The sequence below is a fragment of the Chelonia mydas genome, unplaced genomic scaffold, assembly GCF_015237465.2.
Source record: "Chelonia mydas isolate rCheMyd1 unplaced genomic scaffold, rCheMyd1.pri.v2 scaffold_69_arrow_ctg1, whole genome shotgun sequence".
In the NCBI taxonomy this organism is placed as follows: Eukaryota; Metazoa; Chordata; order Testudines; family Cheloniidae; genus Chelonia; species Chelonia mydas.
Genome location: NW_025111277.1, coordinates 36,720 through 104,581, shown reverse-complemented (window position 1 = coordinate 104,581; position 67,862 = coordinate 36,720). Strand labels below are relative to the sequence as shown.

General features: G+C 54.5%; 3 protein-coding genes across 13 annotated transcripts; 2 read left to right on the top strand and 1 right to left on the bottom strand.

Moving 5' to 3' along the window:
* Window positions 1-7,437: 7,437 nt before the first annotated feature.
* On the top strand, window positions 7,438-17,351 carry LOC119565031 (C-type lectin domain family 2 member D-like). Of its 2 annotated transcripts, XM_037888848.2 has the most exons (6): window positions 7,438-7,547; window positions 8,713-8,969; window positions 10,058-10,144; window positions 11,274-11,461; window positions 12,203-12,306; window positions 15,568-17,351. In XM_037888848.2, exons 2-6 carry the CDS (start codon window positions 8,876-8,878, stop codon window positions 15,716-15,718), a joined length of 624 nt encoding a protein of 207 aa, XP_037744776.1. In that variant the 5' UTR covers window positions 7,438-7,547; window positions 8,713-8,875; the 3' UTR covers window positions 15,719-17,351. The 2 variants fall into 2 exon arrangements, with proteins under 2 accessions (XP_037744776.1, XP_043393581.1); XM_043537646.1 differs by lacking the exon at window positions 7,438-7,547 and having other exon boundaries at window positions 8,337-8,969.
* An 800-nt stretch (window positions 17,352-18,151) lies between these two features.
* Window positions 18,152-31,051, top strand: LOC119565030 (killer cell lectin-like receptor subfamily F member 1). Of its 8 annotated transcripts, XM_043537648.1 has the most exons (5): window positions 18,152-18,988; window positions 20,496-20,638; window positions 22,330-22,463; window positions 27,786-27,898; window positions 30,920-31,050. In XM_043537648.1, the coding sequence occupies exons 2-5, from the start codon at window positions 20,578-20,580 to the stop codon at window positions 31,035-31,037; spliced, it is 426 nt and encodes a 141-aa protein (XP_043393583.1). In that variant the 5' UTR covers window positions 18,152-18,988; window positions 20,496-20,577; the 3' UTR covers window positions 31,038-31,050. The 8 variants fall into 8 exon arrangements, 2 of the variants coding, with proteins under 2 accessions (XP_043393583.1, XP_037744775.1); XM_037888847.2 differs by lacking the exon at window positions 18,152-18,988 and having other exon boundaries at window positions 19,581-20,638; XR_005223740.2 differs by lacking the exons at window positions 18,152-18,988; window positions 20,496-20,638; window positions 27,786-27,898 and adding an exon at window positions 26,942-27,096 and having other exon boundaries at window positions 20,646-22,463; window positions 30,920-31,024.
* Window positions 31,052-34,263: 3,212 nt separating this feature from the next.
* LOC119565029 (C-type lectin domain family 2 member D-like) lies at window positions 34,264-54,619 on the bottom strand. Of its 3 annotated transcripts, none has more exons than XM_043537647.1 (6): window positions 54,564-54,619; window positions 41,426-41,679; window positions 40,236-40,337; window positions 38,916-39,103; window positions 38,071-38,174; window positions 34,264-34,832 (listed from the first exon to the last, which is right to left on the bottom strand). In XM_043537647.1, the coding sequence occupies exons 2-6, from the start codon at window positions 41,517-41,519 to the stop codon at window positions 34,682-34,684; spliced, it is 639 nt and encodes a 212-aa protein (XP_043393582.1). In that variant the 5' UTR covers window positions 41,520-41,679; window positions 54,564-54,619; the 3' UTR covers window positions 34,264-34,681. The 3 variants fall into 3 exon arrangements, 2 of the variants coding, with proteins under 2 accessions (XP_043393582.1, XP_037744774.1); XM_037888846.2 differs by lacking the exon at window positions 54,564-54,619 and adding an exon at window positions 43,059-43,087; XR_006287795.1 differs by lacking the exons at window positions 34,264-34,832; window positions 38,071-38,174; window positions 38,916-39,103; window positions 40,236-40,337; window positions 41,426-41,679 and adding exons at window positions 48,790-49,150; window positions 52,289-52,406; window positions 52,598-52,666; window positions 53,103-53,337 and having other exon boundaries at window positions 54,564-54,618.
* Window positions 54,620-67,862: the final 13,243 nt, after the last annotated feature.

The window sequence follows — 67,862 nt, the reverse complement described above, 5'->3', positions numbered from 1 at the left end:
GGGGGGGGGGCTCCTGGGGGACAGGGCAGCCGGGGTCTTTGCAGGAGCCTTCGCGAGCGAAGCTCACCCCTGAGCAACCCGACCGCTGCGCTCGCCCCTGGGGGGCTGCGAGCCGGAGCCGCGAACAGGCCGCGTGGCCGGGGAGCTCTCGGGTGAAGGGGAGACGGAGTCGGACCCTGCATTGGCCTGGCTGGGGCGGGCGGGCTCGCTCGGCTCGTAACTCCAGCGGGAGAACAAGGTTCCGCCCCCAGGGTGATGTTTAAGTTGATGGGGGGGTGGGGGGCGGAGAGACACCTTTCAATCTGCTTGAATGCTCTGGGTGCCGTTGTGATGCGCTGTCACCCCCAGCGCCCCCGTCTTCTTTCACTGCATCTCTCCCGGGTGGTGGGTGCAAGACCCAGGCTGTGGCTGCCTTTGTCTGTTCCCCGCTGGCCGGGTCCCTCTCCCTTCTCGGGGGCAGCGGCGTGGTGGCCGGGCTGGTCCCGGAATGTGAGAGAGACAAGGCGGGGAGCTGACAGCTTTTCTCGGACCCACTTCTGGTGGTGAAAGGTGCAAACTCTGGAGCTCCACAGAGCTCTTCTTCGGGTTTCCTCTGATGGCCTCCCCCAGCCCTGAAGACGAGCTCTGTGGAGCTCCGAGTTGTATCTTCCATCCATGGCAGTTAGTCCAGGAACAGGAATTACCCGGCTGGTCTCTCTCTTTCCTTGTTGCTGTCCTCCTCTTTCTCTCCACCCGTGTCACATCAGATGTTCAGGCTGGGAGCTCTTTGTGGCAGCGATCGTCTTACTATCTGTGCGCAGCATCCCTAGACCAACCCCTAACCCGATCCAGGACAGGAACCTCTCAGCTCTACCCTATTTCTTTCCACTGCAGTCCTGCCTCAGGGACGGAGGCCCCATTGTGCCAGATGCCATCAAAAACACATCACAAAAGACAATCCTTTCCCCAGGGAGCGTGCAGGCGAAGCACAATAAGCAATGCTCAGCCGCTTGTGCAGAGGAGCAGCAGTGACCTCTAGTGGGAAGAGGAATTCCCATTGCTGGAGCACAGACAATCATAACAACAGTGTAATAAAGAATACAACTGCTCGAGAGGTTGGATCCCAAAGGGCTTTACCAACCACGCCGTACTTATGGGAATCCTTCCCCCCACTACTGACATGCAGCCACCTCTGGGGTGAAACTCCACAACTGTTCAGCAGCACACAACACCGGCAGACGATGTCTTAGGGGAATGGTTGAAGCAGAATCCACTCGCCTATTGGAATTTCACAGGTCATTTGAGGGAGGCAAATTGTAGTCCCCCGAACTGTCATTTGAACCGACTCAGGTCTCCCCCATTAAAGAAGAGCCATAGGATTTGTAATGACCATAATGGGACCTTGCTTTTAACTCCCAGCTGAATCCTGACACCAGCAGAGGTAACAGCGCCCCCAGCGGCCAGGTTGAGTCTCTGGGTTCAGTTCTGCCTCAGCCGGGGGTGTCATCCGTCTTATTTGTTTCAACACTGAGTTTCGCTTGAGGTTTCCCATTGGGAAACAGCCTGGGTCTGTCTCTGTTCAGCTTTTATAAGCTCACACGGGCAAACCTCAAGGAATTACATTTGAATGCACCAAGCCAGAGATTCCTCCCAGCCAGTGATTCCTACATCGAGCCCAGAACTTGTGACGGAGTTAGAGCAGATCATTCGTAAGAGAGCAACTCCGTGTAAAGACTTGGAGTGAATTCTCTCCTCTCCGGCCTCCCAGCACCTTGCTTTCCTGACCTACAGCGTGCCCGGCTGTTTGAGTGCTGACCCTGAGAAAAGCCCTCACTCGTACATTGAGCCTGAAGGCTTTTTACTAGGGCTGGCAAGCGATTAAAAAAAATAATCACGCTTAATAGCACTGTTAAACCATAAGATACTATCGTTTATTTAAATATTTTTGGATGTTTTCTACATTTTATATATATATTGATTTCAATTACAACAGAATACAAAATGTACAGTGCTCACTTTATATTTTTGGTTACAAATATTTGCACTGTAAAAAACAAAAGAAAGAGAATATTTCAGTTCACCTAATACAAGTACTGGAGTGCAATCTCTTTATCATGAAAGTTGAACTTACAAATGTAGCATTATGTACAAAAAATAAAGGCATTCAAAAATAACAACAGCCCCGAGAGGGGTGATGGAGAAATTGGCCGGTCCTCAGGAGCAGGGCGGGTGAGGTAAACTGTGGGTTTCCTTCTGGTTTTATCCTTCTGCTTCAAAGTAGTAACTGATGGTTCAAAAAAACCAGAGAAAAAACCCAGCCCAGGGAGGGGGAGGGGACAGAGGTTCGTCTCAAGCTTTTTTTCTTTTTTGTGCCATTGGTCGGGCTGATTATGAGAAACATATAAAAACGTATAAAAATAGCACCGGTTGGATGAGGTGGATAGATAAGAGTCTTTGCAGTTTCAGCCAAAGATACTGTGCTAAAAATTGAAGCTCTGCATGTGCAGCTATTTTTTTTTTTTTTTTCAAACCACAGGATGTAACTCCTGGCAACCCCAGCTGGGTGCCTGTCAGATCAGGTCTCTGTAGCCCTGGGGGGTGGAGGGGCCGATGGCGTTTAAGTGGGTTCAATCACCATGGCACTGTGTGAGGATGTGACGCAGCAGGGAGGGGGGAGTGTTGACCTGGGAATGTGCCCTGGGGACGGGAGACCTGAGAGCCTGTCACCTGAGCCAGGAGGGGGAGACGCATTATAAACTGGGGGATCAGTGACATTCAGGGTGAGGCAACATTGAAAATACTCAGTGGTTTTACAGTCGCTTTGCTCTGACACTCTCAGCCCTGGTGGAGCAGATCCCCCGGCCCTTCCCTGAACACACCCACAGATACCCCTGCAATGGGGGTCCAGAGCTAGGAGCGGGGCAGGGGGACCCCTGGGCACCAACTCCTCACTGCACTCTCCTCTCCCTGTTCTCTCTCTCTCCAGATCCAGCTAGCCGGAGCGGGGTGGCAGCTCCTCCCGCCCCACAGGGACCCCTTGTGAAGATGTGACGCAGCAGGGAGGGGGGAGTGTTGACCTGGGAATGTGCCCTGGGGATGGGAGACCTGAGAGCCTGTCACCTGAGCCAGGAGGGGGAGGGGGAGGTAACACCTCTGCCAGGAATGTGGACAGAGGCTGCAGGAGAGAGCCTGCTGGGAGGGTTTAGTTTGAGTTTGGGGCTGGGTGGAGGAACGCAGGGAACCCCACGGCTGGGGTCTAAGCTCCCTGCTCCCCCAGAAGTACTTGACTGAGGGGTCCTGGTTGTACCCACAAGCTCTGTTTGAGACTGTGTTCCTGTGGTCCAATAAACCTTCTGTTTTACTGGCTGGCTGAGAGTCTCAGTGAATCCCAGGAAGAGGGGTGCAGGGCCTGGACTCCCCCACACTCCGTGACAACTGGTGGTAGCGGTGGGATGTACTGCACCCCATGAACGGCGCTTCCTGCAGTAAGTGACTGGGGAGCAGTAAAACGAAGGGGGATTGACGGGGACCAGGAATGCTGAAGATTCAAAGAGAGACGGTTTCAGGGGGCGGTTAACCCCTGGGAGTGTGTGACCAGAGAGAAGGACTTTTGCAGTAACAGGGTCCCCCGGGGGATTGCAGCGAGCGGTCCCAGGGGCGGAGGAATCTGCAGCTCGACCCTGGCAAAGAGGTGGTGACCTCAAGAAGGACTGGCACACGAGGGGTTTTTTCTGGAAACTGTAGAAAGCTGCCTGGCCTGCGAGTGGCCAGCAGGGAGATGTACGCTAAATGCCTTAAGAGCGACCTGGTGGAGCTGTGCAGGCAGAGGGGGCTGCGCATCGGGAGGACCACCAAGGAACAGCTGATTGCCCAATTGGAGGAGAGGGATCGCTTGGATGACCTGATCCCTGACCCTGAGGGAAGCCGCCCGGTGGACCCAGCGTGGGCCCTGGGGCCTGACCGGGCTGGGAGGGGTCAGACTGCTGCCGAGGACATCCCGAGACCCTTCCTACCTATGCCTGGGGGAGGGGTGGGGGGAAGCCCAGCGAATACTGAGGGCACCCTGACCCCGGCAGCCAGCAGGGGATCCTCCCTGCGGAGCTCCCCATCCCTGGAGCAGATGTGGCTGGAATGGGAGAGGGAGATGAAAATGAGGGAGCTGGAGGATCATGAAAAACAATGTAGGCATGAGCAGGAGGAGAATGAGAGAGAATGTCAGGAGAAGGAGAAACAAAGACAGCATGAACTGGAGCTGGCCAGGCTGAGGAGCAGTGGGGCCCCGGCTGCGGTGAGTGAGGGAGGACCCAAGACTGCAAGGAGCTTTGATAAGTGCTTCCTGGCCCAGTGGAAGGAGGGGGAGGACATAGATAGCTTCCTAACGGCCTTTGAGAATGCCTGTGAGATGCACAGGGTTGATCCTGCAGACAGGCTCCAGTTTCTCACCCCCTTACTGGACCCCAAAGCTGTGGAGGTGTACAGCCGAATGACAGGGTTGGAGGCAGGGGACTATGGACTGTTCAAACAGGCCCTGCTCCGTGAGTTTGGGCTGACCCCCGAGATGTACCGGAGAAGGTTCCGGAGTCAGCGTAAAACGCCTGAGGTCACCTACCTACAACTGGTCAACCGGATGCAGGGATATGCCCGCAAGTGGACAGCTGGGGCCCAAGCTAAAGAGGACCTGCTTGACCTAATCGTACTGGAGCAACTGTATGAACAGTGCCCTTCCGACCTGAGGCTGTGGTTGGTGGACAAAAAGCTCGAGAACCCCCAGCACGCAGGGCAGCTGGCCGACGAGTTTGTGAACAGTCGGTCAGGGGGTAGCCGGGAGGAGTCCCAAAAGAACAGGCCCCCCCCCGATGCAGAGAGAGAGTCACCAGGGGACCTCCCAGCGGGGAAATAGGGAGAACCCCCTCCCAAGGGGAACGCCTGGCGTTGGGCCCCTCCGACCCGCTCGAGGGGACCAACGTGACCTGAGCCGCTATCACTGTGGCCAGAGTGGCCACATACGGACCCAGTGCCCCAGGCTCAGGGACAGACTGAGCAGACCCAACCTACCCAGGGTTAACTGGGTAGGGACCCAGCTGGACGAGGGGCAGACAACCCAGGCAAGGGGGGCTGCCAGTTTACCACCTGCTCAGGAGGGAAGAGTACCCCAGGCCAGCTCCACCAGAGGGCTGGATGCTCGTGACTCAGGGTGCTCGGTTTACAGGGTGGGCGCGGGGCTGTCCCTCTGGAGAGAGTGCCTTGTTCCCCTGGAGGTGGACGGGAGGAAGGTCAATGGATACTGGGATATGGACGCGGAGGTGACGCTGGCCTGGCCCGAGGTGGTGGCCCCAGATCGGGTGGTGCCCAACACCTACCTGACCCTGACAGGGGTGGGCGGGACCCTATTTAAGGTGCACCCGCCGATAAGATGCTCCCCCTTCTGAGTCACAGGGAAAACTGCTCAGGACCTGGAAAGAGAGGTCCGGGACATGCTGGCTTTGGGGGTGATCCAGACATCTGCCAGCCCTTGGGCCTCGCCGGTGGTGCTGGTCCCCAAAAAGGACGGGTCGGTCCGGTTCTGTGTGGACTATCGGAAGCTCAGTGCCATCACTGTATCTGATGCCTACCCCATGTCCAGGCCTGACGAGCTCCTAGACAAGCTGGGAGGAGCTCGGTACCTTACCACCATGGACCTTACAAAGGGCTACTGGCAAGTGCCGCTGGATGCAGATGCCTGGCTGAAATCGGCCTTTATCACCCCTCTGGGGCTCTATGAGTTCCTGACCCTGCCTTTCGGCCTCAAGGGAGCGCCGGCCACCTTCCAGCACCTAGTGGACCAGCTACTGAGGGGGATGGAGAGTTTTGCCGTGGCGTATATTGATGACATCTGTGTCTTTAGCCAGACCTGGGAGGACCACGTGTCCCAGGTTAGACAAGTGCTGGACTGACTCCAGGGGGCTGGGCTGACAGTAAAAGCAGAGAAGTGCAAGGTGGGGATGGCTGAAGTATCTTACCTGGGCCATCGGGTGGGGAGCGGCCGCCTAAAGCTGGAACCAGCCAAGGTGGAGGTGATCAGAGACTGGCCCGCTCCCCACACCAAAAAGCAGGTCCAAGCCTTTATTGGGATGGCAGGATACTACCGAAGATTTGTGCCCCACTTTAGCACCATTGCCACCCCCATCACTGAGCTATGCAAGAAGGGGAAGCCAGACAAGGTGATCTGGACCGAGCAGTGCCAGGAGGCTTTCCGGGCGCTGAAGGAGGCTCTGGTCAGTGGCCCAGTTCTGGCAAACCCAGACTTTGACAAGCCCTTTGTGGTGTTCACCGACGCCTCAGACATGGGACTGGGGGCGGTGTTAATGCAGGAGGATGAAAAGGGGGAGAGACACCCCATCGTGTACCTGAGCAAGAAGTTGCTACCTCGGGAGCAACACTACGCGGCCATCAAGAAGGAGTGCCTGGCCGTGGTGTGGGCCCTCAAGAAACTAGAGCCCTATCTCTTCGGGCGACACTTCACCGTCTACACCGACCACTCTCCCCTGACCTGGCTGCACCAGGTGAAAGGAGCCAATGCCAAACTCCTGAGGTGGAGCCTGCTCCTGCAGGATTACAACATAGACGTGGTCCACGTGAAGGGAAGTGCCAACCGGATAGCGGATGCGCTGTCCTGGAGAGGGGGCCCCGAACTTCCCCAGGTCACTGGTCACAGTCACCCTGCTCAGTTCAGTCTCGAAGGGGGGAGAGATGTGACAATGGGACGCAGCAGGGAGGGGGGAGTGTTGACCTGGGAATGTGCCCTGGGGGTGGGAGACCTGAGAGCCTGTCACCTGAGCCAGGAGGGGGAGGGAGCGGTAACACCTCTGCCAGGAATGTGAACAGAGGCTGCAGGAGGGAGCCGGCTGGGTGGGTTTAGTTTTCAGTTTGGGGCTGGGTGGAGGAACGCAGGGAACCCCAGGGCTGGGGTCTAAGCTCCCTGCTCCCCCAGAAGGACTTGACGGAGGGGTCCTGGGGGTACCCACAAGCTCTGTTTTGGACGGTGTTCCTGTTGTCCAATAAACCTTCTGTTTTACTGGCTGGCTGAGAGTCTCAGTGAATCCCAGGACGAGGGGTGCAGGTCCTGGACTCCCGCACACTCCGTGACAGACAGTGCCCCCCCCAGCCCGGAGAGGAGGAGGGGGAGAGGGGGACAGAGGCCCCACCCAGCCCGGGGAGGGGGGGAGAGGGGGACGGAGGCCCCCCGCAGCCCGGGGAGGGAGAGGGGGGTGGAGGCCCGCCCCGGAGACGTTACAAGGGAGGCACAGAGGAAAATTGAAACTGCGAGGCTCAAAAACGTCCGGAAACCGCAGAAACTGGTGCAAAATGTGCTGGGAGGAAATGTGGGGGGGCTTTTCACCCGAAGATATGCTAATAAGGCTCTCTCTCTCTCCCCATTGGCCACAAGCGCCAGGATGGGCGGGGCGGAGTCACCGCGAGGTTTAACCAGGGGCTGGGGATGGAAAATGAAACCGCACCAGCCCGGAAGCCGGGAATGAGGCAGAGTTTTCATGGGGCCTTAAAGGAGCAGGACGGTCGCTCCTGAGCTGGTGAGAAACGTGCAACCCGCGCCGGGCTCGTGAGGGGAGCGTGGGACGGGGGGGGCAGGGGCTGGACCCCGACCCCTGGGCTGGGAATCGCCCCTCTCCGGGCTGGGGGGGCTCTCTATCCCCCCACTCTGCCTCTGTCCCCCCCTTTCTCCCTTTCCGGGCTCCTTGGGGTGCGCCCACCCCCCTCCCTCCCCCCTGTCCGGGCTCCTTGGGGTGCGCCCACCCTCCCCCTCCCCCTCCCCGGTCCGGGTTCCGGGCTGGGCGGGGGGGTGGCCGTCTGTGTCTTCCCCCTCTTTGGGCTGGGCGGGGGGCGCACCTCTGTCCCTCCCCGGGCTGGGCGGGGGGCCTCTCTTTTTTCCCCCTTCCTTCTCCTCTGGGGCCAGGGCCTGTCTTAGGTGTCTGGTGGCTCTCCCCACCCCCCTGCTCTGATCGCTGGGGTGGGGCACCTGTGTGCAGCATGGAGCTACCTGGGCCCTTCCCCTCCCATGGCCCCAAGCCAGTGGTGGGGGGGGGGCATCAGTGCACTGTTGCTCCCTGTACCCCCAACCTTGGGGGCCCCAGGCCGGGCTTCCCATGGGCATCCTCCCCCTGCCTGCGTTCCCAATGAAAAAGAGGGAAGGAAAGGGCCACTCACACAATTTCCCCGCCCCTCCCCACCCCCCGTGGGGGAAATTTTGGACATGAAGTTTTAATGGTTCTGTCACCCACTGAGTGGGCACTTGGCCTTAGAAAATTACTGAAGTGTAAATTGATAAGTTGATTAAAATTGATCATTTCAGCTGAGGCGTTGGACTTGGTGATTAATTGCCTTGATTTTACTCAATCCATCCTGGTTCTCTCCCCCCGCCCACCAATTCCCCACTCCTGTTAGGATTCTCGACTTGCTCTCGATTGCAGGAGTTATGTGTGGGGAGGAAGGGTTTTTTCCTCCTGTCAACCCCAGCTGGGTGCCTGTCACGCGTGGGTGTTGCCCGCCGGGTGGGGTCCGTAGCAGATCAGGTCTCTGAAGCCCTGGGGGGCAGAGGGGCCGATGGCTTTTAAAGGGGTTCAGTCATCATGGCACCGCCTCTGGCATGGGGTTGGGCTGCTGGGCAGGGAACGAGAAACCACAAATCGCGCCCCACCCCCCACTGACCTGTCCTGCTGGGTCCATCTCGACTTTCAGATCGGCTGGAGAGTCCGGAGCAGGGTGTGCGGAGAGCCAGGGCCAGGACCCCCACCCCAGCTCGGCTTCGCTGCTGCTGAATCGGACCCGGTCACAGAGAGGAGCCGACCCCAGCCCAGGGGCTGCAGCAGCGTGTGCAGCCCGAGTGTCGCTGAGAGAGACGATGGGGCCAGCAGCTGGACCTGCTTGGAGTGAAGAGCCGCTGCAGGAGTGGCCTGTTGAGGGCAAGGGACACCTGGAGACTGGAGGGGAGCCAGGTAATGGGGTGTCGCTGCCTGGGAACAGGCTGGAGAGAGACACTGAGGCTGCCCCACTTGGGGCCAGGCTCTCAGTGGCAGCAGCCAGTGCCCAGCAACCCCCCGTCTGTGGGCAGCAGGGACTGGATCACCCCCAGGGGCTCTCAGGGCACCGATCCCTGGCTCACAGCTGCTGTCTGGCAGACGCAGTGGTCGCCATGGTGCTGTGCAGGGCCCTCCTGGGCTGGATGTGTTAGACCCCCTGTGACAGCCCTGGCCCATCTTTGCCTGGTTCGTTCTCCCCCCTTCTGCTGTGTATGGCCAGTGTGAGACCCCAGTGTGCGGGGACAGGGGCACTCAGCAGCGTGGGCCCAGCCAGCGCTCGGCAGGGGGCAGAATGGGGGTGGGGATGGGGGGGGGCCACCAGGACATGCAGGTCCTTATCTCTGTGCCCCTGAGCTCACCAGGCCTCCTGGCAGCCTGGCTGGGAGTGCCCAGGGGAGGGCACTGGGCTGAGGGGAAGGAGGGGCTGTTCTGCCAGCCCCAGCCGGCCTGACCCTCTGGGCTCCTCTCCCAGAGCGTCTGAGGGAAGGAGCAATCGGCAGAACGGTGCATGTTCGAGTCCAGTGGTTCTCAGCCTTTCCAGATGACTGTCGCCCTGTCAGGAGGCTGATTTGTCTTGCGCTCTCCTAAGTTTCATCTCACTTACAAACAACTTGCTTCCAAAATCGGACATAAAAATACAAAAGTGTCACAGCCGCTATTCCTGAAAAATTGCTGAGTCTCTCTGATTGTTGCGTATTTAATTATGAAATAGATCAATTGGACTATCAACGCTGAACCTTTCCGTGTATAGTCTGTCGAGCAGTATAAAGAAGTCATTGTCTGTATGAAATTTTAGCTTGTACTGACTTAGTGCTTTTTATGTAGCCTGTCGTAACGTGAGGCAAATCTCTCGATGAGTTGATGTGCCCCGTGGAAGACCTCTGCTTACCCCCAGGGGTACACGAACCGGTGGGTGAGAACCACTGTTCTAAGGCAGCTCCAGCCCTGGTACTGTCGGGGAGACGTGTCCTCGCGGCCCTGCCTGACGAGTCTTTCTGTTTCAGACCCTCGTTGTAACTACAAGAAACGTACAATTGTGCTCGCAGTTGCCCTCGCAATCATGTTGTTAGTTCTCATCGTTGTCCTGGCAGGTGAGTTCTCACCCTTCCCTTCCCCCTCTCTGCACATCCCATTTCCCCTGGAGCCACCACAGTCAGTCTCTCCTCCTGGCCTGTCTGGCTTGTGCCCCTGGGACAGAGGATTCCTGGGGGATGTTCCTCCAAGACCCCCCTCCTGCTCCCTCCCAGACCCCTGCACCTGGGCACTCTCTGTGTCGGGACTGACATTAGCTCCCCCCAGCCCATCTCTGAGCACTTTGGGTCCAAGTCACTGTTGCCGGGCCCCAGGTATGGTCACTGATCCCCGTGCAGAGTGGGGGTGATTGACGGTGCAGGGCAGCAATGAGCTGGGCCCTCTGCCTGCAATGTGTCGCCCTGAGGTGCCAGCCTGGCCTTCCTGCATCCCTGGGTCGTGCCCAGTGCTGGGCAGGTGCTGGCGTGTCACTGAAATGAGCCGTGGAACGCAGTACCGACACCTCCGTTAACGCAGTGTGAAACCTACCCCTTGGTGACCTCGGCAGGGCAGGGTCTCGTCGCGCTAATGACGTCCCCGCCTGCACAGACAGCGTGTGTGAGCGCAGATGGCAGCTGTTTGTGGTGACCGTGAACCTGGCTGGCTGCGCTGGACAGGCCGGGCAGCGGGCGTTCGGTCTCCTGAAGGGAAGGGAGTTTGTTCCCATCTTCATCTCAACCTGCCTGTCCAGGGAAGCAAAGCGCAGAGCAGGGGGAGGGGGCAGCAGTCCAGGCTAGCAGAACTCCTTGGGGTACTAGACCTGGCAAATCATGTTGAAGTTAATCTCCTACCCATTAATTATTGCCCCCCTGCTGGCCCCCTGGTAACTGTCCCCTCCCTCTGCAGCTCTCTGCCCACCCCGTGTTGTAACACTGAGCTTGGGCCCAGCTCTCTGTCCTGGGCTTCATGGCATGAGCGGTTTGTCAGCTGCATCCCTGTTGAATGTGAACCCAAGAGAGGGAGAGCAGAGTCAGATAACCCCCCTCTGGGGCTGGATTCCCAGCGTCCTCCTGGCTCCCTCACGGCCTTTCAGTACCCACCCTGGTTCGAGGTGTCTCAGAAGCCTGGGGCGCAGGGGCTGATCTCTCCATGTTCTCCTCGGTGGGTGGCGGGTCTCACTCACACCACGTGTCGCTGTCTCATTCTCAGTGTGGATACCTCAGCTTCCGTCAGCTGATCTGGGCCCCCCTGCTGGCCCCGCGTGCCCAGACGGCTGGATCGGATACCAAGGGAAATGCTACTATTACTCTGAGGCCGAAAGGAACTGGACCTACAGCCTGACCTACTGCTCTGCACTCAGCGCCTCCCTGGCTGAGATCAACAGTGAGCAGGAAATGGTGAGAGATGCTCGAATTGCAACGTTCTGGTCTTGGCTCAGCAGCTGCTGCAGGAGAACCTGGGCTCGAGGAGCAGCTCTGAGGAAATGAGCTTCCAGTTGCTGAATGCCAGGCCTGGCTGGCTGACCCGGGGCACCTCTAGTGTCCGTGTCTGACTGTGGGGATCACTCCCTGTCAGCCCTCTCAAAAGGAGACCGCCCCTCTCTCGGGCTAGGCTGGCTTGAGTGTCTTCTGGGTGGCATGGGGCCAAAGGGGTACTGAGATCCCAGATTGACTTGAAGAGCCAGTGCTCTTGGGTAGCCAGATGAGGAGGGGGGGCTCCTCTTAGCCCTGGCCCCTTCTGGCTGAGGATTTGGTGGCTCTTGTCTCATCCCTGGCCATTCCCAGCATCCCTTATTGAGCTGAGCTGGGCTCTTTCCTTCCCCTTCCCCTGTGATGGGGAGGGGAGCTCAGCTGTTCTGTAAGGCGAGGCTTTGACACAGAATGTGGCCTTCTGTGGAGAGGTGCGGGGGCAGCTTAGACCCAGCAGCACCCAAGAGCTGCTCCAGCCCCGGGCAGATTGGTGTGAGGGGGAGCTGGGTTTGGGATGGGAAAGTTAATACTGAATTACCCAGAGCTGGGCAAGAGGGAGGCGAAAATCCCCAGCCGTTCCCTGAAAACAGAGCCCTTCAGTGTATCCCTGTGAGTCTCTGGTGCACAGAGCCTGTGCTCTGACCCCCCCTCTCCCTCTGCTGTGTTTAGGCTTTCCTGCTGCGCTATAAAGGCAGATTTGACCACTGGATCGGCCTCCGGAGGGACCCTGGGCAGCTCTGGAAATGGGCCAATGGCACCAAATTCAACAACCTGTAAGTCCTCTGTGAATTCCCTGGGCTTTGGGTCCCTGGTGTCTGCGATACCGAGTTCAGCCGACTCACCAGTCAGTGCTCTGTACTCTGCGTGTTAGTGATGGGTGGAAGCAAGTGTTGTCTGCTGGGAGACTGGCCAAAGCTTTCAGATCTGTCTGGCTTTCGTGGGGCCATCTGCATTAAAGATGCCTGATAGTCACCAATGCTGAGTGCCTGGGGCTGCCATGAGAACGGGGGTACAGTAGAGATGGCCCAGACGACATCCCAAGAGGGATTTCAGTGGGATGTGGGTGTGATCAAATAACCAAACGCCAGTTGAGCCGATAGCAGGGTTTGACCCTGGACCGTCAGCACTGAAAGAACGGCAGAATAGGTCATGCTGGCGGGGGAGTGGCACTATATGTCCAGGAAAGCATAGAGTAAAGTACAGTAAAAATCTTAAACGAATCCAACTGTATCCTAGCATCTCTAAGAATAGAAATTTCACACTTGAAGAATAAGAATCTAGCAGCAGGAATATACTACTGACCAGGATGGTGACTGTGAAATTCACCGAGATTAGAGAGGCTACAAAAGCAGAAAACTCAATAATAATGGGGGTTTTCAACTATCCCCATACTGTCTGGGAACATGTCCCCTCTGGATGGGATGCAGAGATGCAATTTTTAGACACCCTCAGTGACGGCTTGTTGGAGCAGCAGATCCTGGCACCCACAAGGGAAGAGGCAATTCTTGATTTAGGCCTAAGCGGAGCACAGGGTCCGGCCCAAGTGGGGAATGTAGCTGAACTGCTCGGTAATAGTGACCGTAATGTAATATCCTTGTGCTGCGGAGGGGGGGAATGCCAGAGGAAATTCACCACAGTAGCATTTAACTTCAGAAAGGGGAACTAGAAGCTAATTCAATGGAAATTGAAAGGAACAGTTAGAAGGTGAAAAGCCTGCAAACTGCATGGAGACTATTTAAAAATACCATAACAGAGGCTCAAACTCAATGTATACCCCGCAATTTAAAGAAAAAAAAAAAAAAAAACTCACAAAAATGCCACCATGGCTAAACAGCAGAGTAAAAGAGGTGGTTAGAGGCAAAAAATGAGCATCCTTTAAAAAACATTAGGAAAGGGATAGAGGAAAAAGGCATAAAATATCATCATGCCACTGTATAAATCCATGGAAACCCCACACCTTGAACGCTGTGTGCAGATCTGGTTGCCCCATCTCAAAAAGGATCTGTTAGAATTGGAAATGGTACAGAGACAGGCAACAAAAATGATGAGAGATATGGAACAGCTTCCCTATGAGGGGAGACGACTAAGGGGGGGATATAGGAGGTCTATAAAATCATGAGTGGGGTCGAGAAAGTGAATAGGGAAGTGTTGCTTACTCCTTCACGTAAGGCAAGACCTAGCGGTCACACAATTAAATGAATCAGCAGCGGGTCTGACACAAACCAAAGGAAGTATTTCTTCACACAACACACAGTCAGCCTGTGGAGCTTGTTGCCAGGGGATGTTGTGAAGGCCAATAGTATAACTCTGTTCAAACAAGAAGTAGACAAGTTCACAGAGGATAGCACGACCAGTTCCTATCAGCCAGGAAGGTCAGGGATGCAGCCCCATGCTCTGAGTGTCCATAAACATCCAACTGCCAGAAGCTGGGTGTGAATGGGATGGATCACTCGATCTTGACCCTGTTCTGTTCATACCCTCGGAAACACCTACTGCTGGCCAGTATCGGAGGACAGGACACTGTGCTAGATGGACCATTGGTCTGACCCATGTGGCCAGTCTTAGGTACTTACAGCTGAATGGCATTTTTAAAAAAGCCCTTTGCGATTGATGGGAAGCTGGAAAACATGCCCAGAGGAGGCTTAGAAAACAAGTCAGTTGATGACCTGTTGTTTGATCCCAGTCAGATATTTTCACATATTCCAGCAAGGATGCCCTGATGTCGGCAGCAGTCTGTCTTTGTGATTGCATCATGAGCCCGTCTGTTAGCAGGCCTGTTTGGGGTCTGTCCACACCGCAGCTGGCACCATGCCATTGCAGAGAAACGAAATGAATTCTTTGCAGCAGTCTTCGTGGCCGAGCATGTGAGGGAGATTCCCAAACCTGAGCCATCATTTTTAGGTGACAAATCTGAGGAACTGTCCCAGATGGAGGTGTCATTAGAGGAGGTTTTGGAACAAATTGAGAAACTAAACAGTAACAAGTCACCAGGACCAGGAACTCAAATGTGAAATTGCAGGACTACTAACTGTAGTCTGTAACCTATCATTTAAATCCGCTTCTGTACCCGATGCCTGGAGGATAGCTAATGTGATGCCAATTTATCCTGGGTAAACAGGCATCTCAGTGGGGTGTTAACCCTGAAATCTGCCACCCTGTGGGCGCCCACCCCAGCAGAAGGCTCTGGGTGCATCATTGCCATCCCCTCAGAGCTCTTCTGGGGTGATGCTGGTGCGGGAGCCACCCACAGTCATCTGCTCAGGTGGCTGTGGGCTGGGTTCTCCCTTCTCTGGGACAGATCTCACGCCGAGCCAGAGGCTGCTGGCCTGAGGGCAGGGAGATCCCGGCCTGCCCAAAGAGTAGTGCTGGGCCTCCTCCCAGCCCAGCACATGCCTACTGTGAGTAGCCAGGATGGGACCATGGGGGAAGATTTGCCTGTGGGCCTGGATCCCACCCTGTTCCCAGGTGGGAAGCGCTGGCCTCCAGCTCTCACGGGAAGCTCTGTGTGAGTGGCTGGGGTCACCCCATGGCCGCTGGGTTTGTGCTGCTGGCATTTCACTGCAGCCGCCCCCTGCAATACAGCCTGTCCTGACAGGCCTCTGGCCTGAGAGCTGATGTAAACTGTCCAGGGAGCCCTGGACCCAGCTCTTCTGGGTGGCGTTACGGCTGCTCCTTGCCGCGCTGAGAGTCACCTGGAACCTGCGCCCGGGGCAGTTTGGGTGGGTTGGGCCTGCAGGGGCCCATCCAGACCCAGCTGGGTGTGCGGGGCCGGGGGGGACGGAGTAGGAACTGGGTTAATACCCACCTGGCAGAAATGCTCCATGGAGGTCAGTTGATCTTCGAACCTTTCCTGGCCTTGCTGCCCCACTGCCCCCTTTCTAGCTGGGGCCTGTGGCAGGTGCAGGAAGGGGAATCGTGAGGGGCTGTGAGTGCAGCAGCTCCCTGCACTGTGCGAGAGCCTCTCTCCCTGCCTGTGACTGATGGGAAATGTCCAGCTCCTGCCTGACACCAGCTCCCTGGCTTCTGTCTTGCAGGTTTGTGATAAGAGGAGGAGGAGACTGCGCATATCTGAATGATGAGAATGGGGTCAGCAGCTTGCGATGCACCAGTGAGAGACACTGGATCTGCACCAAACCTGATGCATTTACACAGGCACAGGAGGCTGCCGTGGTAGGGGGCTCGTAAGGAGAGTACTGTGGAATTAGTCCCGGAAAAGCCAGACTGATCTCTTTACAAGATGACATCTGAGCAATTCTGGAATATCGAGGAATGCTCTGCGCATCACTGGGCAGAGCACTGTGGATTCAGGTGAAAACCAGAGATGCTATTTGCACATCTTGTCCCCCCCACCCACGCCGTCTCTTTTTCCGCCAGTGCAACGGCTCAAATCCAGCCTTTCCAACCCACCTCAGCTGCACCAGGAACTCTGCCTAACTGAGCCAAGGCACCAGCCTCAGCTTTCACTGCCCTGACATTCCCCCACAGAAGCTTTTTACTCTAGAAAATTATCTATGGAATCTTTTAAAAATATTCCTCATTCCCATTCTGTGGTCTGGAATAGAGCTGAGGGGGGATGTCTCCATTTCCACACCCCCGCCCCCCCCCGCCCCAAGAAACTTTTTAACAAGATTTTTTTATGGGTCAGTTTTTGGGGTGTTTTGAAAACCCAATTGATTTTGAAGTTTGCAGGTTTACACCACCAGTTCCTGGTTTTTGTTGCCAGATATTGCTTTGGATGAAAGCAGGAATGTTTTAAACTGGTTTTAATTTTCCATTTTTAGTTTTAAGAACGCTGCACCTGCCAAGGGAGTAGAACCCCTGTTACACTCCTTGTGGGATACCTAGGGCCTGGAAAGTAGGAGTAAGAGGAGAAATGTCTGTTCTCTCCCTTCCTGGAGCCCAGTGGGTTTGAAAAGGGCAGGGAGGGGGTTGGTGTGACACGGACAGACCAGGTGCCAGGTCATACCAAAGTCCCCATGGCTCAAGGGGACCCTGAGAAATACACAGCTGGGATCAGGCTGGCTCACCTGTGTGTTAAGGTAGGTATTAGCGTTATAAGAACGTGTTCAGCGTTTATTGAATGCTTGTGAGCTGCTGCAGCATTCATCTAATTTCTTCTGACCTCTGTATCCCACATTGTAAGGTAATATTGGAGCGTTTGTTTTGGGAGCCTCTGTGACTGTAAATCACCAGACAGGAGAGTGAATTAAGGCATTCAGGAGTGTGAAGTGCTGATCTCCAGCAGCTCAGAGCACAGGGGAGGAGGTGGCATACAAGAAGGAACTGCATCTAGCTCGTTGATGCTGGGGGACAAGGTTTTCTAGGCATAAGCTAGAGATCCCCAGCTGCTTAGCCTGGGTTAGCCCTAAAGGACAGAGTTTATTGTGGACCAGTGATACACAGACTGCAGCTCACGAGCTGCAAGTGACTCTTTAATGTATCTCCTGCTGCTCTCTGTAGCACCTGATATTAAAACACTGTGATTTAATTGTTAACCAGTCAGGATGCTTTTACTACGTTATTAGCCACTAAGTTATTTGCTGCGAGCATTTATATAAAAACCTAAATATTTCCCCTGCCCTTCTGTTTCAATATGAGTCGTGCTATAGTAAATGAAACAATGAATTCACGCTACTGTGGCTCTTTTGGGTACGGCTGATGACTAATTTCGCTCCTGAACCACTGAGCTCGGAGTATCACTGCTAGAGATGCTTCTGTTACCTTTTGAAACTTTGTAGCTTAGTTGTGTATGTATGTTCACCCGCTTTAGCCTTGTAAATAATTCTTATTTCCTTTTTAATAAATTGTCATATAATAAGACTGGCTACGTGCGCGGCCTTTGGTGTGACGTCTAAGGTGCAGTTCACCTGGGGTGCCTGGACCTGTGGGACTGGGAGTAACCTGAATACTGTTGTGATTCTGAGTGTGAGAGACCATCTGTCTCTCCAAGGCAGGCTCACCTGGGTTGCGAGACAGATCGGAGTACCCAAGGGGACTGCATGGCTAGGCTGTTACCATGCCGGAGGAGCTTACCCTGCATGTTTGGTTGCTGAAATCTATGTCTAGAATTCTCAGCCAGTTTGGATTTGTGCCCTGGCTCCCAGCAGTCTGCCCTGAGGTTGGCGCGCACTCTCTCAAGACACTGCAGACAGCGCTATTGCACGGCCTTGGCTCCAGTTCCCTCCTTGCAGGAGAGAGGAGCTGAGCCTGCCCAGAGATGGAGTTTGGGGGAAAGACGTATGTGACCCAGGAACCCCTTGGTGCCAAGTGGCAGGCAGCACAGAAGGTTTTACAGGAATCCCCTGGGTCTGATCTTTACATCAGTCGTTTTAAACCTTTCCAGATGACGGTACCTCTTTCAGGAGTCTGATTTGTCACCTCACTTAAAGTGAAACTCCGGTTTCACCTCACTTAAAAACTACTCGCTTAGAAAATCAGTCACAAAAAATACAGAAGCGTCACCGCCACTATTACTGAGAAATGGCTGACGTTCTCATTGTTACCATATAATAAAATAAATCAATGGAAATATAAATCTTGTACTTCCATTTCAGTGTATAGGATATAGAGCAGTGTAAACAAGGCGCTATCTGAAATTTTAGTTTATACTGACTTCGCTAGTGCTTTTTATGTAGCCTGTTTTAAAAAGAGGTAAATATCTGGATGAGTTGATGTATCCCCTGGAAGACCTCTGCATATCGCCAGGAGTACATGTACCCCTGGTTGGTGAACTATTATGTAGACCACTGGTTCTCAAAGGGGGCATGTGAGGTCTGTATCAAGGGCCAGTAGCCCAATGGTCACCATAATCGGAGCAAGACGTCTGTACGGATACTATGTAAGGAGCTGTGTCTCTAGACTGACAATGATGCCCTTAAGGTCTTGGAGTTAAGGCAGGTCACGGGAGATGATGTACCCCAGATGCTCCTTTCAGACAGGAGGCAACTGAGGTTACCTCCCTGTCTGGCCATCTGTGTATTGTGTGCCTGATGTTGGATGTCTCTTTGCGCACTGAACCAGGTGCAAAATTAGACTGGAAAATCCACAAAAAGGGGAAATCTACAGGAAGAAACTTACAGCAGGGGGCTGTGTGTGTGTGTCCATCTGTGGTGTTTAAGCATAAAGACAAAGGATCGCTCTGATCTCTTGGTGTGCGGAGACATACTGGATCCTTCCCCTCGGAGACAAACTGACCGTATGCATGTCTCATGAAAGAAGGGTCCGAGCCTGCCTGGCTGTGAAGTGCTGCATTGATTTCGGGTGAGCTGTCCTTGGTTAGACAGGAGACTACCTTGTTAGTTCAGTCTAGGCTCTAGAACGCATGTTATGACTTTGTTATGTGTAACCATTTGTTTCCAACACTTCTACTTGGCTCTGTTGAACTGAGGCGTGATTTCGCTGTGAGCCTATGGCAGCGCTGTGCGTTCAGTGGAGCAGTGATCTGAGCTGGACCTGGTAAGCTGGGGCCGAGGATGTTACTGTTCCTTTGGAAATAGTGAATCTGTGAATCCTGCCAGTGCCCAGGGGACCAGGGACTGGACGCTCCAGACAGATGCTCAGAGGGCTTGAGGGCAGAGTGGGCCTGTTGCTACCCTGCAGTGACGGCAGGCCCAGCAGGAGTGCGTGTGGCCAGTGGAGTTGGGGAGCTGACCCCTGGCAGGCACAGACAAGGCTCCCTCAGGCAAAGGGCAGGTGGTGGCGAGGTGCCTCCCAGCCCCGGGTACCCTGGGAAGCATTGCAGGTTATTAACTTACTGCTGGTTTGGGGCAGTTAAAAATTACACCCCAAGGCCCCAGCCCAGCGAGAAGGACCGAGGAGAGGAACGGTGACTGCGAGGGGCACCTGAGTCCCAGCACCGCCCAGAGTTCTGCTCTGCCTAAAGCCCCAGTCCCGCCCCGTGAGTAGGGCTTTACCAAATTCATGACCATGACAAATGCATCACAGCCTGTGAAATCTGGCTGGGGGGGGAACGTGTCCCAGTACTGCCCCCCTTACGTCTACGCTGCCTTCGGAGCTGGGCGGCCAGAGAGCAGCAGCTGCTGGTCTGGTGCAGAAGTGAGGGTGGCATGGTGGGGGAGGGGAAGGGCCGACCTCATGGGTGGGTGACGTGGGCAACTGCCCCGAGCGCGGTGGTCAGGAGGGAACCCGGCCACCCGCCAGCTCCAGGCCCTTTTAACCTCTGAGTGCTGGACCCTGGAACGGGGGAGGGGCAGGGGTGGGACCGTCCCGGGCAGGGGCTCCTACCGTGTGCCGGGCTCTAGCTGCTGACTCTCATTTGTACCACACAATTATAAAATAAATCCATTGGAAATAAGTATTGTACTTACATGTCCGTGTGTGGCGTATAGAACAGTATGAACAAGTCAGTGTCTGTCTGAAATTTTAGTTTGCACTGACTTCGCTAGTGCTTTTTATGTAGCCCGTTGTAAAACTAGGCCAATATCTAGATGAGTTGACCTACTCCTGGGAAGACCTCTGTGTACCCCAGGGATACATGTAGCCCTGCTTGAGAACCACAGAGTTAGGGGGTCTGGAGCAAGGACCATATGAGGCTGAATCCCTTGGGGTGGGTGACCTGGTACTTGTTCATTGGAAGCGCCACCTTGATCTCCTGCATCTCAGCTTTCCTTTAAAAACAAAGTCTGATGGGTGAGAGGAAACCTGCACCGTGCGACCTGGGTAACGGGACAGGGGCAGGGAGCTGAGGACTTGTCCCGATGAGCGGTTAGTTACACTTTCATGATACAGAGATTGCACTCCAGTACTGGTATTAGGTGAATTGAAATATTCTCTTTCTTTTCTTTTTTACAGTGCAAATATTTGTAACCAAAAATATAAAGTGAGCACTGTACACTTTGTATTCTGTTGTAATTGAAATCCTGGCTAGTCTGGCCCGATCTACCTTTGGTTACATCCCCCTTTTCCATTTACCTCCATGAATTTAATTCTCCTCCCCTCACAGTGTGTTCTACAGCCTCTTGCCGACTCCTGAGCTCACTGACAGAAAAGCAAGAGGGAGCGAAAAAGTGTGATGTGGCCACTAGATGGGCACAAAGAGCTGCATCCGCTGGCCAAGAGCAGCTGGGGGAAGCCTGGGAGCAACAGGTATCAGAATAAGCAAATCAATCTCAGACCATGGACTAGTTTCCAGACATCTCTGGGCCGATTCTTGGAGGAGGCAGCTCCTGGCAAAGCCACCCCCCAGAGTCAGGCCCTCAATGGTTCTCCCAGCGCAGTGGGCCCTGGGTGCAGCGATGGTGCAGAGATCGGTGTGATGCTGGCTCTACCTGCGGTTCCTGACCCCTCCAGGGGCTCCAGCGCGGCTCCCCCATCCTCAGGCAGAGCTCAGAGCAGAGTCAGCAGCCCCTCCCCGGCAAGAGCTCCAAGCGAAGGCAGAGGCCTGGCAGAGAGAGGAGAGGGGCACAGGCAGGTCAGCGGAGGGGTGGAAGGTGGATCCCACCCCAGGAGATTTAACAGAGAGAGGAAAGCGGGGCTGTGAGAGTGCAGAACAGAGACACCCCCAAGCAAATCCCCCCACCCCAGACACCGAGATCCCGGCCTGGGAGAGCCCTGGCAGAGGGGTTCGCTCCCCAACACTTACTCACGACAGCTGCAGCAAGGAGTCCTTGTGGGGTGGGAGGAGCTGCCACCCCGCTCCAGCTGGCTGGATCTGGAGAGATACAACAGTGAAGAGTGCGGTGAGGAGTTGGGGCCCTGGGAAAGAGGTGAAACAAGAGTGGGGGCTAAGGGCAGAACAGGGGGGGAGCATCTACTGGGAAAAATAAGTCAGTGCCTGTGGAGGGGAAGGCCGGGGGCTCTGTTCCACAAGGGCTGAGCGTGTCAGAGCAAAACTCCTGCGCAGTGTCATTGTGGCCTCCCCCTGAGCGTCCCTGATTCCCCAGGGTATACTGCATTTCCCCGGCTCCTTCCCTTGCTAGGTGTAATTTCAGGAAATGAAACAAATCACTCTCCTGTCCCTAACCCCCACAGCCGCTGTGTATGAGCCACTGCCAGGCCTCTCGAGATGGGCTAACATCTGGATCCTGACCAAGCTGGTTCTATCCCACGTGGCCAATTGCAAGTGACCAAAAAAAAAAAAAAAAAATCACAAGTCAGAGCCCCCACAAAAAACATTTGATTGTTTTTAGAGTCTTGTTGGTTTTAAGCCAACAATTTTGGGTTCTGTTCTCCATCTCCTGGTGTTGGAGCCTTTTCGGGGGGGGGGGGGGGGTGTCACCTTTTCAAGCTTTTCTCCCCATCCAGGAGAGCAAGAGCAAGAAAAATTTCTGCCAGGAATGGCCAACCCCACCAAAAACTTCTACCAGCACCGGAAAACAGCTAGTCCAAAATTGGGGAAAAAACAAAACAAAAACCCCACACCATCCAAACCATTTTTGGTTTTTGAATTTTCCAACAAAAAATTGATTTTTCCCTGTTAAAGTGACACTTTCCACAAAAAATTGTCTTTAATCAAACACCCAATTTTCCCTAGCAAAAAATGTTGATGGAAACATTTCAGTGTATTAGTTAAAGTTGCTGTGAACTCCCCACCTCCCCACACATCCCCACCGGCACCAGCCCCCGCACCTATGGGGCATGCAGCTGTGGCCCCTGCCTGGCTGTAGGGCCCTTTCCCTGCCCCCCAAACAGCAGCTGGAGCCACGCCCCTCCTCCCCCTCCCGTGCTCCCGCCCCTTGTCCAATCAGAAGCAATATGCTAATAAGGTGTATGGTCTTCCCGTGCTGTGTAGTTTCATTCTCCTCGCGGCTGGCTTTTTCGCTCGCTTTGCCTTGCAGGAGCCATGGGGGAAGACATGATGTGTGTGAAGGGGGGAGTTGGGGCTCCCCCCTCAGCTAATGCACAGAGCGGGGGAGATGGAGCAGGGACCTGCCTTGCAAAGGATGCTGCAGCCATGGAGTCCCTGGAGGAGGTAAGCTGTGATCTTCCTCCAGAGCAGTGCCCTGGGAACCTGACTCCCACCCCGGCTCTGCAATGGAGGGACTGGGGTTAGGGTGGAGACGGGGGGTTATTCTGAAGATCCCAGTGTCACAGCAGCCCTGTGATTATTTTTACAGCCCCCACAGGCAGGCTGCAGGACCTCGCAGTGTCTGTGGATGACGTACGATTTGCACTGCAGCCGCTGTTGAATTGTGTGTCCATTCTTCGGCCACAAACTGAGATGGAATATTTTCGTTTCCCCCAAAGTGAGGTGTTGGGTTAAGGGGAGACTGGGGGGCGGGGGGGGGTTCCAGGAAATGAACAGTAGCTTTTAGACGTGCCAGAAAACCCAGTAAAACACCCAGAATTGCTCCCCAGTCGGGGAGACGTCCCGCCTTTCAGAAAGGGCTCCTGTTCTCTGGCATCCTCCCTTCGGGGCACAAATCAACCCCGTGTGCAGACCCCACTTCTCCCTTCCCGAGGAGCCTGGCCCGGAGCGCGGCGCGCATCGCTTGGCCTCCTGCCCCGGCCCCTCCAACCTCTGGGGTCCCATGCTCGTGGCTGGGGGGGGTGTTACGGCAGCTGGGGGGGGGGGCTCCTGGGGGACAGGGCAGCCGGGGTCTTTGCAGGAGCCTTCGCGAGCGAAGCTCACCCCTGAGCAACCCGACCGCTGCGCTCGCCCCTCGGGGGCTGCGAGCCGGAGCCGCGAACAGGCCGCGTGGCCGGGGAGCTCTCGGGTGAAGGGGAGACGGTGTCGGACCCTGCATTGGCCTGGGTGGGGCGGGCGGGCTCGCTCGGCTCGTAACTCCAGCGGGAGAACAAGGTTCCGCCGCCAGGGTGATGTTTAAGTTGATGGGGGGGGGGGGACACCTTTCAATCTGCTTGAATGCTCCGGGTGCCATTGTGATGCGTTGTCACCCCCAGCGCCCCTGTCTTCTTTCACTGCATCTCTCCCGGGTGGTGGGTGCAAGACCCAGGCTGTGGCTGCCTTTGTCTGTACCCCGCTGGCCGGGTCCCTCTCCCTTCTCGGGGCAGCGGTGTTGTGGCCGGGCTGGTCCCGGAACGTGAGAGAGACAAGGCGGGGAGCTGACAGCTTTTCTTGGACTAACTTCTGGTGGTGAAAGGTGCAAACTCTGGAGCTCCACAGAGCTCTTCTTCGGGTTTCCTCTGATGGCCTCCCCCAGCCCTGAAGACGAGCTCTGTGGAGCTCCGAGTTTGTATCTTCCACCCATGGCAGTTAGTCCAGGAACAGGAATTACCCGGCTGGTCTCTCTCTTGCCTTGTTGCCGTCCTCCTCTTTCTCTCCACCCGTTTCACATCAGATGTTCAGGCTGGGAGCTCTTTGTGGCAGAGATCGTCTTACTATCTGTGCGCAGCATCCCTAGACCAACCCCTAACCCGATCCAGGACAGGAACCTCTCAGCTCGACCCTATTTCTTTCCACTGCAGTCCTGCCTCAGGAACGGAGGCCCCATTGTGCCAGATGCCATAAAAAACACATCACAGAAAGACAATCCTTTCCCCAGGGAGCGTGCAGGCGAAGCACAATAAGCAATGCTCAGCCGCTTGTGCAGAGGAGCAGCAGCGACCTCTAGTGGGAAGAGGAATTCCCATTGCTGGAGCACAGACAATCATAACAATAGTGTAATAAAGAATACAACTGCTCGAGAGGTTGGATCCCAAAGGGCTTTACCAACCACGCCGTACTTATGGGAATCCTTCCCCCCACTACTGACATGCAGCCACCTCTGGGGTGAAACTCCACAACTGTTCAGCAGCACACAACACCGGCAGACGATGTCTTAGGGGAATGGTTGAAGCAGAATCCACTCGCCTATTGGAATTTCACAGGGCATTTGAGGGAGGCAAATTGGAGTCCCCCGAACTGTCATTTGAACCGACTCAGGTCTCCCCCATTAAAGAAGAGCCATAGGATTTGTAATGACCATAATGGGACCTTGCTTTTAACTCCCAGCTGAATCGTGACACCAGCAGAGGTAACAGCGCCCCCAGCGGCCAGGTTGAGTCTCTGGGTTCAGTTCTGCCTCAGTCGGGGGTGTCATCCGTCTTATTTGTTTCAACACTGAGTTTCCCTTGAGGTTTCCCATTGGGAAACAGCCTGGGTCTGTCTCTGTTCAGCTTTTATAAGCTCACACGGGCAAACCTCAAGGAATTACATTTGAATGCACCAAGCCAGAGATTCCTCCCAGCCAGTGATTCCTACATCGAGCCCAGAACTTGTGACGGAGTTAGAGCAGATCGTTCGTAAGAGAACAACTCCGTGTAAAGACTTGGAGTGAATTCTCTCCTCTCCGGCCTCCCAGCACCTTGCTTTCCTGACCTACAGCGTGCCCAGCTGTTTGAGTGCTGACCCTGAGAAAAGCCCTCACGAGTACATTGAGCCTGAAGGCTTTTTACTAGGGCTGGCAAGCGATTAAAAAAAATAATCGCACTTAAGCGCACTGTTAAACAATAAGAGAATATCATTTATTTAAATATTTTTGGATGTTTTCTACATTTTCAAATATATTGATTTCAATTACAACAGAATACAAAATGTACGGTGCTCACTTTATATTTTTGGTTACAAATATTTGCACTGTAAAAAACAAAAGAAAGAGAATATTTCAATTCACCTAATACAAGTACTGGAGTGCAATCTCTTTATCATGAAAGTTGAACTTACAAATGTAGCATTATGTACAAAAAATAACTGCATTCAAAAATAAAACAATGTAAAACTTTGAAACCTACAAGTCCACTCAGTCCTACTTCAGCCAATCGCTCAGACAAACAAGTTTGGTTACAATTTGCAGGAGATAATGTTGCCCACTTCTTATTTACAATATGACCTGAAAGTGGGAACAGATGTTCGCATGGAACTGCACAGTATATTTATGTGCCAGATGCGCTAAAGATTCATATGTCCCTCCATGCTTAAACCACCATTCCAGAGGCCATGCGTCCATGCTGATGACGGGTTCTGCTCGATAACGATCCATAGCAGAGCGGACCGAGGCATGTTCATTTTCATCATCTGAATCAGATGCCACCAGCAGAGGGTTGATTTTCTTTTTTGGTGGTTTGGGTTCTGTAGTTTCCGTATCAGAGTATTGCTCTTTGAAGACATCTGACAGCATGCTCCACGCCCCGTCCCAATCCGATTTTGGAAGGTACTTCAGATTCTTAAACCTTGGGTTGAGTGCTGAATCTATCCTTAGAAATCTCACACTGGTACCTTCTTTGCATTTTGTCAAATCTGCTGTGCAAGTATTCTTTAAATGAACATATGTTGGGTCATCATCCGAGACTGCTATAGCATGAAATATAGGGCAGAATGTGGGTAAAACAGAACAGGAGACATACAATTCTCCCCCAAGGAGTTCAGTCACAAATTTAATGAATGCATTTATTTTTTTTAAAGAGCATTATCAGCATGGAAGCATGTCCTCTGGAATGGTGGCCGAAGCATGAAGGGGCAGATGAATGTTTAGCATATCTGGCACATAAATACCTTGCAATGCCAGCAACAAAAGTGCCATGCGAATGCCTGTTCTCACTTTCAGGTGACATTGTAAATAAGAAGGGGGGAGCAGTATCTCCCGTCAATGTAAACAAAACTTGTTTGTCTTAGCGATTGGCTGAACAAGAAGTAGGACTGAGTGGACTTGTAGGCTCTAAAGTTTTACGTTGTTTCGTTTTTGAGTGCAGTTATGTAACAAAAAAATCTACATCTGAAAGTTACACTTTCACGATAAAGAGATTGCACTACAGGACTTGTATGAGGTGAATTGAAAAATACTATTCCTTTTATCATTTTTACAGTGCAAATATTTGTAATCAAAAACAATAATGTAAAGTGAGCACTGTGCCCTTTGTATTCTGTATTGTAATAGAAATCATTATATTTGCAAATGTAGAAAAACATCCAAAAATATTTAATCGATTTCAATTGGTATTCTATTGTTTAACAGTGTGATTAATCACAATTAATTTTTTCAATCACAGTTAATTTTTTGAGTTAATCACGTGAGTTAACGGTGATTAATTGACAGCCCTGCTTTTTACACAACTGTAGGGGAAACTTCAGCAATGTCTAGAACTCGAGCTGATACAGTGTAAGCCTAGTTCATGAAAAATGTGAAAAGAAATGACAGTTTCATGTCCTTTGAAGGAAGTAGAAAAGTGAAAGTCCTCCCCCACTTTTCAAATGGAGGGAAATGTTAAGAATAAATGTTTATTTCCCCTCCAAAACTGAATGAAATCCTCCCTCCCACCCTCAAAACCAGTATTTCCATTTTAAGTCCACTCCCCCCATCTAAAAATGAAAAATGGCAATCAAAATAAAAACTTTCATTTGGGTCAAAATGGCATTTTCCATTAAAAAACAACTTTGAACAAGAGTTTTCATCCAGCTGTAGTTTGAAGGTTCAGAATTAATGACCCCTCGGTTCCCATCTCTCCCTCCAGAGGGATCCGGGTGCAAACTCTGCCCCAGGGACTGGCTGCTGCACGGGGACAAGTGCTACTGGCTGTCTAAGGAGCGTAAAGACTGGACTGGGAGCTGTGACGACTGCTCGGGGAAGAGCTCTCGCATGCTCGTGATCCAGAACCGGGAGGAGATGGTAACAGAAAATACAGGCTCATCCAACTCCAGCTGGGGAAAGACGTGTGTCACTAGTTACATTCCCAGTGTAGCCTGACTCTACGACCCCCCCCGCAAATCAAACTCCACACTGGGGTGTTTTCTCCCCTTCTGGGGGTCTGGCTTATTAACATAAAGTTCAGAACAAGAACCCCACAGCTTTCCCACCCCAGACTGCCCAGCTGGCTCCTGCAGGCGTTTCACTCCCAGGCCCTCTGTCTGAGAGCTCAGCGGAGCCCTTCTGCATAGAGCTACTCACACAAACCTCCTACCCCATCAAATCTCTCCCTGCCCAGACTGGCTGCCCTTGTAGCCCCACCAGGCCTGGCTCCTGGTCACCTGCTTCCATCACCTTTGCCTCTGAGTCCAGGGGCACCTAGTCACAGGTGAGGCTCAACCCAGGACTCCCTTAAAGGGCCAGCTCACCCTGTGCCACAAAGGACTGGTGCTGATGTTACCATGTCTGCATAGAGAGAGCCACGTTTACCTGCCCTGGGACCCTGCCCGCCCAGGGGAGAGGGTGAACTAACTCAGGGGCTGGTGGGGTCTCCTGCTGGCATTATGGGCAGAGCTAGTGAAGGAGAGAGCAGGCACTTCATGGGATCACTAAGGGAATTCTAGCATGTTACAGGATACTCATCCCCACCCCCTCTGCTTTGCACATGGCAGGATTTCATACAAGATGTTGTACAAGACGCAAACTACATCTGGATTGGCCTTAAAGTGACACCCCCGGGGGGGAAATGGACCTGGGTGGACGGTTCCCCATTAGATCCAGTGCGGTGAGTGCTGCCTGACGTTTACTCTTTGAGATGTTTGGGGAAAGCTCCCATTGTATAACTTGCTAACGCTGAATGTCCAACGTCTGTTTGAGGCCTGGTCTACACTGAAAAGTCTTCCCAGCGTGACTACGTCGGTTAAGGGTATTTTTCCGAACAGAGGTGTGCCAGCAAAGGCCCTAGTGTAGCTGCCGTTCTACCAATGTCTCTGTGTGTAGAGCAGTGTAGCTTAGGGGGACCAGGGGAGCTGGCATGAGCGATAGTGGTAGAAGCACGTGTATATGGATAGAACTGTACTTATCCTTAGGGGACCCAGCTATTTCCCTCTTTCCATTGTGAAAACTGAGCATTTATTCCTGTTGTTTCCTATCTTTTAACCAGTTACTGATCCATGAGAGGACCTTCCCCCTTATCCCATGACACCTTCCTTTGCTTAAAAGCCTTTGGTGAGGGACCTTATAGTTTCCTACTTCTAATGTACTTAATTTTTTTAGGTTTTGCATCTTTAGGAAGTTGCTTCTCAAACTCTTCCTTGGCCTGCCTCCTTATACTTTACAATTTACTTGCTGGAGTTTTGCTCCGTCCTAGTTTCCTCATTAGGTTTAGACTTCCAGTTTTCAAGGATGCTTTTTGCCTCTAATGGCCTCCTTTACTCTGCTGTTTAGCCAGGATAGCATTTTTCTGGTCCTCCTCCTGTCTTTTTTTATTTGGGGTACACACTTAGCCCTGGTCTACACTGGGTGTGTGTGTGTGGGGGGGATTGACCTAAGAAATGCAACTTCGGATACGAGACTAGCATAGCTGAAGTGGACGTATCTAGCTCGACTTCCCTTGGCATCTTCCCGGCGCTCCCCCCTCCACTCCGCCTGCAGCCCTCGCAGTGCTGGAGTACCGGAGTCGACGGGAGAGCGCTCGGGGTTCGATTTATCGCGTCTAGACTAGAAGTGATAAATTGACCCCCAATAGATAGATCGCTACCTGCATTTCCGGCGGGTAGTGTAGACCTGCCCTTAGACCCAGTCTACATTACAGACTTATGATGGTATTACGATGTTGCTCAAGGGTGTGAAAAATCCACCCCTGCAGCGATGCAGGTATCCTGACCTCACCCCCAGTGTAGACAGCACTATGTTGATGGGAGCGCTTCTCCTGTCCCCATAGCTACCGCCCTTGGGGAGGGGGATTGGCTCTGCTGATGGGAGAAGCTCTCTGCTCAGCGTAGGTAGCGTCTTCACTGCAGCGCTGTGAGTGGAGACAAGCCCCTAGTCTGAGCCTCTCATGCTGTTTTTAAGTCATGTCCGTGCTGCTAGGAGACATTTTACCCTGCTGACAGCTCTGTGCAATTTCCATCCAACAAGCATCCACATGGTTTTGTGGTTCCCCTTTTAGAAGTGAAATGTTACTGCTGTGGGCTGGGCTGGTATTCCGTCCCCTCCAGGGATACTAAATGTCATTACACTGTGGGCACTATTGCTGGGCAGTTCAGCTCCCTTCACTTCTTGGAGCAGATCTTGTGCTCCACTGAGGCCTAAATCAGGAACTGCCTCTGCCCTTGCGGGGGCCAGGGCCAGCTTCTCCAAGCAGCAGTCACTGGTGGGGGCTAGAAATCATCTCTGCGCATCATGCCCCGAGGTGACAGTTAGTCTGTCTGCTCCAATCACTCTTTATCCTGAGTCTGGAACAGGGTTAACAGGAGAGAATAAGGGACCCCCCCCCCCCCACCACCACCTCAGACTGGCCGGTAGCTCACTGACATGAGCCTGCTCCTAAGAGGTAGGAGACGCCTGTTCAAATCCCTTCTCCTACCCAGCTACAAGGGGGACTGGAGTTGGGGTCTCCTACTTTCCAGGTCAGTGACAGAACCCCTGGGCTAAATGTTACCGGGAAGCGCTTGCTCCTCTCTGCCAGTTTGTGGGTGCTCGCCTGTGGGGCCCAAGCTGGTACGGGTCCTGTGAACATGCCCACTGGCTTGGGGCCCCACGGCAGGTCAGGCGGAGGTTGGCTCGTGGATCATACTGGGGCTTGGGCAGCCAGCAGCCTAGAGGGAGGGAGCAGCACAGGTGCTCGGGGCGCACACAGACACCTCGTGAATTTTTACTCAGAAAATTGAGGCACCGAGCAAGTTCAGGCGCTTCCAGGGTTTGGTGGCTGCTGAGCTGGGGTTTGGTTCTGGGACGGAGGTGCCTGAAGTGGCCATTAGCCTCTTAAGTCCCTTTGTGAATCCAGCCTTAACCGTTCATCAGGACAAGTCCTCAGCTCCCTGCAGGTGTCCCGTTACCCAAGTCGCAAGGTGCAGGTTTCCTCTCACCCATCAGGCTTCGTTTTTAAAGGAAAGCTGAGATGCAGGAGATCAAGGTGGCACTTCCAATGAACAAGTACCAGGTCACCGACCCCATGAGATTCAGCCTCGTATGGTCCTTGCTCCAGACCCCCAACTCTGTGGTTCTCAAGCAGGGGTACATGTATCCCTGGGGTACACAGAGGTCTTCCGAGGAGTAGGTCAACTCATCTAGATACTGGCCTAGTTTTACAACGGGCTACATAAAAAGCACTAGCGAAGTCAGTGCAAACTAAAATTTCAGACAGACACTGACTTGTTTACACTCTTCTATACGCTACACCCTGACATGTAAGTACAATACTTATTTCCAGTGGATTTATTTTATAATTGTATGGTACAAATGAGAGTCAGCAATTTTTCAGCAATAGTGGCTGTGGCAACATTTGTATTTTTAGGTCTGATTTTCGAAGCAAGTCGTTTTTAAGTCAGGTGAAACTTGGGGTACGCAAGACAAATCAGACTCCTGAAAGGGGTGCAGTGGTCTGGAAAGGTTGAGAGCCACTGCCCTAACTCATCTCACAGCCTGGGACGTCTTCTCGACTGACGCTCTGCAGGGAAGTTAGAGATGAAGGACAACACCAGAGCCCAGCTTCCCATTACGGGGAGGGGGAGGAAAGACTCACCCCTGGGCCTTTCCTTGTTACAGGGACCCACAGTGACACGGACTCTCTCTCACTCTGCAGCTTCTCAGGCTCTGCTGATGGGAACAGCTGCGGGTGGATAAAAGGCAGCCAGGTTCTGTCTGAGACGTGTGCCGCGGAGCTCAAATGGATCTGCCAGAAAGAAGCTGCTGTGATATAAACAGTGCAACTGAGGATCCACATTTGTGTAGCTGTAATGTGAAGTACCCCCCATTTAGTCTCCTGGGTAGGGCCCTACCAAATTCACCCATCCAGTTTGGTAAATTTCATGGTCATGAGATTTTTAAAAGTCCTTTAAATTTCACAGTTTTAGCTATTTCAATCTGAAATGTCACCCTGTTGTAACTGTGTGGATCCCATCCCAGAAGAGGGTCGGGGGGGGTCTCAAGGCTATCGGGGGAGGGGTGTCACGGTATTGCAACCCTGACTTCGGCACTGCTCCTGGCAGTGGTGCTACCTTCAGAGCTGGGCTCCCGGCCGGCAGCCACGGAGCTTTCTGTTGCTGGGGGAGGTTCCTGGCGGTGGCTCTGATCTGGCCCTGGGAGCAGCCCATGCAGGGGACGAGGTCCTGTTCCTCCCCAGCCCAGCCCGAACTTGCAGCTAGAACCTGGCACACGGTAGGAGCCCCTGCCCGGGACGCTCCCAGCCCTGCCCCTCCCCCATTCCAGGGTCCAGCAGTCAGAGGTTAAAAGGGCCTGGAGCTGGCGGGTGGCGGGGTTCCCTCCTGACCACCGCGCTCGGGGCAGTTGCCCACGTCACTCACCTGTAAAATTGGCCCTTCCCCTCCCCCACCGCCCCCACCATGCCACCCTCACTTCTGCACTGTTGCTGGCAGCAGCTGCTGCCTTCAGAGCTGGGCACCAGACCAGCAGCTGCTGCTCTCTGGCCGCCCAGCTCTGAAGGCAGCGTAGACATAAGGGGGGCAGTACTGGGACATATTCCCCCCCCCAAGCCAGATTTCACAGGGGAGACCAGATTTCACAGGCTGTGATGCATTTTTCATGGTCATGAATTTGGTAAAGCCCTACTCACGGGGCGGGACTGTGGCTTTAGGCAGAGCAGAACTCTGGGCAGTGCTGGGACTCAGGTGCCCCGCGCAGTCACAGTTCCTCTCCTCGGTCCTTCTCACGGGGCTGGGGCCTTGGGGTGTAATTTTTAACTGCCCCAAACCTGCAGTAAGTTAATACCCTGCAACGCTTCCCAGGGTACCCGGGGCTGGGAGGCACCTCGTCACCACCTGCCCTTTGCCTGAGGGAGCCTTGTCTGTGCCTGCCAGGGGTCAGCTCCCCAACTCCACTGGCCACACGCACTCGCTGCTGGGCCTGCAGTCACTGCAGGGTAGCAACAGGCCCACTCTGCCCTCAAGCCCTCTGGAGCGTCCAGTCCCTGGTCCCCTGGGCACTGGCAGGATTCACAGATTCACTATTTCCAAAGGAACAGTAACATCCTCGGCCCCAGCTTACCAGGTCCAGCTCAGATCACTGCTCCACTTAACACACAGCGCTGCCATAGGCTCACAGCGAAATCACGCCTCAGTTCAACAAAGCCAAGAGTCAAGTAGAAGTGTTGGAAACAAATGGTTACATATAACAAAGTCATAACATGCGTTCTAGAGCCTAGACCGAACTAACAAGGTCTTCTCCTGTCTAACCAAGTACAGCTCACCTGAAATCCTTGCAGCACTTCACAGCCAGGCAGGCTCGGACCCTTCTTTCATGAGACATGCGTACGGTCAGTTTGTCTCCGAGGGGACGGATCCAGTATGTCTCTGCACACCGAGAGAGATCAGACCGATCCTTTGTCTTTATGCTTAAAAACCACACATGGACACACACAGCCCCCTGCTGTAAGTTTCTTCCTGTAGATTTCCCTTTTTTGTGGATTTTGCAATCTAATTTTGCACCTGGCTCAGTGCGCAAAGAGACATCCAACATCAGGCACACAATACACAGATGGCCAGAAAGGGAGGTAACCTCAGTTGCCTCCTGTCTGAAAGGAGCATCTGAGGTACATCACCTCCCATGACCTGCCTTAACTCCAAGACCTTAAGGGCATCATTGTCAGTCTAGAGACACAGCTCCTTACATAGTATCTGTACAGAGGTCTTGATTCCGATTATGGTGACCATTGGGCTACTGGCCCTTGATACAGACCTCACATGCCCCCTTTGGTGAACTATTATGTAGACCACTGGTTCTCAACCAGGGGTACATGTACTCCTGGCGATATGCAGAGGTCTTCCAGGGGATACATCAACTCATCCAGATATTTACCTAGTTTTAAAACAGGCTACATAAAAAGCACTAGCAAAGTCAGTACAAACTAAAATTTCAGATAGTGACTTCTTTACACTGCTCCTGAAAGAGGTACAGTCATCTGGAAAGGTTTAAAACTACTGATGTAAAGATCAGACCCAGGGGATTCCTGTAAAACCTTCTGTGCTGCCTGCCACTTGGCACCAAGGGGTCCCTGGGTCACATACGTCTTTCCCCCAAACTGCATCTCTGGGCAGGCTCAGCTCCTCTCTCCTGCAAGGAGGGAATGGAAGCCAAGGCCGTGCAATAGCGCTGTCTGCAGTGTCTTGAGAGAGTGTGCGCCAACCTCAGGGCAGACTGCTGGGAACCAGGGCACAAATCCTAACTGGCTGAGAATTCTAGGCATAGATTTCAGCAACCAAACATGCAGGGTAACCTCCTCCGGCATGGTAACAGCCTAGCTATGCAGTCCCCTTGGGTACTCCGATCTGTCTCGCAACCTAGGTGAGCCTGCCTTTGAGAGACAGATGGTCTCTCACACTCAGAATCACAACAGTATTCAGGTTACTCCCAGTCCCACAGGTCCAGGCACCCCAGGTGAACTGCACCTTAGACGTCACACCAAAGACTGCGCACGTAGCCAGTCTTATTATAGGACACTTTATTAAAAAGGAAATAAGAATTATTTCCAAGGCTAAAGCGGGTAAACATACATACCTTTTGAAACTTTGTAGCTTAGCTGTGTAACAGAAGCATCTATAGCAGACATGGGGACTTTGGCACGACCTGGCACCTGGTCTGTCTGTGTCACACCTACCCCCTCCCTGCCCTTTTCAAACCCACTGGGCTCCAGGAAGGGAGAGAACAGACTTTTCTCCTCTTACTCCTACATTCCAGGCCCTCGGTGTCCCACGAGGAGTGTAACAGGGGTTCTACTCCCTTGGCAGGTGCAGCGCTCTTAAAACTAAAAATGGAAAATTAAAACCAGTTTAAAACGTTCATGCTTTCATCCAAAGCAATATCTGGCAACAAAAACCAGGAACTGGTGGTGTAAACCTGCAAACTTCAAAATCAATTGGGTTTTCAAAACACCCCAAAAACTGACCCATAAAAACACCTTAAACAGTTCCTGGGGGGCGGGGCGGGAATGTAGAACATCCCCCCTCAGCTCTATTCCAGACTACAGAATGGGAATGATGAATATTTTTAAAAGATTCCATAGATAATTTTCTAGAGTAAAAAGCTTCTGTGGGGGAATGTCAGGGCAGTGAAAGCGGAGGCTGGTGCCTTGGCTCAGTTAGGCAGAGTTCCTGGTGCAGCTGAGGAGGGGTAGGAAAGGCTGGATTTGAGCCGTTCCACTGGCAGAAAAAGAGACGGCACGGAGGCGGGGACAAGATGTGCAAATAGCATCTCTGGTTTTCACCTGAACCCACAGTGCTCTGCCCAGTGATGCGCAGAGCATTCCCCGATATTCCGGAATTGCTCAGATGTGATGGTCACAAGAAATCACAGTCAGGCTTTTCCAGGGCTTGATTCTATAATACTCTCCTTACGAGCCCCCTACCACGGCAGCCTCCTGTGCCTGTGTAAATGCATCGGGTTTGGTGCAGATCCAGTGTCTCTCACTGGTGCATCGCAAGCTGCTGACCGCACTCAGACCGTTCAGATACGCGCAGTCTCCTCCTTCTCCTATCGGAAACCTGCAAGACAGAAGCCAGGGAGCTGGTGTCAGGCAGGAGTTGGACATTTCCCATCAGTCACAGGCAGGGAGAGACGCTCTCGCACAGTGCAGGGAGCTGCTGCACTCACAGCCCCTCACGATTCCCCTTCCTGCACCTGCCACAGGGCCCAGCTGCCCCAGAAACGGGGCAGTGGGGCAGCAAGGCCAGAAAAGGTTCGAAGATCAACAGACCTCCATGGAGCATTTATGCCGGGTGAGTATTAACCCAGTTCCTACTCCCCCCTGCACACCCAGCTGGGTCTGGATGGGCCCCTGCAGGCCCAACCCACCCAAACTGCCCCGGGCGCAGGTTCCAGGTGACTCTCAGCATGGCGAGGAGCAGCAGTAACGCCGCACAGAGGAGCTGGGTCCAGGGCTCCCTGGACAGTTTACATCAGCTCTCAGGCCAGAGGCCTGTCAGGACAGGCTGTATTGCAGGGGGCGGCTGGAGTGAAATGCCAGCAGCACAAACCCAGCGGCCATGGGGTGACCCCAGCTACTCACACAGAGCTTCCCGTGAGAGCTGGAGGCCAGCGCTTCCCACCTGGGAACAGGGTGGGGTCCAGGCCCACAGGAAAATCCTCCCCCATGGTCCCATCCTGGCTACTCACAGTAGGCATGTGCTGGGCTGGGAGGAGGCCCAGCACTACTCTTTGGGCAGGCCGGGATCTCCCTGCCCTCAGGCCACCAGCCTCTGGCTCAGGGTGAGATCTGTCCCGGAGAAGGGAGAACCCAGCTCACAGCCACCTGAGCAGATGGTTGTGGGTGGCTCCCCCACCAGCATCACCCCAGAAGAGCTCTGAGGGGATGGCAATGATGCACCCAGAGCCTTCTGCTGGGGTGGGCGCCCACAGGGTGGCAGATTTCAGGGTTAACACCCTACTGAGATGCCTGTTTACTCAGTTCGGGTAAATTGGCGTCACATTAGCTATCCTCCAGTCATCGGGTACAGAAGCGGATTTAAATGATAGGTTACAGACTACAGTTAGTAGTCCTGCAATTTCACATTTGAGTTCCTGGTCCTGGTGACTTGTTACTGTTTAGTTTCTCAATTTGTTCCAAAACCTCCTCTAATGACACCTCAATCTGGGACAGTTCCTCAGATTTGTCACCTAAAAAGAATGGCTCAGGTTTGGGAATCTCCCTCACATGCTCAGCCGTGAAGACTGTGCAGAGAAACTAAATGAATCCTTTGCATATGGCATGGTGCCAGCTGCGGTGTGGACAGACCCCAAACAGGCCTGCTAACAGATGGGCTCATGATGCAATCACAAAGACAGACTGCTGCCGACATCAGGGCATCCTTGCTGGAATATGTGAAAATATCTGACTGGGATCAAACAGGTCATCAACTGACTTGTTTTCTAAGCCTCCTCTGGGCACATTTTCTAGCTTCCCATCAATTGCAAAGGGCTTTTTTAAAAATGCCGTTCAGCTATAAGAACCTAAGACTGGCCACATGGGTCAGACCAATGGTCCATCTAGCCCAGTGTCCTGTCCTCCGATACTGGCCAGCGGTAGGTGCTTCCGAGGGAATGAACAGAACAGGGTCAGGATCGAGTGATCCATCCCATTCACACCCAGCTTCTGGCAGTCAGATGTTTATGGACACTCAGAGCATGGGGCTGCATCCCTGACCATCCTGGCTGATAGGAACTGGTCGAGCTATCCTCTGTGAACTTGTCTACTTCTTGTTTGAACAGAGTTATACTATCGGCCTTCACAACATCCCCTGGCAACAAGCTCCACAGGTTGACTGTGTGTTGTGTGAAGAAATACTTCCTTTGGTTTGTGTCAGACCCGCTGCCGATTCATTTAATTGTGTGACCGCTAGGTCTTGCGTTCCGTGAAGGAGTAAACAACACTTCCCTCTTCACTTTCTCGACCCCACTCATGATTTTATAGACCTCCTATATCCCCCCCTTAGTCATCTCCCCTCATATGGAAGCTGTTCCATATCTCTAATCATTTTCGTTGCCTGTCTCTGTACCATTTCCAATTCGAATAGATCCTTTTTGAGATGGGGCAACCAGATCTGCACACAGTGTTCAAGGCGTGGGTGTGCCATGGATTTATACCGTGGCATGATGATATTTTATGCCTTTTTCCTCTATCCCTTTCCTAATGTTTTTTAAAGGATGCTCGTTTTTTGCCTCTAACCACCTCTTTAACTCTGCTGTTTAGCCATGGAGGCATTTTTTTGGAGGGTTTTTTTTTTTTTAATTGGGGGGTATACATTGAGTTTGAGCCTCTGTTATGGTATTTTTAAAGAGTCTCCATGCAATTTGCAGGCTTTTCACCTTCTGACTGTTCCTTTCAATTTCCACTGAATTAGCTTCTAGTTACCCTTTCTGAAGTTAAATGCTACTGTGGTGAGTTTCCTCTGGCATTTCCCCCCACACAAGGATCTTAAATTTAATTACATTATGGTCACTATTACCGAGCAGTTCAGCTACATTCCCCACTTGGACCGGACCCTGTGCTCCGCTTAGGCCTAAATCAAGAATTGCCTCTTCCCTTGTGGGTGCCAGGATTAGCTGCTCCAACAAGCCGTCACTGAGGGTGTATAAAAACCGCATCTCTGCATCCCATCCAGACGGGACATGTTCCCAGACAACATGGGGATAGTTGAAAACCCCCATTATTATTGGGTTTTCTGCTTTTGTAGCCTCTCTAATCTCTGTGAATTTCACAGTCCTGGTCAGTAGTATATTCCTGCTGCTAGATGCTTATTCTTCGAGTGTGGAATTTCTATTCTTAGAGATGCTAGGATACAGTTGGATTCGTTTAAGATTTTTACTCTATGTTTTCCTTGACATATAGTGCCACTCTCCCGCCAGCGTGACCTACTCTGCCGTTCTTTCAGTGCTGATGGTCCAGGGTCAAACCCTGCTATCGGCTCAACTGGGGTTTGGTTATTTGATCACACCCACATCCCACTGAAATCCCTCTTGGGATGTCGTCTGGGCCATCTCTACTGTACCCCAGTTCTCATGGCAGCCCCAGGCACTCAGCATTTGTGACTATCAGGCATCTTTAACGCAGATGGCCCCACTAAAGCTAGACAGATCTGAAAGCTTTGGCCAGTCTCCCAGCAGACAACACTTGCTTCCACCATCACTAATACGCAGAGTACATAGCACTGACTGGTGAGTCGGCTGAACTCGCTATCTCAGACACCAGGGACCCAAAGCCCAGGGAATTCACAGAGGACTTACAGGTTGTTGAATTTGGTGCCATTGGCCCATTTCCAGAGCTGCCCAGGGTCCCTCCGGAGGCCAATCCAGTGGTCAAATCTGCTTTTATAGCGCAGCAGGAAAGCCTAAAAACAGCCGAGGGAGAGGTGGGGTCAGAGCACAGGCTCTGTGCACCAGAGAATCACAGGGATACACTGAAGGGCTCTGTTTTCAGGGAACAGCTGGGGATTTTCGCCTCCCTCTTGCCCAGCTCTGGGTAATTCAGTATTAACTTTCCCATCCCAAACCCAGCTCCCCCTCACACCAAACTGCCCGGGGCTGGAGCAGCTCTTGGTGCTGCTGGGTCTAAGCTGCCCCCGCTCCTCTCTATAGAAGGCCACATTCTGTGTCAAAGCCTCAGGTTACAGAACAGCTGAGTTCCCCTCCCCATCACAGGGGAAGGGGAAGGAAAGAGCCCAGCTGATCTCAATAAGGGATGCTGGGAAGGGCCAGGGATGAGAGAAGAGCCACCAAATCCTCAGCCAGAAGGGGCCAGGGCTAAGAGGAGCACCCCCATCTTCATCTGGCTACCCAAGAGCACTGGCTCCTCAAGTAAATCTGGGATCTCAGTACCCCTTTGGCCCCATGCCACCCAGAAGACACTCAAGCCAGCCTAGCCCGAGAGAGGGGCGGTCTCCTTTTGAGAGGGCTGACAGGGAGTGATCCCTGCAGTCAGACACGGACACTGGAGGTGCCCCGGGCCAGCCAGCCAGGCCTGGCATTCAACAACTGGAAGCTCTTTTACTCAGAGCTGCTCCTCGAGCCCAGGTTCTCCTGCAGCAGCTGCTGAGCCAAGACCAGAACGTTGCAATTCGAGCATCTCTCACCATTTCCTGCTCACTGTTGATCTCAGCCAGGGAGGCGCTGAGCGCAGAGCAGTAGGTCAGGCTGTAGGTCCAGTTCCTTTCGGCCTCAGAGAAATAGTAGCATTTCCCTCGGTATCCGATCCAGCTGTCTGGGCACATGGGGCCAGCAGGGGGGCCCAGATCAGCTGATGGACACTTAGGTCTCCACACTGAGAATGAGACAGTGACACGTGGTTTGAGTGAGACCCGCCACCCGCTAACGAGGAGAACATGGGGAGATCAGCCCCTGCGCCCCAGGCTTCTGAGACCCCTCGAACCAGGGTGGGTACTGAAAGGCCATGAGGGAGCCAGGAGGACGCTGGGAATCCAGCCCCAGAGGGGGGTTATCTGACTCTGGTCTCCCTCTCTTGGGTTCACATTCAACAGGGATGCAGCTGACAAACCGCTCATGCCATGAAGCCCAGGACAGAGAGCTGGGCCCAAGCTCAGTGTGACAACACGGGGTGAGCAGAGAGCTGCAGAGGGAGGGGACAGTTACCAGGGGGCCAGCAGGGGGGCAATAATTAATGGGTAGGAGATTAACTTCAACATGATTTGCCAGGTCTAGTACCCCAAGGAGTTCTGCTAGCCTGGACTGCTGCCCCCTCCCCCTGCTCTGCGCTTCGCTTCCCTGGAGAGGCAGGTTGAGATGAAGAGGGGAACAAACTCCCTTCCCTTCAGGAGACCGAACGCCCGCTGCCCGGCCTGTCCAGCGCAGCCAGCCAGGTTCACGGTCACCACAAACAGCTGCCATCTGCGCTCGCACACGCTGTCTGTGCAGGCGGGGACGTCAACAGCGCGACGAGACCCTGCCCTGCCGAGGTCACCAATGGGTGGGTTTCACACTGCGTTAAGGGAGGTGTCGGTACTGCGTTCCACGGCTCCTTTCAGTGACACGCCAGCACCTGCCCAGCACTGGGCACGACCCAGGGATGCAGGAAGGCCAGGCTGGCACCTCAGGGCGACACGCTGCAGACAGAGGGCCCAGCTCATTGCTGCCCTGCACCGTCAATCACCCCCACTCTGCACGGGGATCAGTGACCGTGCCTGGGGCCCGGCAACAGTGACTTGGACCCAAAGGGCTCAGAGATGGGCTGGGGGGAGCTAATTTCAGTCCCGATACAGAGAGTGCCCAGGTGCAGGGGTCTGGGAGGGAGCAGGAGGGGGGTCTTGGAGGAACATCCCCCAGGAATCCTCTGTCCCAGGGGCACAAGCCAGACAGGCCAGGAGGAGAGACTGACTGTGGTGGCTCCAGGGGGAATGGGATGTGCAGAGAGGGGGAAGGGAAGGGTGAGAACTCACCTGCCAGGACAATGATGAGAACTAAGAACATGGTTGTGAGGGCGACTGCGAGCACAACTGTACATTTCTTGTAGTTACATTTCCTGCAGTTATGACAAGGGTCTGAAACAGAAAGACCTGTCAGGCAGGGCCGCGAGGACACGTCTCCCCGACGGCACCAGGGCTGGAGCTGCCTTAGAACAGTGGTTCTCACCCACCGGTTCGTGTACCCCTGGGGGTAAGCAGAGGTCTTCCACGGGGCACATCAACTCATCGAGAGATTTGCCTCGTGTTACGACAGGCTACATAAAAAGCATTAGGTCAGTACAAGCTAAAATTTCATACAGACAATGACTCGTTTATACTGCTCGATAGACTATACACGGAAAGGTTCAGCGTTGATAGTCCAATCGATCTATTTCATAATTAAATACGCAACAATGAGAGAGTCAGCAACTTTTCAGGAATAGTGGCTGTGAGACTTCTGTATTTTCATGTCCGATTTTGGAAGCAAGTGGTTTTTAAGTGAAATGAAACTTAGGAAAGTGCAAGACAAATCAGCCTCCTGACAGGGGGACAGTCCTCTGGAAAGGCTGAGAACCACTGGACTCGAACATGCCCCGTTCTGCCAATTGCTCCTTCCCTCAGACGCTCTGGGAGAGGAGCCCGGAGGGTCAGGTCGGCTGGGGCTGGCAGAACAGCCCCTCCTTCCCCTCAGCCCAGTGCCCTCCCCTGGGCACTCCCAGCCAGGCTGCCAGGAGGCCTGGTGAGCTCAGGGGCACAGAGATAAGGACCTGCATGTCCTGGTGGCCCCCCACCATCCCCACCCCCATTCTGCCCCCTGCCAAGCGCTGGCTGGGCCCACACTGCCGAGTGCCCCTGTCCCCGCACACTGGGGTCTCACACTGGCCATACACAGCAGACGGGGGGAGAACGAACCAGGCAGAGATGGGCCAGTGCAGTCACGGGGGGTCTGACACACCCAGCCCAGGAGGGCCCTGCACAGCCCCACAGCCTCCGCTGTGTGCGCCAGACAGCAGCTGTGAGCCAGGGATCGGTGCCCTGAGAGCCCCTGGGGGTGATCCAGTCCCTGCTGCCCACAGACGGGGGGTGTTGCTGGGCACTGGCTGCTGCCACTGAGAGCCTGGCCCCATGTGGGGCAGCCTCAGTGTCTCTCTCCAGCCTGTTCCCAGGCAGCGACACCCCATTACCTGGCTCCCCTCCAGTCTCCAGGTGTCCATGGCCCTCAACAGGCCACTCCTGCAGCGGCTCTTCGCCCCCAGCAGGTCCAGCTGCTGGCCCCATCGTCTCTCTCAGCGCACTCGGGCTGCACACGCTGCTGGAGACGCTGGGCTGGGATCGGCTCCTCTCTGTGACTGGGTCCGATTCAGCAGCAGCCGCCGAGCTGGGGCGGGGGTCCTGGCCCGGGCTCCCCGCACACCCGGCTCCGGACTCTCCAGCCGATCTGAAAGTCGAGACGGACCCAGAAGGACAGGTCAGTGGGGGGCGGGGGGGCGTGATTTGTGGTTTCGCGTTCCCTGCCCAGCAGCCCAACCCCCAGCCAGAGGCGGTGCCATGATGATTGAACCCCCTAAACGCCATCGGCCCCTCCACCCCCCAGGGCTTCAGAGACCTGATCTCCAACGGACCCCACCCGCCGGGCACCACCCACGCGTGACAGGCACCCAGCTGGGGTTGACAGGAGGAAAAAACCCTCCCTCCCCACACATACCTCCTGCAATCGAGAGCAAGTCTAGAATCCTAACAGGAGTGGGGAGTTGCTGGATGGGGGGAGAGAACCAGGATGGATTGAGTAAAATCAAGGCAATTAAATCACCAAGTCCAACGTCTCAATTGAAATGATCAATTTTAATCAACTTATCGATTGACACTTCAGTAATTTTCTAAGGCCAAGTGCCCACCCAGTGGGTGACAGAACCATGAAAACTTCATGTCCAAAAGTTCCCTCACAGGGGGGGTGGGGAGGGGCAGGGAAATTGTGTGAGTGGCCCTTTCCTTCCCCCTTTTTCATTGGGAACGCAGGCAGGGGGAGGATGCCCGTGGAAATCCAGGCCTGGGGACCCCCCAACATTGCGGGGGAGAGGGGGCAAAGGTTCGCTGATGACCCCCCCCCCCCCCACCGGGCTTGGGGCCACAGGTGGGGAAGGGCCCAGGTAGCTCCATGCTGCACACAGGTGCCCCATCCCCAGCGAGCAGAGCAGGGGGGTGGGGAGAGCCACCAGACACCTAAGACAGGCCCTGCCTCCGGAGGAGAAGGAAGGGGGAAACAGAGGGCCCCCCGCAGCCCGGAGAGGGGGAGGGGGAAGGGAGAGGGGGAAAACAGAGGGCCCCCCGCACCCCCCAGCCTGAGGAGGGGGGGAAGGGGGAAGGGAGAGGGGGGACAGAGGGCCCCCTGCCCCCCCCAGCATGAGGAGGTGGGGAAAGGGGAAGGGAGAGGGGCACCCCCCGCCCCCCCAGCCCGGGGAAGGGAGATGGGGGACAGAGTGGTGCCCCCCCAGCCCGGGGAGGGGGAGGGGAGAGGGGGGGAAGGGCCCCCCCCAGCCTGGGGAGGCGGGAAGGGGGAGGGGAGAGGGGGGGGACAGAGGGCCCCCCCGGCCCGGGGAGGGGAGGGGACAGAGGGCCCCCGCCGCCCCCCGGCCCAGGGAGGCGGGGGAAGGGGGAAGAAAGAGGGGGGACAGAGGGGGCCCCCCCAGCCCGAGGAGAGGGACGGAGGGGACCGCCCGGCCCGGGGAGAGGGGACAAGGGGGAGGGAAGAGAAGAGGAGGAGACAGAGAATGGGAGTCGGGGTTCCAGGTGGGGTTTGGGGGGTTCCACTTTTCTCACCAGCTCAGCAGCGACCGCCCGCCCTCCACTCCGGGGCCCTCTAAAGCCTCGCGGTGACTCCGCCCCCACCCCGCCCATCCTGGTGTTCCTGGCCAATGGAGAGAGAGAGAGAGAGATTTCCCCCGCCCAGGAAAAGCACCAGGGAGGAGCTCAGGGGGTTTCCAGGAAACCTTCCCCGCCCACTCTCCAGGCTGGGGGGGGGGGCGGCACCGCCTCCCCCTTTCCCCCTCGCCGGGCTGGGCGGTCCCCTCCGTCCCCCTCCTCGGGCTGGGGGGGGCCCCCTCTGTCCCCCCTCTTTCTTCCCCCTTCCCCCGCCTCCCTGGGCCGGGGGGCGGCGGGGGCCCTCTGTCCCCTCCCCTCCCCGGGCCGGGGGGGCCCTCTGTTCCCCCTCGCCGGGCGCCGCGCCGCCCCCCCCCCCCCAGCCCGGCGACTCTCAGCCAGCCAGTAAAACAGAAGGTTTATTAGACGACAGGAACATGGTCTAACACAGAGCTTGTAGGTGCAGAGAACAGGACCCCTCAGCTGGGTCCGTTTTGGGGGGCAGTGAGCCAGACAACCCCATCTGCCCTTCACTCCATGTCCCCAGCCAGCCCCAAACTGGAACTCCCTCCAGCCCCCCCTCCTCTGGGCTTTGTCCCTTTCCCCGGACCAGGAGGTCACCTGGTTCCTTTCTTCTCCCACCCTTTAGCTCTCACCTTGCAGGGGGGAAGGGCCCAGGCCATCAGTGGCCAAGAATCAGGCTGTCGGCCATTGTCTGGGTCCAGACCCCTGCACACACCTGCCCTCTAGGGCTCTGCAACGATCATACACCCTTATCCCCCCACCTAGATACTTAAGAACTGCTTAGGGGAAACTGAGGCACCCCCACACTCTTCAGATGAAACATTAAGAACAGTCCCACTTCGTCACATTTCTGCCCCCTTCAAGATCGAACTGAGCGGGGTCACTTTAGCCGGTGACCTGGGGAAGTTCGAAGCCACCAATGTTCCCATGGATGCCCCAACATCTCTCCTATTCCTTGGTGGGAGTTACCCCAGAGCCTTCCAGTTTCACGCCCTCCCTTAGGTCGGGGGTGGTCGATAACACTCGCAGGCCGCATGTGGGAAGGTTTATTTGGCCTGTGCCCTTTGGCCACCCCAAAACCCCAGGGGTCAAACTGGAATTGGGTCTTCTCCCAGCGCTCCAGTCTGGAGGCCTGCAATTCGGGCTGTCTTGGTAAAGAGCCCCCCTCTTGACCTGGGCCACATACTGTTCACTGACAGAACTCGTATGGAGACATCCCTTTCTCAACAACCTTGTCTCCCCAACAAGCTGGCCAAACACAGCCACTTGGTTATAGGACTGTTTAACTTTCTTAACAGCTTTCACTCCATCTGAGACCTTCTCGAAGCTCTCCACACTGGATCTTTCAACAGGAAAGTCAGTGGCTTCATTCACAACAGAAAATTTCTGGCTGTTAGGAACAGAGACTTTCTTGCTTAAATCACTTTCACACCCTTCAGTGGCAGTAAACTGCTTGCAAAGGCTCCATGAGGATTCCTTTCCCTAGGGCTTGTCTATGCAACAATTCACCCCTCACAGAAATTCTGCCTTTACCCTCTTCACCGCGGGCTTGCTCTAGAGGAACACTTTCCTGAGCAACAACAGACTCTTTCTGGGTCTCCCTTACATCCAGAATCACCTCTGGCCCATCAGGCGGATTCCTACCCAATCCCCTTTCAGGCAAACTTACCGACTTTCTAGATAAAAGGTCAGAAGCCTTCTCCTTCCCTTTGCCACACACGAGCAACAGGCAAAACACAAGCACCAGAATGGTCTGGGCTCTGGGATTTTACAGAGACACTGACTGGATGCGACCTAGTTACAGGGCCATTCTCCCGAGCAGACACAAACTTAGGACCCTTCCCTTCCTGGGCTTTAGCTGAATCCAGAACCAGCTCTGAGACAACTGCACTACCCTCAACCATCACAGGCTGAAAGGCCCCTTCTGTCTGCTCCACAGACAAAGAAGAGCCGGACAAACTTTCTCCTTTCCCAGACCCACAGCCTGGGATCTCATTCTCCTTGTCCCAGCACACAAGGCTGATCACAGACAACTGCTTGGAGATCAGGGTAGCTCCCTCCATAGGCAAGTCAATACCCCTGACAGACACAGGCACGTTTCCTTCCCTGTCACAATTCTCCACCCAGCTAACAGGTAAGGTCCAGGGACACTCATCTTCCACTCTCCTCGCCTTCCCACCCTGCTGCCTAGGCTCACCCAGACTTTCCTTACCAAGCACCTTGCCACTCCCAACAGATGCCCTGCCCTGCCTGTGTCTCCCCCCACTCAGCTGGGGTCTCAGCTCCCACTGTGCTCAGCACTGCCCTTGCTGTCCCAGTGGGGTAGGCAGCGAGCTCGCTGCTTTCCTCACTGCATCAGAGCCAGCCTGAGTGCCCTCTCCGGTGTGCAAGGGGGCGGGGAGCATCTCTCTGTCCCACCTAGCCCCAGGGGTCTGGTCACAGGCAGACAAGTAGCCTGAGCCTAGCAGCTCCTCCCTGCTGCTAGCCAGGTCATCTGCATTTTCACTGACCATTTCCCTCTCCACCGATTGGTTCCCTGGATTCAAGTTCAAACCCTTGGCAGTTACAGGAACAGGGCCTGGATCCTGTCCCAAAGAGACACAGTCACCCCATAACAGGGTCTCACAGCTGGTGTCCTTGAGAACCCCAACGACCAGCCAGCCCCACCCCTTCTGGGTCTGCACAGGGACCTGGGTCATAGGCAGGGTGAGGGGCTTCATCCCTGGGACCCTCACCCAGCTCACCCAGCCCCTCAGCATCTGAGGCTGCACCACCCAGGGCCCGACAACAGTTCTCTCTGTCCCAGGATCTCGCCACCCCAGGAATGTCTCCCCATTGACCATCACCTTCCGCTCCCACTGGAGGTCCGAGGGGCCTGACCCCAGGAAACTCCACACAGACATATAGGTTGGGGTCAGGAGTGGGAGCCTGTCCACCTCCTCACACATATGGCTGATGGAGTCTACGGCCTTGCGACCCAGCAAGGGAGCTAGACACCGGGGCTTTTCCGCAGGGTCCCCCTGGTTCAAATCGCCAGCCTGTTTAAAGGCAGTGAGGTGGGCATCCACATCCCCCCACTCCTTAACCAGGGGCAGCAATTTAGTCTCGAGGTTCCCTGCGGAACTGGCCCCCCGGGGTCTATCCCCACTCACCCCAGGGAGGTCCCCTATGCCTCTCCGCTCCCCCACCGCCAGTTCATGTTGCTGCTGCTTCTGCAGCTCTTTCTCGGGCTCTCGCTGTCTCTCACGGTCCTCTTGTTCTCTCGGACTCAGCTCCAATCCCGTCAGTCTCCAATCCCCCGATGGGGAACCCGATCATGAAGACCCTCATCTGGTCGGGAACAGGAGTCTTGGGGATGCCTGGCTACCACTCCAGCTGCTCCCAGACCCTGCTATAGCTCCATTTGGGGTCAGGAATCTGTCCCTTAGAGCGGTCATCCTCCTCCAGCTGCACGATTAGCTGTGCATTGGTGAACTTTCCAATGCTCAACCCTCTCTTTCTGCACAGGGTTACAATGTCCTTCTTAAGGAGACGGTGACAGGCCGTCACTCCGCTCTTCCCAAGTTGTTGTGGACTCAGGCCTGTGTGCTCTCAGCTCCCCACGGTCTCCAGGGAGAACCCCTAGTGTGCCAGCCCTTCTCCAGGTCACCACCTCTTTGCCAGGGTCGAGCTGCAGACTCCTCTGCCCCTGGGACCGCTCGCTGCAATCCCCAGGGGAACCCTGTTACTGCAAAAGTCCTTCTCTCTCCCAGGGCCAAGCCACAGGCTCCTCTGCCCCTGAGACTGCTCACCGCAGTCCCCAGGGGGACCCCATTACTGCACAGTCCTTCTCGCTGGTCACACACTCCAGGGGGTAAAGCGTCCCCCTAAACCGCTCCTCTCTGAGCCTTCAGCACACCTGGTCCTCGTCAATCCCGCTTCGTGTTACTGCTCCCCAGTCACTTACTGCAGGAAGTGCCATCCATGGGGTGCAGTACATCCCACCGCTCCCAGCAGTTCTCACGGAGTCCCTGGGCAACGCTCTGGAACTGCTCCCTATGAAGCCAGTCAGGACTCTGGGGCAGTCTCCTTTCTGTGAGCAGACTGTCTGCAGGACACACAGCTCACACTGCTTCCACCTTCCTGGGTTTGACCTCAGAGCATTCAGCATCCTCTGCCCCTCCGTGCTCTTCGCACAGCGAGTCCGCCCAGGCGGGGTCCTGGGGAAGCCAAAAGGTCCTGCCCCCCAACTCCGCAGTCAGACGGGACTCTCAGCCAACCAGTAAAACAGAGGTTTATTAGATGACAGGAACATGGTCTAAAAGAGAGCTTGTAGGTGCAGAGAACGGGACCCCTCAGCTGGGTCCATTTTGGGGAGCAGTGAGCCAGACAACACGTCTGCCCTTCACTCCACCCCCCAGCAGCCCCAAACTGAAACTCCCTCCAGCCCCTCCTCCTCTGTCCCTTTCCCTTTATTTTTGGCAAACAAACAAAAAGGTCGACAACTGTGCATGAAAAATCTCGCTGTTGGAAAAAAAGCTTTTTATTGAAAAAACGATTGAAACATTTCAACCAGCTCTCATCTCCAGTGTTTCAAGAACAAGAATCCACCATTCAAACAGCTTTGCACAGTCAGGAGTGTTTACAGAGATATGCCCACTGTTGCACCCCCATTCCAGCTATTGTAACACCCTCCCGCTAGGGTTCAGAATCACAGACCTGATCCGGGGTAAGCAGATGACATGGGCAGTGCTGGTTGGAAAAAGTGGGTCCCCCCACCATGGCAAACTGATGAAAATGGGGGGGGAGAAATAATTTTCACTGAAATTTTCTACAGAAAGTTAAACTTTTAGGCAAAACATTGAAAACCAAAATATTTCAGTTCAATGTAATGCTGCCATGAGGCCACATGGTACCCTGGTAGGATTACATTGAACTGAAATATTTCATGACTTGAAACAACATATAACATGGAGCATTTTTCTCAGGAGGCTTGGTGGTTTCTTGGTCTGACCATCTCCCACAGTGCACCACGGTCTCTCCTCAAGGTGAGGGGAGCCAGCTGTATCGTGGGTGTCCCCAACTATGGTGCATCATGGGAAATGTAGTCCAGCCAGCCAGAATGAGGCGAGTCCCCCCAGAGCAGAATGGGGACATGAGACACCTGGACCACAGCTCCCTTGCAGCATCCCAGCAGGCTCTACAGATTGAAATGTTTTTGGTTTAGTGCAAATATTTTGTTTTTCAGACATTGAGGGTGGTGGTAAAAACCACCAACAAAAAGAACTTTCTGCAGAAAACTGCCCATTTGTGAAAAATCTGAAGTCAGTCACATTCTGCCCCATTAGGTAACTCTGGGAGGCAAAGGGGATTTAAAATGGGTGTAAACAGCCCCTGAAAATTCCCCTGCACAAGGCATCTCCCTGGCTGTTGTGAAGGCTCGGCACGTGCTCTGCTCCTGGGCCTCTGGGGAGCAGAATGTTACAGCAGCCTCAAGGCTGCTCTGACTCACACCAGGTCAACACAAAGCCTGCCGGTCGTTCGTCTGCTCTCGGATCACGCTGACTGGAGTGAAGAGATTTGATGCACGTTACCCTACTGTACCCGTATCGTGTCCGAATCCCAGAGCTGTCGACAGTGACACCACTGGAAACGGAACATTCATTAATCCCCAAATCTGCTCAAAGCTTGTAAGTGCAAAGGAGAACGTAATAATAAAATACATTTTAAAAAATCCCTGAGAGGTCTAGGTCTGTAAACAGTGCCCCTCCTATAGGGGCACATCCTATGGTCCATATGCACATCCAGCACTATACAGATCAGATTCAGAGCGATGTTCTAATCCACGTCCATCTCCTCGTCCTCTTGTTCTCCCATCTCCTCCACTTCCATCTCCTCCACATCGCTGCTCTCAGGGTCATCCTGGGGCTCTGTCGGGAGCAGGGGACTGGCTCTTTGGCCATCCGCTGCTCTGTAGTGACCCCTAACAGCTTCTCCACATTGCAGCTGCAATGTGATGTTCTCAGCAAGGCACAAAGTAGGGTTGAAATCTACAATCCAAGCAGAGAGCCCCACGGCTGGGTTAAAGGGCCGAGTGCAGGGAGGTTTGTGCTGCCCATGCAGGCAGACGGATGAAGGCAAAAAGATTGAACAAGGAACCAAATTGGACAACTATGTCAGGCTATGAGCTGTCTCAGTGTAGACAAACACCTCATTGCCCCTCAAGCCCAACCTGCAGCTCCCGGCTATCCCAGGCCTCGGCTCCCCCGCTGCATAGATTTGTCAATACTCCTCAATCCCACCTCACCCCTCTGCGGTTATGGCCCTAGGTTACCCCAGACAACTCTTGATTCTCTTCACTCCTTCTGTGGCAGATACAGGATACACAGTGGGGCGGTAAGCGGGTTCCTTTGACACTCACTTGGAGTGATCTCTATGGAGATGGAGTTCGTCTGTGAGGCTCCATCACAGCCATTATGCCAATTTTATAGAAATTGCACCTGTCCTAAAGTCTCAGAAATGCTTATCAAATTTTTTTGCACTGCACAGGCCACAGGGGAAGTATTTTACTCAATATTTTAAGCCATCAAAAAAGTGGGGGAGATGTGGGGTTGGGGGGGGGTTTCTGCCCCACTAGCCAGGTATCTCCATTCCCCAGGCAGTGATTTTCAGAGCTACCTAAGGGATCTGCAAGCCCAGTTCATCACGAGCCATGAAATCCTCTTGAAAATGAACTTCCCAGTGCCCCCTGGCTGGGGGTCGTCTGCTGGGGCTGATCAGTGACCTCTGGAACTGGAAAGCAGGTGCCTCTAACAGAACTGATTAAGGGAGAGATACCCGGTTGGTCCCAGCAAACGATTTGCCCCCCGCACTGCAGAGGAAGGCTAAACACCCCCTAGCTCCCTGCCAATCTGATCTGGAGGAAAATTCCTTCCCAACCCCACATATGGCAATAACTGAGACCCTGAGCATGTGACCCAGCATGAGACCCAGCCACCCAAGCTCCTGAGAGAAAGAAAGCTTGGTTCCACTCCAGAGCACTGGCCCACCCCATCCAGTGTCCCACCTCCAGCCAGCGCTAACTCTGATGCTTCAGAGGATGGAAACAACAAACACCGCCCCCAACCCAGAATACATGGGGGGGCGGGGCGGGGGAGAAGTCCCTTCCTGACCCCTGCAGGTGACCAGCTGAAGTCGGGAAGCATGAGACTTGGGACTATAAGACATATGCCAGAAAAGACCCCAGAGTTGGCCAGTCCAACCCCCACCACCACAAGCAACCCTGTCATGCAAATCACACTCAAATGTGTCCAAAGCGATCTTAAAACTAATCAAGTTGTTTGCTCCACAACTCCTTTTGGAAGCTGATCCAGAACCTCCCTCCTCGGATGGTTAGAAACCTTCTGATCTCCAGCCTGAACTTGTTCTTGGCCAGTTGATCCTCATTTGTTCTTGTGCCTACATTGTCCTTTATGTGGAACAGCTCTTCACCCTCCCTGGTGTCTACCCCCTGATGTATTTATGGAGAGCCATCAGATCCCCTCTCAGCCTTCCTTTTGCTAGACTAAGCTCTCCCTTTCTCCTCTCATACGACAGACCCTCCATTCCAGATGAGGGCCCCCCAGTGCCAAGTACAATGTCATTAATGCTTCTAAAAAGAAAGGGAGTACTTGTGGCACCTTAGAGACTAACCAATTTATTTGAGCATGAGCTTTCGTGAGCTACAGCTCACTTCATCGGATGCCCGTGATATGCCATGCATCCGATGAAGTGAGCTGTAGCTCACGAAAGCTCATGCTCAAATAAATTGGTTAGTCTCTAAGGTGCCACAAGTACTCCTTTTCTTTTTACGAATACAGACTAACACGGCTGTTACTCTGAAACCTGTCATTAATGCTTCTCTATCTCTACTGGAAATGCCTCAGCTGATACATCCTAGAGTCACATTTGCCTTCTTCATGGGTCACATCACATTGGTGGCTCCATCATCCTGTAATCGACCAACTCAGGAAGGTCTCGCCCTTCCTCTGTCTCCTCCAACCGATGAGCGCCCAGCATACAGCAGAAATTCTTATGATTAGACCCTAAGTGCAGGATCTTGCACCTGGTACTATTAAATTTCATCTTTTTTCTGTTACTCCAGCCTACAAGGTCATCCAGAGCTTCCTGTGTCAGATTCCGACCCTCCTCTGTACTGACCACGTTTCCCAGCTTTTTACCATCAGTAAGTTTTGTTATCACTCTCCTACTTTTCATGTTAACACCATTAGTAAAGAGATTAATGAAGATGGATCCCAAAACAGATCCTTGAAGAACTCCATTAGGAACCTCCCTCTGGTCCCATAGTTCATCTTTCAGCATTCTCCCCTCCAGTCGGTTCCTCACCCACCTTACAATGCTTGTACTGATCCCCACCTTCTTTAATTTAGCTAATTATTTCCCATGTGGTACCGTATCAAATGCTTTACTGAAGTCCAAGTATATTAGATCTGCTGCATTTCCCTTGTCTGAACAATCCGTTCTCGTCTCAAAGACGGAACTCGGGTTAGTCTGGCCCCATCTACCTTTGGTTACATCCCCCTTGCCATTTCCCTCCATGAATTTCATCATCCTTCCCTCACAGTGCGTTCTACAGCCCCTTGCCTACTACTCAGCTGGGCTTCGATGAATGGGTCTGTCGTTGCCTGGATCACTTTTTTCCCCTCTTGCTTTACTAGCATCGGACACTAGATGGAGCCTCACCAGCTCTATAAAACCAGCTGGGGGGAGGCTGGGAGCAACAGGTGTCAGAATAAGCTAGACCCGGGCTTCTCAAACTTTTGGTTTTGCCGGCCCCACTTTGAAAATATTTCAGGCTCTGACAACCCCCGACCCCCAAACAGTCATAGCAAGTTACTGTACGGACTCATAGAACATACGCATGGTATTGCCACCCTCACTTCTGGGCTGCTACGGGTGGGGCACTGCCCTCAGAGCTGGGCAGCTGGAGAGGGGCAGCTGTTGTAGCCCTCTTCCGCTCCTGCCCCCCCTCCCCTGAGAATATTTTTGTGATCTCTTGACTCCCCCCTCCCCCCACCATAGCCTTGCAACCCCCTTTTGGGTCAGGACTCCCAGTTGGACAAATGCTGAGCTAGACAATCTCAAACCATGAACTAGTTCCCAGGCAACCCCTGCGAGATGCTCTCTACCTTCGGTTCCTGACCCCTCCAGGGGCCGAGTGCATCTCCCCCATCCTCAGGCAGAGCTCAGAGCAGAGTCAGCAGCAGCAGCCCCTCCCCGGCAAGAGCTCCAAGCGAAGGCAGGGGCCTGGCAGAGAGAGGAGAGGGGCACAGGCAGGTCAGCGGAGGGGTGGAAGGTGGATCCCACCCCAGGAGATTTAACAGAGAGAGGAAAGCGGGGCTGTGAGAGCGCAGAACAGAGACACCCCCCAGCAAATCCCCCCGCCCCCAGATACCGAAATCCCGGCCTGGGAGAGGGGTTCGCTCCCCAACACTTACTCACTACGGCTGCAGCAAGGGGTCCCTGTGGGGCAGGAGGAGCTGCCACCCCGCTCCGGCTGGCTGGATCTGGAGAGAGAGAGAGAGAGAGAGAGAGAACAGGGAGAGGAGAGTGCGGTGAGGAGTTGGTGCCCAGGGGTCCCCCTGCCCCACTCCTAGCTCGGAACCCCCATTGCAGGGGTATCTGTGGGTGTGTTCAGGGAAGGCCCGGGGGCTCTGCTCCACCAGGGCTGAGAGTGTCAGAGCAAAGTAACTCTAACACTGCTGAGTATTTTCAGTGTTGCCTCGTCCTGAATGTCACTGATCCCCCAGTTTATAATGCACACACAGCTGCGCCCCCTGCCTGGCCATAGGGCCCCTTCCCTGTCCCCCCAAGAGCAGCTGCAGCAGATCCCAATGGGGGGATCTGCACAGGGACCAGCCAGCTGCACCTGCTGCCGCTCAGCCCTGCAGGGTCCGTGTTTAGCCTCTCCCCGTCCCCGTCCCGGGCAGAGAAGTGCAGTACCTGGGGCTGTGCCAGGCCCATCCCTGCCATGAAGATGCCCTGTGGGCTGCGGTGCCCCGGCAGAGGGAGAAGCTGCTGGATCCATCTGGACTCCGGGCGAGCGCTGGGTTGGGATCAGGCCCCTCTGGGGTGGCTGGGCAGCTGGTTTGCAGGGCTGGTCCCTCCTGGCCCCACGCAGATTGTCTGAACGTGGCAAGCCTCTCTCTAAGGGGAGCTCAGACAGTTCCTCCCAGACCTGTCAGTTAAGACATTGCCTCCATTGTTTAGAACCGGTTGTGGGGTCCCCGGATCAGGATTCCCCCCTTATATCCCCTCACCAGGCCCTGGAGGGACCAGATGGAGGGATCTCACTTCAGTCCTTGGCCCTGGCCTGCTGGGATCCCTCAGGCACGTGGTGACATTCACTCGTGTTCATCCAGTCCCCACTTACAGGATTGTGACCAGTGGTGTCTCTCCCAAGCTCCCCTGTCCCAATGCCACCCCAATGGGCTCCGGAGCTGTTGCTCCTCCATTCCCCACCCAGTTCTCTGGCTTCAGACCCTCGCCCATGCTCCTGGTGTCACGCCCCACAATCTGATTGGCTGAGAATTCATTCCCAGTGCTTCCAGCCCAGGGTCCCTGTCCCTCCCTTCCCCCTACCCAGCCTGGGACAGGGGCAGCAGCTACCCCTGAGCCCCACCAGCCGGAGCAAAATGGAGAACACGAGAAGCAGAAGTGTGTGCTTCTCCTTTTAGGGTTGTGCCTCCAGCTCAAGAACCAAATGGATTATCCAGTGGTTCTCAAACTTTTGTCCTGGTGACCCCTTCCACACAGGAAGCCTCAGAGTGCAACCCCCCGTTATAAATTAAAAACCACTTTAATATATTGAACACTGTTATAACGGCTGGGGATGAAGCAGGGTTTGGGGGTGGAAGCTGACAGCTCATGACCCCCACATAATAACCGCACGACCCCCAGTTTGAGGACCCCTGGACTACACTGAGCATGAACAGAAAGAGAGCCAGAGGGTTGAAAGGCCGCTGGGATGGGCAAGACTTGTGGGGCTCCGAGAGACTGTCCCCCCCGCCACCCCGCAGCAGTGTGAATTCAGCACCAACCAGGGGCAGGAATCTGAAATCAGTTAACCAGCAGAGACTTCATGCAGGCAGAGGTCTGGCTTGCCGGGCAGGGACAGCTCCTTCCCTTCCAGGACGTGGGCATCGGCAAAACTCAAGCATCAGAAACCTGGGAATTATAAGCGTGGGACAGAGGACGCCCTCGCGCCCCCAGCCCAGAGTGGGGGAAGGGATGTAGGACCCCCCCCCCAGCCCGGAGAGGGGAGGGAGTCCCTTAGGGGGAGTGTCACTGAACGGCGATGCCCAGCCCACAAGTCGGGGTTCCGGCGGGGGAGGGTTCCAGCCCCTGCTCCCCCGTGCCCTGGCGCTCCCCCCACCAGCCCGGCGCGGGTTGCAAGTTTCTCACCGGCTCAGCAGCGACCAGCACCGCCCGGAGCCTCCCCAGCCTCTGCGGGTCTCGCCTGCTCCACCTGCAACCTGCCCAGGTCCTGCGCGCCCGGGGCATTTATAGCCTCGCGGTGACTCCACCCCCGCCCCGCCCAGTCCTGGCGCTTTTGGCCAATGGAGAGAGAGAGAGAAAGAGGGGCCATTTTGGCATGAGCCATAAGGAGGATGTGGTACACACAGGACCAGCCACAGGGTACAGTCACTTTAGAGACTAAACACGAGTGATTTACTTAGCCACAAGCTGTAACATTTCCGGCATATTTGGGCAGTGGAGAGGGAGGGGCGCGCACGGGCGCTGTGCGGGGGGGCTGAGCGGAGGGGACATTAGCAGATTTGGGCGATTTCCTGCCTCTGTGCTTAGCAAAAAAAAGCTGGCACCAAGTTTAGTTAAAAGTTTACGTCACCCGACCTGCTCCTGAGGACCGGCCAACCCCCTCCGTCCCCTCTCCCTCCCCATCCCCCTCTCCGGGCTAGGCGGGGGGAGGCCTCCAACTCCTCTCCCTCCCCCTCCCCCTCTCCATGCTGGGGGGAAGGCCTCAGTCCCCTCTCCGTCTCCATCTCCCTCCCCCTCCCCCGGCTCCGGGGGGAAGGGGAAAGCGCCTCCTTTCCCTTCCTTCTCATCTGGGGGCAGGGCCTGTCTTAGGTGTCTGGTGGCTCTCCCCACCCCCCTGGTCTGCTCGCTGCGGATGGGGCACCTGTGTGCATCATGGAGCTACCTGGGCCCTTCTCCGCCCGTGGCCCGAAGCGGGGGGGGGGAGGGGGCATCAGCGCACCTTTGCCTCCTCTCCCCAGCAATGTTGGGGGGCCCCAGGCCAGGTTTCCCACGGGCATCCTCCCCCTGCCTGCATTCCCAATGAACAAGGGGGAAGGAAAGGGCCACTCGCACAATTTCCCCGCCCTTCCCCACCCCCCCTGTGGGGGAAGTTTTGTCCCCCTGCCCTGCTCCTAGCTCTGGACCCCCATTGCAGGGGTATCTGTGGGTGTGTTCAGGGAAGGCCCGGGGGCTCTGCTCCACCAGGGCTGAGAGTGTCAGAGCAAAGCGACTGTAAAACCGCTGAGTATTTTCAATGTTGCCTCGCCCTGAATGTCACTGATCGCCCCAGTTTATAATGCGTCTCCCTGGCCGCTTCTCTTGCTAATTTGAACTTCAGGGAACACATCAAATCTCTCTCCTGTCCCCCACAGCTGCTGGGTTTGGGCCACTGCCAGGGCCCTCTACACTGGGGTTAACATCTGGATCCTGGCCAAGCTGGTTCTAGCCCATGTGGCCAACCCGGTTCTAGCCCATGTGGCCAACCCCCAGTGACCAAAAATCACAAGTCAAAGCCCCCCAAAGCCATGAGATTGGCTGAAACAAGATGAGATTTTGAAAACAACTTTGGGTTCTGTTCTTGATCTCCTGGTGGTGGAGCCTTTAGGGGTCACCTTTTCAAGCTTTTCTCCCCAGCCAGGAGGGCTAGAACAAGAAAAACTTCTGACAAAACTGGCCAACCCCGCCAAAATCTTCAACCAGAATCAGAAAAAGTTAATCCAGAATGATTGAAAACAGAACAATTTTTGGTTTTTGAATTTTCCAGGAAGACCGTGAATGTTTTTTATTAAAGCCGACACTTTCCACAAAAACTTGCCTTTAATCAAACACCCAATTTTTCCTAAAAAAAAAGTCAATGGAACCATTTCAGTCCACTGGTTACAGCTGCTGTGAAATCCCCCATCCCACCCACCCCAGTTCCCACAACCTCCCCCCCAACTCCAGCCCCTGCACCCATTGCACACACAGCTGTGCCCCCTGCCTGGCCATAGGGCCCCTTCCCTGTCCCCCCAAGAGCAGCTGCAGCAGATCCCAATGGGGGGATCCGCACAGGGACCAGCCAGCTGCACCTGCTGCCGCTCAGCCCTGCAGGGTCCGTGTTTAGCCTCTCCCCGTCCCCGTCCCGGGCAGAGAAGTGCGGTACCTGGGGCTGTGCCAGGCCCATCCCTGCCATGAAGATGCCCTGTGGGCTGCGGTGCCCCGGCAGAGGGAGAAGCTGCTGGATCCATCTGGACTCCGGGCGAGCGCTGGGCTGGGATCAGGCCCCTCTGGGGTGGCTGGGCAGCTGGTTTGCAGGGCCCGTCACCTCCTGGCCCCATGCAGATTGTCTGAACGTGGCAAGCCTCTCTCTAAGGGGAGCTCGGACAGTTCCTCCCAGACCTGTCAGTTAAGACATTGCCTCCATTGTTTAGAACCGGTTGTGGGGTCCCCGGATCAGGATTCCCCCCTTATATCCCCTCACCACGCCCTGGAGGGACCAGATGGAGGGATCTCACTTCGGTCCTTGGCCCTGGCCTGCTGGGATCCCTCAGGCACGTGGTGACATTCACTCGTGTTCATCCAGTCCCCGCTTACAGGATTGTGACCAGTGGTGTCTCTCCCAAGCACCCCTGTCCCAATGCCACCCCAATGGGCTCCGGAGCTGTTGCTCCTCCATTCCCCACCCAGTTCTCTGGCTTCATACCCTCGCCCATGCTCCTGGTGTCACGCCCCACAATCTGATTGCCTGAGAATTCATTCCCAGTGCTTCCAGCCCAGGGTCCTTGTCCCTCCCTTCTCCCTACCCAGCCTGGGACAGGGGCAGCAGCTACCCCTGCAGCCCCACCAGCCGGAGCAAAACGGAGAACACGAGGAGCAAAAGCGTGTGCTTCTCCTTTTAGGGTTGTGCCTCCAGCCCAAGAACCACATGGATTATCCAGTGGTTCTGCAACTTTTGTCCTGGTGACGCCTTCCACACAGGAAGCCTCTGAGTGCAACCCCCCGTTATAAATTAAAAACCACTTTAATATGTTTAACACTGTTATAATGGCTGGGGATGAAGCAGGGTTTGGGGGTGGAGTCTGACAGCTCGTGACCCCCCCAATAACCTCACGACCCCCAGTTTGAGGACCCCTGGACTACACTGAGCATGCACAGACAGAGAGCCAGAGGGTTGAAAAGCCACTGGGATGGACAAGACTTGTGGGGCTCCGAGAGACTGTCCCCCCCGCCACCCCGCAGCAGTGTGAATTCAGCTCCAACCAGGGGCAGGAGTCTGAAATCAGTTAAACAGCAGAGACTTCATGCAGGCAGAGGTCCGGCTTGGCGGGCAGGGACAGCTCCTTCCCTTCCAGGACGTGGGCATCGGCAAAACTCAAGCATCAGAAACCTGGGAATTAGAGGCGAGGGACCCCCCGCCCCCCTCAGCCCGGAGAGGGGGAAGGGACGGAGGACCCCCCCCCAGCCTGGAGAGGGGAGGGAGTCCCTTAGGGGGAGCGGTCCCCGAACGGCGATGCCCAGCCCACGAGTCGGGGTTCCGGCGGGGGGGGGTTCGGGGGGTTCCAGCCCCTGCCCCCCAGTGTCCCGGCGCTCCCCCCACGGGCCCAGCGCGGGTTGCAGCTTTCTTACCTGCTCAGCAGCGACCAGCACCCCCCGGAGCCTCCCCAGCCTCTGCGGAGCTCTGACTGCTCCACCCCGGCGCTCCGGGGCCCTTGAAAGCGGAATGAGAGACCATTGTGATCCCTTGAAAGCGTCGGGTGATGTGGGTGGTGCTGCAGCTCTCGCTCTCCCTCTGCGGGCCTTGTGGCCAATTTGCAAATTTCCCAGAACCTTTAATTGACCTGCCTCTGCTGCAAGGAGGGTTGATACCACAGACACTAAGGAAAGGAGAACAGACACTGAAAGCACATTCTCTTCAAGCCACAAGCCTCTGCAGTATGACACTCAAGCCACAAGTCTCTGCACTGTGACACTGCACCCCTCTTCCTGGGATTCACTGAGACTCTCAGCCAGCCAGTAAAACAGAAGGTTTATTGGACACCAGGAACACCGTCCAAAACAGAGCTTGTGGGTACCCCCAGGACCCCTCAGTCAAGTCCTTCTGGGGGAGCAGGGAGCTTAGACCCCAGCCCTGGGGTTCCCTGCGTTCCTCCACCCAGCCCCAAACTGAAACTAAACCCACCCAGCAGGCTCCCTGCTGCAGCCTCCCTCCACATTCCTGGGCAGAGGTGTTACCTCCCCCTCCCCCTCCTGGCTCAGGTGACAGGCTCTCAGGTCTCCCATCCCCAGGGCACATTCCCAGGTCAACACTCCCCCCTCCCTGCTGCGTCACATCCTCACACAGTGCCATGGTGATTGAACCCACTTAAAGGGCCATCGGCCCCTCCACCCCCCAGGGCTACAGAGACCTGATCTGACAGGCACCCAGCTGGGGTTGCCAGGAGTTACATCCTGTGGTTAGAAAAAAAAAAAAAAAAAAATAGCTGCACATGCAGAGCTTCAATTTTTAGCACAGTATCTTTGGCTGAAACCGCAAAGACTCTTATCTATCCATCTCATCCAACCGGTGCTTTTTTTATATGTTTTTTATATGTTTCCCATAATCAGCCCGACCAATGGCACAAAAAAGAAAAAAAGCTTGAGACGAACCTCTGTCCCCGCCCCCTCCCCGGGCTGGGTTTTTCTCTGATTTTTTTGAACCATGAGTTACTACTTTGAAGCAGAAGGATAAAATCGGAAGGAAACCCACAGTTTACCTCACCACCCCGCTCCTGAGGACCGGCCAACTTCTCCATCACCCCTCTCGGGCTGTTGTTATATTTGAATGCAGTTATTTTTTGTACAAAATGCTACATTTGTAAGTTCAACTTTCATGATAAAGAGATTGCACTCCAGTACTTGTGTTAGGTGAATTGAAATATTCTCTTTCTTTTGTTTTTTACAGTGCAAATATTTGTAACCAAAAATATAAAGTGAGCACCGTACATTTTGTATTCTGTTGTAATTGAAATCAATATATTTGAAAATGTAGAAACCATCCAAAAATATTTAAATAAATGATATTCACTTTTTGTTTAACAGTGCGATTAAGCGCGATTATTTTTTTTAATCGCTTGCCAGCCCTAGTAAAAAGAGATTTCCCCCCTCCAGGAAAAGCAACAGGCTCGGGAGGAGCCGGCGCCGCCTCCCCCCCTTTCCGCCTCGCCGGGCTGGGGGGGGCGGGCGCCGCCTCCCCCCCTTTCCGCCTCGCCGGGCTGGGGGGGGCGGGCGCCGCCTCCCCCCCTTTCCGCCTCGCCGGGCTGGGGGGGGCGGGCGCCGCCTCCCCCCCTTTCCGCCTCGCCGGGCTGGGGGGGGGGGGCGGGCGCCGCCTCCCCCCCATTCCGCCTCGCCGGGCTGGGGGGGGGGGGCGGGCGCCGCCTCCCCCCCTTTCCGCCTCGCCGGGCGGGGGGGGGGGGCGGGCGCCGCCTCCCCCCCTTTCCGCCTCGCCGGGCTGGGGGGGGGGCGGGCGCCGCCTCCCCCCCTTTCCGCCTCGCCGGGCTGGGGGGGGGCGGGCGCCGCCTCCCCCCCTTTCCGCCTCGCCGGGCTGGGGGGGGCGGGCGCCGCCTCCCCCCCTTTCCGCCTCGCCGGGCTGGGGGGGGGGGCGGGCGCCGCCTCCCCCCCTTTCCGCCTCGCCGGGCTGGGGGGGGGGGCGGGCGCCGCCTCCCCCCCTTTCCGCCTCGCCGGGCTGGGGGGGGGGGGCGGGCGCCGCCTCCCCCCCTTTCCGCCTCGCCGGGCTGGGGGGGGGGGGGCGGGCGCCGCCTCCCCCCCTTTCCCCCTCGCCGGGCTGGGGGGGGGGGGCGGGCGCCGCCTCCCCCCCTTTCCGCCTCGCCGGGCTCCCAGCTCCCAGCCTGAACATCTGATGTGAAACAGGTGGAGAGAAAGAGGAGGACGGCAACAAGGAAAGAGAGAGACCAGCCGGGTAATTCCTGTTCCTGGACTAACTGCCATGGGTGGAAGATACAAACTCGGAGCTCCACAGAGCTCGTCTTCAGGGCTGGGGGAGGCCATCAGAGGAAACCCGAAGAAGAGCTCTGTGGAGCTCCAGAGTTTGCACCTTTCACCACCAGAAGTTGGTCCAAGAAAAGCTGTCAGCTCCCCGCCTTGTCTCTCTCACATTCCGGGACCAGCCCGGCCACAACACCGCTGCCCCCGAGAAGGGAGAGGAACCCGGCCAGCGGGGTACAGACAAAGAGAGCCACAGCCTGGGTCTTGCGCCACCCCCTGGGAGAGATGAAGTGAAAGAAGACAGGGGCGCTGGGGGTGACAGCGCATCACAACGGCACCCGGAGCATTCAAGCAGATTGAAAGGTGTCTCTCCCCCCCTCTCCCCCCATCAACTGAAACATCACCCTGGTGGCGGAACATTGTTCTCCTGCTGTAGTTACGAGCAGAATTGATTGAAAATTTTCCATCCACTTTTCTTGACCCAAAAAATGGCCTTTTTTCAGAATGAAAATCACTGCAGAAAATGTTTCAGTTGAAATTTTCCAGTTTTTGGTTAAAATAAACATGTTCCCCCTGGAAACTGTAACTTTCCTCCTACGTTTAGCCTCCTTCTCACTGCCCAAGTGGCAGTGTTGCCAACTCTCACATTTTAATCACAAGTTTAATGATAGTTGGTGTTTTTCCTTTGAGCCCCAGCTCTTGGAGTCAGGGGATTGTGAGAATTTCACTTTAAAAAAAAACAAAAGCGTGAAAATGTGACTTTAGTGTGACCTAGAAGCTCAGAAACCAGAAAGTGAGTAATGAAAAACAAAACCCCCCAAGCCCTCCAAAGTATTATTTTTCTCAAATCTTATGATTTTTGAGGGCCTGACTCATGATTTTTGAACCGTAGGGGATGGCAATGCTGGAGTGGTGTAAATAAAGGGACCTTGGTGCAAATGAGAATCTGGCCCATTATATTTCAAGCTGACAGTGTCCCTTTAACACGGTGCCTGGGTTTTCAGTCACAGGGAGAGTCCTGCAAATTCTTCCAGGGAGAGTGACTTGCGGTTCCTGCACAGCAGGAACCGGGTTTACCTGCCAAGCTGCCATGGTGGGGTTCACACAGGATTGATTTCAAGCGAGACCGGAAATCGTCCAGGCAGGAGCTGCATTCCGGGCTACTGATGATTCTGGTACCATCATTCTCCGATGTGTTTGCATATCCTCTGGTCTGTCCTTCACATGAGACGGGCGACTGGGAAACTTCAAAACAGCATCACAGTCACTTCTGAGGCAACTACTTAGGGATTAAAAACCAGCCGGGGGAGGGAGTAAAATCATCAAGTGACCATCACAGCTAGGCCAGCGGCAGAGAAAGAATCTCATTCACTATGCCTGTGAGCAGGGTCTGCATGAGCTCTCCCCTGACATCTAGTGATGAACTGGGGGGAAAGACCTCAGGAGCAGAATGTATTTGTCTAGACACACCTACTCTGCCTAGCCCTTCAGCAGACAGACCTGCTTTGCCAAAGTGACCAATTTTGGCGGGTGCTGGGTTATAAATTGCTCTAGTGTTGTGGGAATGCGGCATCGGTCAGCGTTATGCTTGGCTGGTGCGGCAACTCATGGTCTCAGAGGCCATCAGGTGGTGAAGGGACATCTATTTAGAACACAGCACCGCACATCGGCAATACCAGGAGAGAGGAGCTGGAGTGCCCTTGAGAAGCGAAGGCAGGGAAGTAACTGGAATACTTCCCCAATGGTTTGTATTTACTGAGAACTTGTGGCACCTTAGAGACTAACAAATTTATTTGAGCATAAGCTTTTGTGAACCACAGCTCACTTCATCGGACGCTGTAGCTCACGAAAGCTTATGCTCAAATACATTGGTTAGTCTCTAAGGTGCCACAAGTCCTCCTTTTCCTTTTGTGAATACAGACTAACACAGCTGCTACTCTGAAACCTATTTACTGAGGGACAACCTAACCTAAATTCTCAACTGCTGTGGGACAATCTACACGCATTGCTATATTTGCTTTCGCAAGCTACTCTTAGTGTAACCTTTTATGAGTGAAGTGAGCTGTAGCTCACGAAAGCTTATGCTCAAATAAATTGGTTAGTCTCTAAGGTGCCACAAGTCCTCCTTTTCTTTTATGAGTGCTGTACCCGAATATTTGAATGCTAATATCTGAACTGTATTGGTAAATTTATTAACCTAAATTTGGGATACTGCAGATTATGGACTATATGTATTTTATGATTGTTAAACCAAACTTTGTATTTTTGGATCATTTAAGCATTATAGCCAGATGTACAGACACTCTTTCCTTAACCTGCGTATTGGATAATTTTAACATTAGCTTTAATAAAAATGTTTAAATTTGAACGCAGGGTAATGAAATGTTGTTCTCCTGATTAAAGGGCAGCAGAACTGGGCTTAGCCTGCCCTGATTGATTGAGGGGGTCACCCTCACTTGAACCTCACCTGCTAAGCAGGGGGTCGGGATGCCGAATCCCACTGAAGTTGAGAGTGGGGGTGGAGTGGAGGGATGACTGTGGGTGTGGCTTCTGCCTGAAGAGTCAGGGTATGTCTACGGAGCAGTTAAATGCCTGTGTCGGCTGCCTTGGGTTTGGGCTGCAGGACTGTAAAATGGCAACGTAGGTACACAGGGTGCAGCTGTAACCTGGGATCTGGGACTCGACCCGTGGGCAGAGTCCCAGAGCCCCTGCTGTGCCCAAATGTCCCAGGCCGGCGGTGGGTGTTGTGACAAAGTTCCTCCTCTACCTCAGTGGGTCTTGCGCTTATTGGCGGATTTGCTTGCCTTGGAGCTTCACGGCTGCCCTCAGTTTGGCCGTTTTCATGAACCCACAGTCCAGGTCAACTCCTCCTGTGTCTGACCAGGAGTTGGGAGGTTAGGGGGGAACCCGGGCCCACCCTCTACTCTGGGTTCAAGCCCAGGGCCCCCTGGAATGCAGATGTCTCGAGTGCCTCCTGGAACAGCTTCACGACAGCTATAATTCCCTGGGCTACTTCCCCATGGCCTCCTCCCAACACCTTCTTTATCCTCACCACAGGACCTTCCTCCTGGTTCCTGATAATGCTTGTACGCCTCAGTCCTCCAACAGTCCGCGTTCTCACTCTCAGCTCCTAGTGCCTCTTGCTCCCAGCTCCTCACATGCGCGCCACAAACTGAAGTGAGCTCCTTTTTAAACCCAGGTGCCCTGATTAGCCTGCCTTAATTGATTCTAGCAGCTTCTTGATTGGCTGCAGGTGTTCTAATCAGCCTGTCTGTCTTAATTGTCTCCAGAAGGTTCCTGATTGTTCTGGAATCTTCCATGTTACCTTACCCAGGGAAAAGGGACCTACTTAACCTGGGGCTAACACATCTGCCTTCTATTACTCTCCTGTAGCCATCTGGCCCGACCCTGTCACAGTGTTTAATTGCAGTGTAGACACACCCTTAGGCACCGTTTGACTCTCCCGTCTCCAGTGTTTAAAAGCAGAGCTGACTGAACTCAACAGAGAGTCCTTGTTTCCGTTCAGTGATGACTAGAGCTGAGGTCACTGCTGAGCGGGCCGAGGGGCTGACCATGCCGTGAGCACAGTGCTGCAGAGAAAGCCAGCGAAGAGGCAGTAGTGATCGCTAACAGCTGAAATCACTAAGAGCTGGGCTGGGTCGTGGGGCGCGTCAGAGCACGGCATCGCAGAAGTGGCAGTAAGCCCGTTTGGTCCATGGCCCCCTCCTGTTTTAGAGGTGGGAGGGGAACCCATGTGACTGCACCTCTGAACTCTGGGTCTTCGCTGACTAAGGCCAGCAGCTGTGAGTGGGGTGCAGTGGAGGGAGTGGGGAGTGGCATGTTTGTTCATCCGACTTTCACATCGCACAGTGGGAAACGGAGGCAAAAGACACTGCCCAGCGTACGGTGGGGTGGGTGTTTGCACTTTCCAATCGTGGCAGGGGTGTTTTCCCAAATTAATGCTGGGTTCCCTTTCACTAAAAGTTTGTGCTTGTTGTACAGGCTCAGTGCTGGCGCGTGGGAAGTGTTGTTTCTTAGAAAAGCCTGAGGATGTTTAGTTTTCCAAGATTACTGGCTGGCGGCTCAAGCCAGTCCTGATTTGTGTTGTTAAGAGGAACCCCTAGATGTTGAACCCAGCCCTTGTTGCTGCTGACACCCCCTGGCAGGGGGGTTACACACAGTCCGGGTCTTCCACCTCCCCTGAATGTGGAACAGTGATGCTGTCCCCCTCCGCTCACGAGTGTCACGTACTAAGCTCCTAACTGCACCTGCTGGGATAACATTTGACCCACAGGGTGGCAATTGAGTGTCTAGGACGCCATTCACACATGGACTGGACTCAGAGCTGGACTCGCAGCGGGGTTGTGGAAGAGGGGGGAATTCATGGTGCTTAGCTGGACTCTGAGCACCTGGGAGCAGGGATTGTCTCGTGGTATGTTTGTGCAGCCCCGCCCTCGCCTGTGCCTCCTGGCGCTGCTGCACTGGGGTGAGGGCCTGGAGCCAGCGTGGCGGCATTTCTCTGTTTGTAACGTGATAACTTTGGAACGGTGCATCCGACCCATCCCGCCATTCCAGGGACTGTTCTAGGCACCGATGGGCAGAATCCGACTGATGCTGGTGCAAATCGGAAAGCCGGATTCAGGGGAAAATCGGGGCTCCCAGGCTCCCGGGTGCCGCAGGCAGAAAGTCTCTCTGGCATCCCCTACAGACGCTGTCTGTAGCCTGGCCTCTAGCAGAAATACGAGCCTTTTGCAGGGATGGTTTGTAGGGGGAAGGCGGAGTGGGGACGAGAGGGATGGGGTGGTGGCGGTGGGGAAGCAGAGACCTGGAGTGGAGATGGGGTTGTGGGGGAAGATTGCCACCTCTGTGGTAAAAATACCCAGGGTGATCCTGAGCCCATAAAACCGGACAGCTGGCAGTATGCACTGAGCACGTGGGCAGATCTCCCAGGACGGCGACCTCAACAAAGGGACAATCCTGGGAAAACCTGGCCAGGGGGCAAATCTAGGAGGGGAAAGTGGGGACCTGGAAATGAGGGGAACACACAGAACCTGTTATGAGGGGCAGGGGAGAGAGACAGTGTGTGACCCTGGTATGCGGGGAGGGAGGAATGGGGCAGATGTGCAGAACCCCTGGCAAGGGGCAAGAGGGAAAGGGGGGACAGACACCGCCCCTGGCATGGAGGGAAGAATGGGGGACAATGCTCTGTGGGACGAGGGACATGGGGGACACAGAGAGCTCTTGCCATGGAAGGGGAAGGATGGGGGACAATGAAATGAGGGGGAGAGGAACATGGGGGGCATATAGATAGGATGAGGGAGGGGATGGGGCTTTAGGGAGTCCCTGCAGTGGGGAGAGGGGCAGGCTACCAGGAGGCCCTGGTGGATGCAGTGAGCTCAACACAAACGACAAAGGAAGCGACCCTCGAGTACAAACAACATATATATGTCTGCGCTAACACCTCGGCGGCCTCAAGTTACTCACCCCAAACAGCCAGCGCGATCACAGCTCCCAGCAGGGCAAGGCACCCAGCCCCGGCCAGCCCTAGGGCGACCCAGATCCACTGCGGGTTCTGAGGGGAACCTGGAAGAGTCAGTGTTTGGTCACCAGGGATCCTAGTTTTCCGTGATAACCCCCCTCCCCCAAATTCTCTGCTTAAAAAACCATAAAAATCCTCGTTTTCCCGCGATTAAAATGACACGTTGAACTTTCGTTTCCCGAGCCACAATATACAGAGGTATGAGTTGAACACCATGTTTTGTTGATATATTTACAAGTTTTAAACAAGTTCGAAGCCTACCAGTGCCATCAATCATTACAATAAAATAAATTGACTAGAATTGCCATTTGTATTTCTTACTTCTATGGCTCTAGTCAATATTTTCAGAAAACTGTGGGTTTCTTTTTTTTAAAAAATGCACAAAGAATAAAGCTAAAATTGCTTTTACAGGAACATTACTCTTGTACTGAGTTAGTCCCGGCGGCTGACATGAAAGTTGAGCTGCATTAAAACACAAGCCCCTGTATGCCGCTGAGTAATCTCTCTGTGCCGGAAGCGGTTTATTGGAGTGTGTTTAGCTGCGTCAATTTAAAGCGCTTTCAAAAATCAACCACCAGAAGGGGCAGTTGCATGCACTGAATAAGTGATGCTGAGACTTGGTCAAATTGAGTGAAGAGTTAATATATGGTTTCTTTTTTTCACAAAATGTATAAACTAAAGATTCTCTGTAACCCCCCGCCCCCCCCCTCCCCCCCCCCACACACACTCACAAATTCCATGTTTTTCCATGGCAAATGGACTTCTAGGGTCCCTGCTGGGGAAGCACTCGGGGACGCATTCCCCTCTGGGTCCAGCGCAGCCCCCTCGGTGGGTTATGCTTCTCCTCGCCCCAGCAGGAGCAGCCACGCTCAGAGAACCCTGGAACACCGGCTCCAAGGGTGCGTCCACACTGCAGCCGGAGGTAGGATTCCCAGCCCGGGGAGACAGACATGCAGTCACTCTGCTGGAGCTAGCATGGTACAAACAGCCGTGCGGATGGTGCGGCGTGGGTGGTGGCTCAAGCTAGCCACCCGAGCTCAGACCCAGGGGGCCAGGGCTCAGGTGGGCTGCCCTGGGCAGCGATGTCCACACGGCTATTTTTAATGAACTAGCTCAACCACAGCTAGTGCGTGTCTGTCTACCGGGGCTGGGAGACACGCTCCCAGCTGCAGGGTGTAGACCGACCCCAGGTGTCTCTCGAGCCTGCTCCCTCCTGCCACTGCCCATCCTGAGAGATACCTGCAGTGACCACCCGATGGCGCTGTGCCGCACTTCCTTCCCTGCCCCCCAAAGACGCCCTTTTCTACACGGCCTGGAAACCGACGATGCCCTTTGCTATGGAGCGTCTCCAATATTTGCCTGAAAAAGCCCCGTTTCCAAGCAATTATTCCTGCCCAGCAGCTTGTGAGCTGGGCTATTTGCAGAAAGTCAGCACAAAAGGGGCCCAAACACAACTATAGTTGTGGTTAAAAATTCAAAGAACTACGTGGGGAGATTTATTGTGGTATTTCCCAGGTCCTAGCCTGGAAAGGAAGGAAAGAATTAACAGCTGTGACCATTGATGTTCACGTTAAATTGGTGCAACATTGTCTGGCTACCTCGTCCTTACGGCAAATGCAGCGTCAGCCTTCGTTTAGACCCAGATCCTACGCTGTGGGAACCTCCTGAATGATGGTGCACATTCAGATTTCCTAATAAAGCTACGGGGCATTTTCCATTGTCTGTCACAGCAGTGTCGTCTTATCCCACTGTTTGTATTCAATGTCCAATGAAAATACACTTACTGGGGGTCAGTCAAGCACCACACCTGTGGATTTGTTGTAGCCCTAACATTTACTGGGTGCTTTGTTGGTTTGATACTTTCCCAGTGTGCAATTGCACTGTGAGATGGTCAAGTTCAGGATCCTGACACGAGGAAGAAAGGAGAGCAGCAGAATACGGACCCT

What these genes read in the sequence shown, in the direction of transcription:
- LOC119565029 (XM_043537647.1), bottom strand. Translation starts at nt 41,519, where the DNA reads ATGGGGCCAGCAGCTGGACCTGCTGGGGGCGAAGAGCCGCTGCAGGAG. An exon ending in GGAGACTGGAGGGGAGCCAG is followed by an intron (nt 40,338 to 41,425) that starts GTAATGGGGTGT and finishes TTTCTGTTTCAG; the next exon opens with ACCCTTGTCATAACTGCAGG. An exon ending in GGCACCAAATTCAACAACCT is followed by an intron (nt 34,833 to 38,070) that starts GTAAGTCCTCTG and finishes TCTGTCTTGCAG; the next exon opens with GTTTCCGATAGGAGAAGGAG.
- LOC119565031 (XM_043537646.1), top strand. Translation starts at nt 8,621, where the DNA reads ATGGGGTTGGGCTGCTGGGCAGGGAACGAGAAACCACAAATCGCGCCC. An exon ending in TCTCATCGTTGTCCTGGCAG is followed by an intron (nt 10,145 to 11,273) that starts GTGAGTTCTCAC and finishes TCTCATTCTCAG; the next exon opens with TGTGGATACCTCAGCTTCCG. An exon ending in TCAACAGTGAGCAGGAAATG is followed by an intron (nt 11,462 to 12,202) that starts GTGAGAGATGCT and finishes TGCTGTGTTTAG; the next exon opens with GCTTTCCTGCTGCGCTATAA.
- LOC119565030 (XM_043537648.1), top strand. Translation starts at nt 20,578, where the DNA reads ATGGGCACAAAGAGCTGCATCCGCTGGCCAAGAGCAGCTGGGGGAAGC. An exon ending in GGGAAGCCTGGGAGCAACAG is followed by an intron (nt 20,639 to 22,329) that starts GTATCAGAATAA and finishes TTTGCCTTGCAG; the next exon opens with GAGCCATGGGGGAAGACATG. An exon ending in TCCCCATTAGATCCAGTGCG is followed by an intron (nt 27,899 to 30,919) that starts GTGAGTGCTGCC and finishes CTCACTCTGCAG; the next exon opens with CTTCTCAGGCTCTGCTGATG.